Genomic DNA, 60,948 nt, shown 5'->3' with positions numbered 1-60,948 from the left:
GGTGATCGGGTCCCTGGAAAGAAGATTTAAAATTCGTTCACAAAGAAGATCCCGGGGTTTTACCATCCAAAGGACTTAGGTAAAAAGGTAACAACTGGACAGAAGTTGTTGCTCCGAGCGATCGTCCTTCCGCATTTTTGTTTGCGCTTCTCCTCCTCGGAGAATTAAGGAGATTTACAGGAACAAACCACAGTGAGAAACCAAGTTTCCTCACTCCCGCTTTGCGTCTCTCTCCCCCCTCACCCCGTTTAAACCCCTAAGAGTAATTGGCCCCCTCGGGAAACTTTCTCGGGCTTGGAGAAAGCGAACCCCACTTGCGCGCTTAAAATGGCTAGCAATAAAGGCGGGTCGCTCCAAGGCGGGCTGTGGGCACTCCTGTTCCTTGCTGCGCAGATCCTCGGGCAGGAAGAGGCGCAAGGCGACGGCGACTCCTTCGGCGCGACCTGCTTGTCCCATTTTACCACCGGCTTGCCCGAATTCGTGCTGGACACGGACGCCTCGGTGCAGAACGGCGCCACTTTCCTGGGCTCTCCGCCGGCGGAAAGCGCGCGGGACTGCGTGAGGTCCTGTTGCAAGAAGCCGCCCTGCAACCTGGCCCTGGTGGAGCAGGTCCCCGGCGGCGACCCGGACTCCATCCAGAGCTGCTTCCTCCTCGACTGCCTCTATGACCAGAACTTCGTCTGCAAGTTCGCCCGGAAGGACGGCTTCCTCAACTATGTCAAGCGGGAGGTGTACGACGCCTATGTGGCCATGCGGGAGCAAGGCAGCCCTGGTAAGCGCGAAGCGGGCGTCCCCCCCCCCCCCCCGGGTGGTGTGGAGAAGAGCGCGAAAGGATTTCCCCTCAGCCTCGTCCCCAGGCCTGCCGTGTGGCTGTGTGTGGCGGGCGCTCCATGAAGCCGCCTGGTCTCAGGCCCGAAAGAGGCCTACTTGAGTCCATGTTGGATAAGGCTTGGCCTGGCGAAGTGTAATAGCCGAAGAAGTAATCCTAAGGGTTTAGAGTGCTGGACTGGGACTTGAGAGATCAAAGTTCAAGTCCTCAGTGAGCCCTCGGACAGTTACCCATTTTCAGCCTGACCCATCTCAAAGGGGTTTAGGGAAGAGGAAGCAGACAAGAGAAAAGTTAAATAGGTGCCTTGGAAGAAGGGCAGAGCAGTCGTAACTATTAAATCAGCTCCTTTGCTGGAGGTAGCCTGCCTCAGAATACCAGTGGCTTGGGAGCTCTGGCTTCATACCTAGCCTTTGGGTTTCCCATGAGCATCCGGTTGGCCTCTGCAGAAACAGGATGCGGCCTGGATAGGCCTTTCATTCTTCCTCACAAGTCTCAAATTTCCAAGGCTGGCAAAGAGAAGTAAGCCCTCTAGCAAGAACAAGTAAAATGTGCTAGTGCAATGGTTCTTAACCTTGGGTTACTCGGGTGTTTTCGAACTGCAACTCCCAGAAACCCCAGCCAGCACAGCTCATGGCGAAGGCTTCTGGGAGTTGCAGTCCAAAACACCTGAGTAACCAAAGGTTAAGAATCACTGTTAAGTGCACCCTTCTCTCCTCAAAAGTTAGGCTGACAAAAAGAAGGTAGGCCCTTCTACTACGCAATAGCTGTATTAGACCTCCATATCCTAATAATGTACCCCTGGTTAGCTGGGTTTTGGCATGAATAACAGAGGAAGGTCATTTATTTCATGTACTGATCATGATTTCTCAGAAGCTTCTAGCTATGGCTGTTGGAACCCCAAGGACATCGTTTGTGACTGTGTGTGAGAGAGACAGAGAGACTAAAAATTGGTATATATGGAGAAGCAGTCACATATTTAGACTGTTCATACATCTCAAATAATAACATAAATCATGCAATATTGCTTCAAGAAGGTCCTATCTTGATTTAAATACTATAAAACTAACCAATTTTTCCATGATATAACATCTGTTCATGTGCATCAGTGCAAAACAATGGCATGAAAATCCATCCCACATCCCCATCTTATTTAGGAATATGAATGATACAAAGGAGCACCTCCATTAATGAATTTGTAATATGGCCTTTTGAAAGGCATTTCTGTACAGCCTGGCCTTTAGTTCACAAATCCATAGATGTTACTCCCTATTTATGTGTTGTCTGGATACCTTTCCCTCATGTCTGTCATTTCATTTGAGGGATGTTGCATTTTTCAAATACAGTAGCTGAATCAATTGTGGATTTATACCAGCATGCACCTAGGAATGCAAGTAGTGACTTTTAATCAATAGCAATTAGCTGCTGTAATTTACTTATGTCACTAAAAAACTACAGTAGGATTCTGGTGTATGTGTACCATACACACATATACCTGGCTGGGCTGAAGTCTGTCTTTGTTCATGTCAGAAGCACTATAGTACAATCAACCAATAAATGACCAATAAATTGGAATGCTGGATTCAGAATCTGGCTACAGAGCCAGAGGTTTGGAGTTCAATTTCCCTCTCTGCTTCCTTGACAGGAGCTGGACTTGATGATCCAGAGGGTCCTTTCCAGCTCTGCAGTTCTAATGCTGTTGTTAAATACATAATTTTTGCCTAGTAATGGGCAACATTAAGAATATTTGGGGCTGCTAGTGTCAAAACTTCCATAGTATAATTTACGGGGCATATGCTGGCATAGGTGTGCAGTTGCCTTGTATTCTCTGTAGTTGCAGAGGACGGTGTTGGTGGGCTAAAATCAAGTGGTATATAAGGAAGGAGCATCTATCATATTCCCAACTAATTTGTTTCGTCGTTGTTTAGCCGTGGCCAACTCTTCGTTACCCCATGGACCAGAGCACGCCAGGCCCTCCTATCTTCCACTGCCTCCCAGAGTTGGGTCAAATTCATGTTGGTTGCTTCAATGACACTGTCCAACTATCTCATCCTCTGTCGTCCCCCTCTCCTCTTGCCTTCACACTTTCCCAACATCAAGGTCTTTTCCAAGGAGTCTTCTCTTTTCATGAGTTTAGCTCATTTGTTTAGCTAACAAGATATCTTGGTGTCTTGGCTTTGTAGCCTTCCTGCAACTATTGTGCAATTTGCATGTATGAATTATAGTTTTCACATTGGAGAATGGACGTGGTGGCGCTGCGGGCTAAACCGCAGAAGCCTGTGCTGCAGGGTCAGAAGACCAGCAGTCGTAAGATCGAATCCACGCGATGGAGTGAGCTCGGAGTGAGCTCCCGTCGCTTGTCCCAGCTCCTGCCAACCTAGCGGTTCGAAAGCATGCAAATGCAAGTAGATAAATAGGGACCACCTTGGTGGGAAGGTAACAGCGTTCCGTGTCTAAGTCGCACTGGCCATGTGACCACGGAAGATTGTCTTCGGACAGAACGCTGGCTCTGTGGCTTGGAAACGGGGATGAGCACCGCCCCCTAGAGTCGAACACGACTGGACAAAAATTGTCAAGGGGAACCTTTACCTTTACCATTGGAGAATAAATGTGCAAATATGGATTTGATTACTATTACTCATACGTATACTGTTTGGATATACATTGATCTTGAAATTATTCATGTGAATAAATAGATGTGTGTGTACACCCTTAATGTGAGTGCAACAATGATCACTAAAGTCACTGTTGTTGGCCTTGCAAATATTTCTAGTGGGTGGATAGGTGAGTAGAGTTTTGACATGTGCTTTCCCAAGCCCACTGTTTCTGAATCGGAATCTGTGGCCCTCCAGATGTTAGCCTACATCTTTCATCATCCCTGACCATTCACAGTGAATGGGTCTGTTTAGATTTGGAACCAAAGAATGTTTGGAGGGCTGCAATTTCCTCATCATTCCACATATTCACCCATGCCTAAGAATACAGTATGTTCATTTCATCTTCCAGACAAGTGCATCTATTATTGTTGTGATTGCTCTCTGAGTGTAGGGGAGTGAAGATCAGGTAATGGTTGTAGATGATGGTATAGTTGTATCAGTTGTTGCTAGCAAATTCCTTTGGGTCCTCAGTGGTTAAGCATTTTTAAGGAATAAGCTGACTACTGTTTTCCTAGCGGGAGCTAATCTGCCTGCAGTAAGCCTCAGTAACCAAATCATGACACTGAGCTGCCTGCCGTAGGTCGAAGTTATGGGAGTGTCATGTTGAATATAAATTACAACTGGCCCCTTAATCATGTGGAAATTCCCTGGAAGGCAGTGATGAAGTAGGATGTGTTGGACTTGGAAGAGGGAAACTTGGGCTCAAATCCTTTTGCAGTCATTAAAATTGCTGAAAGACTTTGTTGTAATGATAAACCTTAACAGCACAGTTGAAATTGCTCTGACCTCCTTGGAAGGAAGGTCAATGCATACATGTACGTGATAGAAATGGCACCAAGCCCATGTTGGACCAGGTCTTGGGGGAAGTCCATAAGAAGGAAAAATGTGCAGGCTAGCCAAACAGCACAGTTCTTTGTAGCAGCTGATACTAGAGGCAGGACACATATAGTTAATTATTAATATGCATTTTATTTGGGGCTTCTGTAACCCTGTGCAGCTGCTACAGGGTTAACAGGTGTAGCTAGTTCAGATCAGGTTACACTACTTCTGAGTGAGGTATGCTAAGTACCTATTGCTTGACCATGATGTAGAGACCATTAACAATCTAAATACAGTGTGAAGCTTCTCTCTCTCTCTGCTGGATTGCCTATGTTTTAGAGTTTGACAGAAATTACATGTTTAAAATGTTGCATTTGAAACTTGGAATTTGACACTTTATGAGTCTGTTAGGACAGGTAATCTTATCCAACCTGTGCCAGTTCAGCAATCCAATTGAAGTTTCTCCGACAGATGGTCATCTAAACCAGGGGTCCCCAACCCCCGGGCCGTGGACTAGTGCAGGTCTGTGGCCTTGGAAGAACATGGTCGCCGGGACAGATGAGTGACGAGCAGGAGGTGAGCAGCAAGCTCCTGAAGCTCCACCTCCTGTCAGCGCGCTCCTATTAGGTGTAATGCCGCTCTTGATCTGAGAGGAGGCGGAGCTTTGTTCCCCACCTGCTGCTGCTAGATACTGTAAACTGTGGCATTAGAATCTAATAGAAGCCTGAGTTCCTATTAGGTTCTAAGCTGCTGCTGATCTGACAGGAGGTGGAGCTTCAGTTGCAGTTCACCACCTGCTCAGCATTTCCTTTATGAGCTGGATTCAAAGCTGTTCTCCAACAACCTACTTTATAACAAGTGCCCCTCCGCCCCAGTCCTTGGGAGAATGTTCTTCAACTAAATTGGTCCATGGTGTCAGAAAGGTTGGGGACCACTGATCTAAACTCTGCTTAGAAACTTCTAAGATGGAATAGTTCACCAAATAGCTCTTATTGTTGGAATGTTTTCCTGCTGTTTAAATTGAATCTCCTTTCTGATTAATCAAATGAATTGGTTTGGGTAATTTAAAAGTTCACTCTCTTTTGGTGATAGCCCTTCATATATTTGAAGATGGCTATCTTATCTCTTTCCACTCTTCTATTCTGTAGACTAAACATACCCAGCTCTCTGTCTCAAGAATGTGCTTTATTTCTTTCACTTTGCTTAAAATTAAGAAAAAACAATGTTCTTGAATCATGCTTTTGTCTTCTTTCTACTGTTACATGGGAACTAAAGTCTCATTAAGGCTGTTAGACAGTATCACCGATACAAGTTAAGGACTATACAGTAATGCTGATGCCATTTATGAGCAGGTTTTCTGGGCAACTGCCTTGTCCGCTATAACTGGCAGGAGACTAAGGTAATCATCGGAGGCCTAACATACTGTTGGACACAGGGCTTCCTTGTTGGTGTCATCTTCATTGTGGCATGCTTTTTTCAGATTTTCTTGATGTTCACCTTTCTTGTCAACTCTAAATAATAAATTCTATTGAAGGCTGAAACTGTGGAAAGGTATAGCTGAGATATTTAAAACAGTTTCAGTTTGAGGAGACTAGGAACCGCGATTGGTTCTCTGCCAGAAAAGCAATGAATTCTAGAACTGTGACGTAGGATGAACTAGGTCAGGAGTTGGAGAATCTTACAGAGACTGTGAGGCTTGTTGGAACAGGACAGGTGAGTGCATCATTTCCGTTGAGCGGCAAAAAAGAGTGTGGATGTGCAGGTGTGTTTCTAGGAGACAGGATTAATAAAGTGGCCTGAGGAATGAGTTGACTTAGCCTGCCAGGTAGATGCTTCCGTATTTATGTTATTTTTTCTTCTTGACTTTATGGAGACTTTTCCAGGTGTTCTCCTTTGTTGTGTTATACATTCTGGAGGAGGCACAGCCAGCTTTCTTCTCCTGACCAAAGAGAGCTCCCTCTCTCTCTTTCTTTCTCTCTCTCTCTCTGTGTGTAGCTACACATTCAGAGTGAAAGAAGAGAGAAAGTTTATTTTAATAAACTCTGGAAGATTGAGACTCAGTCATCTCTTTACTTGCTCGGTTTGCTATCTGTTACTGCCTCTTGATGAGCGTTTGCAAAACACCTGCTTTCATTTCCTTTGGTCCTGTTTTTTAAACTAGACTTGGACAGGATAGTTCTTCAAATGGAGAAGTAGGATGCGTGCCCACATTACAGAAGTAAAAGGTGGTGGTTTTGTTAAGGAAGGTGGTAGAATCTTGTTCTGTTCCCTTAGGTGTAGAGTGTATGTTTTTCGGTTGTTTGAAATGAAAGGCAGTGCATAGAGGCGGATGGGCAATTAGGGAGATTCTTGGGTTCAGCAGAGAAGCATTAAGGAACCAGCTGGAACTCTCTGCAGCTTATCTCTTTCAGTGCCTGTGCAGCATGTACCTGTTTCTAGGTCCTGTTTCTAGGTCCAAAGATCTGTCTGTCTGTCTGACTGATTGACTAATATGCTGCCCACACTACCCAAAGGTCTCTGGGCAGCTTACAACATTTAAAATACAATAAAAAGGCAAAATAATTAAAATGCAATTAAAATATATGTACTCTAAAAATTGCCATCGGACCCACAGCTGATATTGTTTCATTTAAAAGCCTTCTGGAACAGGAAGGTTCTAAGTCAGGGGTTGGCAACATGCAGCCAAGAGGGCACTATACAGCCCCATACCTGTTTTTTGCAGAACTTAGACAGTATTGCTAGAAAAAGCTGTAAGTTGGAGGTGAATTAAAAACACATAACAACAAAACCTCCTCACTACTGTTCCTCCCTCACAAACAAGGAAAATTGTTCCTTAGAATTGTGTTTATCCTTTAAAAGAAGGCAGATACTATGTTTGCTAACAAATGAGGTTTTCTTCAAAATAGAAGTGAACTGTTGAATTGTAGCAATCTGTGGCTGCAGCATGGCGATATTAAGCAACCTGTGCCGGATCCTGAGAGGTGGGAAATAGACCCTTTGGCCCCCTGAAGTGCTTCATCATTTGTATAGCTGGTTCTTGTCTTTTCCCATTTCTTACAGCCTGAGAAATAGCAGGAGAATTTAAGTACAAACATCTGTATGAATATTAAGCAAGAACAACAGTCAAAGATGTCTTTACGGTGGAGAACTATATTTTCCACAGGGTATTGTGCTCCTAGTAGAGAACTGTGGGGATTTTTGACCTGGGAAAGCTGAATGGCACAGTTTAGGACAGATAACTATCTTTTATCATCAGTTTCCCATTGGTAAAGTAGGAATGCTGATAAGTGAACTCATAAGGATGATAAGATAACTAGAATGATGGTAAAGCAAAAAATATTTAAAAATAATTGCTAATAAAGGTTGGGATAATGGCAACTTGATGTATGTGTAAGATATTTGGGAAGTGGGAAATCCTACCAGAAACATCTGGGATGATAGAACATTAAATTTGTATGTTCGGTTTGGTAGCAATAAACAGTGGAATGAATGCATTATTTCATAACAGATAAGCAGCTCATCCCACCGATCCACTTTACAGTACTTCCCTTTAAATCATCCTGCCGGCAAAATACCCCAGCTGGCACTTATAGTGAGATTTCTCCAGTGCCTTGCCCAGCTTGGGTGCAAACCTTTGACTCGCTTAATGTAGCCTAATGATGACCCTGAAACAGCGTTGACAGTTGCATATCCAATTTATTTGTTAGCTTTTACTCTTAAATAGATGCACAGCTCGAGCTGTGTCATAAATGTGACCTAGTTTAGTCATTAAGAATGTTCCATTCAGATTTTTTGAAGTCTGAGATTTCCAAGAATTCCCCAGCCAAAATTTTGGGAGTTCCAGTCCACAGCCCCACACCTTCAGATACCTGTATTTCCCTTACATGGAGCAGGCCCTAGTATTCTTCAACTGTACTCCAGGCCTTCATTTCCTGCCACGGTTGCTTCCTGGGAGGAAGGTGCTGCAGTGATTCCTGAGTGTTGTCGTTCTTCAAGAGGCACCCTCTATAGATCCTAAAGAGCAGCAAAATTGTGATACCCAAGAAGTGAAGGCCTAGAATAGTGTACAGCCTTGGAGGGCTAGGCCCTGTTACAGGTGAGAGAGGTACAGTTGTCTGGGGGTATGGATCTGTGGACTTGAACTCCCAGAATTCTGTGTGGGAGATTCTTGGAGAATTCTGGGAATTGAAGTCCAAAAACCCAAATGGAACAATCTTACTAACCGTTCATTACAGGCACAGAAACTCAGTTGATGCTTAGAATTCCTCTGTTCAAAGCGAATGACTTAATTTCCATACAACAAGGATGAAGACCTCTTTCAATCATTTGAAGAAAAGTTCACAAACAATGATCATTTGGGGAACCTCAGGATGATTGGATTCAACCTCACAGTCAAAGTTCTGAGACTCTTCTTATAAGGGAAACTAGTCTCTGTGTGCATTCTGTACATCTGCATTTATTCATCTAAAGGAATATTCTCTTCTTCTCTTACCATCCAGAACATGGGGCCAACTACTTACAATACTAATATTTAATTCTTTTTTCCAATTAGTTACACTGGTGCCTTGCTTAACGATTACCTCATTAAACAATGAATCCACTTGATGATTAGGTTTTTGCGATTGCAAAACGATGTTCTAATGGGGAAAAACGCTTTACCATGATTGGTTCCCTGCTTCGGAAACCGATTTTTCACTTTACGACGATCAAAACAGCTGATCGTCGGGGTTCCAAAATGGCTGCCCGCTGTGCAGAATGGCTCCCCGTGGTTTTTAGGACAGATTTTTCGCTATACAGGGAGCAGAAAATGGCCACCCTATGGAGGATCTTCACTGGACAAGCAGGTATTTCACCCATTGGAACGCATTGAATGGTTTTCAGTGCATTTCAGTGGGCTTTTTTATTTCACTTGACGACAATTTCGCTCTACAGTGATTTCGCTGGAACGGATTAATGTCGTCAAGTGAGGCACCACTGTACATTATAATTGTAACATAATGAGGAGAATATAAATCCTATTGTGGTACAACTATTGCTCAAAATTCTAAAATAATAACTTTTAAAATTATAATTTTAGAGGTATAATTACTGTGATCAAGTATGTCCCTTAGACATTTATGACTCTTTGTGTTAAGCTTTTATGTGACACAGATGCACTGTGCTTCTTTATTTTTGTAGAAAGTAGCGGTTCGAAAGCATGCAAATGCAAGTAGATAAATAGGGACCACCTCGGTGGGAAGGTAACAGTGTTCCGTGTCTAAGTTGCACTGGCCATGTGACCACGGAAGATTGTCTTCGGACAAACGCTGGCTCTATGGCTTGGAAACGGGGATGAGCACCGCCCCCTAGAGTCGGACATGACTGGACAAAAATTGTCAAGGGGAACCTTTACCTTTACCTTTAGCTGTAAGTTGCTATTTTATTTTTGAAAGTTAAGAGCTATTAAAATAACTTTAATGGAAACAAACTACACTGGGGGGATCATGACTATAACTGATTACTTCTAAAAGTAACTTTCCATGTTTTTCATCTATCATCCTCCAATTTTGTTGCACCAAAAGATCCATCATGACTCTGTAGATCGTCATTTAGTCGTTTAGTTGTTTAGTCGTGTCCAACTCTTCGGGACCCCATGGACCAGAGCACGCCAGGCCCTCCTATCTTCTGCTGCCTCACGGAGTTGTGTCAAAATATTGGGATATGCTGGAATAAAAATGTATAAATATATATATATAATTAAACAATGTACAGTATGTGTATGTACAATGTTGCTAAGGTCCAGACTTTCTTTCTACTGATGGACATACTTTGTGTTCCTAACATGGAGAAACAACTTGCAAATAGTTTTACTGGCAGTAATATGGTCTGTTGTTTAAACAATGACTTTGGGTTTACTCTAAGTCTAGGCAAACCAGTTCAATGGGAGCATAATAATATCCTTGAACTTTTACCTGTTTTTAAAACTGCACCTTCCAATGAAACACTTGGAAGTTCACATCACTTCTTATTTATGCCGTAAACTTTATGGGGAGAAGGGAGAAAGGGCTACTCGGATGCTGAGCTGGTGCCTGAGAGATCCAGGTTCTACTCCCCCTTGGTTCATGAAATTAATTTGATAACATTGGGCTAGTGGAATAGCTAATACCCTGGAAGACAAATTTAAAAATAATCTGGATAGGCTGGAGCACTGGGCTGAAAACAACAGAATGAACTTCAACAGGGATAAGTGCAAAGTACTGCACTTTGGAAAAAGAAACCAAATGCACAGTTACAAGATGGGGGATACCTGGCTCAGCAATAGTACAAGTGAGAAGGATCTTGGAATTGTTCTAGACTACAAGCTGAATATGAGTCAACAGTGTGATGTAGCTACAAAAAAGGGCAAATGCTATTTTAGGCTGCATCAACAGAAATATACTGTATTTTTCGCTCCATAAGACGCACCTCACCATAAGACGCAGCTAATTTTTAGAGGAGGAAAACAGGAAAAAATATTCTGAACCAAATACAGTATGTTGTATGGTATCTCTATAGGCAGAGTGGTCCCACGTGTGGAGGTCTATTACTTTATATAATACATTTTAAATTATGTTCACCATTAGGGGAGTGAAGTAGACACCCCAAGGAGCAATACAACAGTGTAAAGTATCAAAAATTCAGGTTTAAGATACCATTAGAGTGGGTTGCTTTGACTAGTATGACATATCTCAAAAGAGCTAAAAGCCTTTCACTCAGTGAGCAACAAACAAATCCTACTTTTCACCAACAATGCCTCAGTCATTCATATGTGCCCCTTAATGTCACCAGTCAGCAATCCATCCAGGAATTCTTCTGTATTATGTTATTTACGGTACTTGGATGAGTCTTCTCTCTTCCTCCACAGTGCTCTCCTCTCTCTCTCTGCTTTCCCCCAAAGTCTGGTTGGTCACGTTATCCGGCTGTCCAGTAAGCAGTGCTGGTCCTACAGGGCTGCTACGGATGCCCTATAGTATCAGCACTACTATTGAGTAAATTTTTGGAGGAAAAAGTGTGTCTTAAGGAGTGAAAAAATATGGTAGTTTCCAAATTCCATGAGGCACTAATTCCCCTCTATTCAGCACTGGTTAGGCCTCACCTTGAGTACTGTGTTCAGTTCTGGACACTACACTTCAAGAAGGAAGCTGACAAATTGGAACAAGCTGAGAGGAAGGCAACAAGGGTGATTGGCAACTGGAAACCAAGCCCTGTAAGGAAAGACTGAAAGATTTGGGCAGGTTTAGCTTTGAGAGAAGATGACATACTTGAGAAAAGCTAATATAGCCCTTTTAAAATACAGTAGTGCTTTGCAAGATGAGCGCCCTGTTTAACAACGAAAGTGCATCACGACGAACTTTTTGCGATCACAAAAGCAATCACTTTACGATATTTTAAATGGGTTTTTCCGCTTTGCGATGATCGATTCCCTGCTTCGGGAACTGATTCTTGCAAAACGATGATTTTTGGCCAGCTGATTGGTGGTTTCAAAATGGCCGCTGGGTTAAAAAAAAATGGCTCCACGCTCTTTTCTGGGATGGATTCCTCACTGCATGGGCAGCGAAAATGGCTGCGCTATGGAGGATATTCGCTGGGTGGTGAGTTTCAAGCCCATAGGAACGCATTAATCGGGTTTTAATGCGTTTCTATGGGCTTTTTTATTTCACATTACGATGTTTTCGTTCTACAGCAATTTCGCTGGAATAAATTAACATTGTAATGCGAGGCACCACTGTACTTTATTTTATTTATTTATTTATTTATTTAATTTATATGCCGCCCACTCTACCCAGAGGTCTCTGGGCAGCTTATAATACTTGAAAGGCTGTCATATAGAGGAGGGGTAGGATCTGTTCTTGGCCACCCCAGAGTTCAAGACATGCAACAATAGGCTCAAATTGTTGTTGTTTAGTTGTTAAGTCGTGTCTGAATCTTCGTGACCCCATGGACCAGAGCACGCCAGGCCCTCCTGTCTTCCACTGCCTCCTGGAGTTGGGTCAAATTCATGTTGGTAGCTTCAATAACACTGTCCAACCATCTTGTCCTCTGCAGTCCCCTTCTCCTCTTGCCCTCACACTTTCCCAACTTCAGGATCTTTTCCAGAAAGTCTTCTCTTCTCATGAGATGGCCAAAGTATTGGAGCCTCAGCTTCAGGATCTGTCCTTCCAGTGAGCATTCAGGGTTGATTTCCTTCAGAATGGATAGGTTTGTTCTCCTTGCAGTCCAGGGGACTCCCAAGATTTCAGTGTTTCCCATCTGGTGATGTCCATGTGTAGAGTCGCCTCTTGTGTTGTTAGAAAAGAGTGTTTGTGATGACCAGCTTCTTGGTTTCTTGACAAAACTCTATTAGCCTTTGCCCTACTTCGTTTTGAACTCCAAGGCCAAACTTACCTGTTGTTCCTTTTATCTATTGATTCCCTACTTTAGCATTCCAATCCCCTATAATGAGAACATCTTTCTTTGGTGTCAGTTTTAGAAGGTGTTGTAGGTCTTCATAGAACTGGTCAATTTCAGCCTCTTCAGTATTGGTGGTTGGTGCAAAAAACTTGAATTACTGTGATGTTCAAAAGGTCTGCCTTGGATTTGTACTGAAATCATTCTATCATTTTTGAGATTGTATTCCAGTACAGCTTTTCCCACTCTTTTGTTGACTATGAGGGCTACTCCATTCCTTCTATGGGATTCTTGCCCACAATAGTAGATATGGTAATTTTCTGAATTGAATTCGCCCATTCCTGTCCATTTTAGTTCACTGACACCCAGGATGTCAATGTTTATTCTTGCCATCTCCTGTTTGACACATCCAGCTTACCAACTTTCATAGATCTTACATTTCATGTTCCTATGCAGTATTTTTCTTTGCAGCATCGGACTTTCCTTTCACTTCCACGCACGTCTGCAGCTAAGCGTCCTTTTGGCTTTGGCTCAACCACTTCATTAGTTCTGGAGCTACTTGTACTTGTCCTCTGCTCTTCCTCAGTAGCATGTTGGACGCCTTCCGACCTGAGGGGCTCATCTTCCAGTGTCATATCTTTTAGCCTTTTGTTTCTGTCCATGGAGTTTTCTTGGCAAAGATGCTGGACTGGTTTGCCAGTTCCTGCTCCAGGTGGATCGTGTTTAGTCGGAACTCTCCACTATGTCCTGTCCGTCTTGGGTGTCCCTGCACGGTGTAGCCCATAGCATCTCTGAATTAGTCAAGCCCCTTTGCCATGACAAGTCAGCAATCTGTGAAGGGGAGGGCTCAAGTTAGAGGAAGCCAGATTTCGATTTTATATCAGGAATTTACTAACTGTTAGTAATAAGACCATGGAACCAATTACCTCCACAATTTTGTGGAATACCCATTTCATTTGATTATCTTTAGTTATCTTCTCCTAGCTGGCCTAAAGGATGTTGCTGCTGAGTGTTTTGCATTCCAGAATTAAGTCTGTATACCTTGAAACCAGAATATTTCCTTTTTTTCCTCCACCTGTCAATTGATTCTGTTGCTTGAATGATGGTCTTTCATATGTTTGATCAATTTCTTAATTGTGGCCACCTTGTCCAGTTGATTCTGTTGTATTTACTCTAAGGATAGAACAGTCCCATAATCCTTTTAATAGCTACAGTTGTCTATGTTGTTGAATTTCCCAAGGGTAGACTGATTAGTGATTTGTGAATTTTTTCCTGCTAAGTGCCTAAAGAATTATAAATCATTAAAGTAAAAGCCCCATAAACAAAACCCTTTATTCTGAAATTTGGTTCAGATTTCAGGTTCAAATTCTTATTCAGTCATGAGTCAACTCACTGGCTGACCTTATGCCTCCCATAGGCCTTCTGGGAGTTTCCACTTCCTAGAAATGTTGCAAGGGTTTAGAGGAAGTGGAAAGCCATGGATTTAATCCTGAGATACTTGGAGGAACAGTGAAAGCCAAATAAAATGAAATACTTCCAGTATAAATTCTTCTGGTAGTTTGCTATATTATGTGTCATGCCATTCATTTTTCAATGCTGCTTGAACTGCTACTTTAGAAACCAGCAGTAATGGAGAAGATATAGGTAAGATAACTAGTCCAAGCTATTTGAAAGAGCACATCTCCCCTTATAAGCCTGCCTGAGTTTTACAATAATCAAGGAAGACCTTTCTGTCTGTCCTGCCATTCTCCCAGGCATGTTTGGTGACAACCTGAGAGAGGGCTTTCTCTATTATTGCTTGTAAGTTGTGGGACTGTTTCCCATGAGAGACTAGGTTGGCCCCCTCTTTGCTGTCTTTATGCAAACAGGAAAATACGTTTTTCTTAGCAAGTGTCTCTCTCAAAAGGGACTCTGGTCCCCCTCCCACACTTTTTCTGGTTTTTATATTGTTTTGATACTGTAAGTTGCTGTGGATCCTATTGGGGAGAAAGATGAGAAATATGTAAGTAGCTAAGATGCCTGGACAAATCTGAATTTCTCCCTGGTGCTTCCCCCTTGGCCCAGGAGTCACAATGTCATAATGACCTAGATGATTTACCATCTTAGTCAGCACTGCAGATTATATGCCACACCTGTTGTATAACTTGCTCATATTCTGGACCTTCCCAAAGAGACTTGAAAGCAATGGTTCTCAATCATGGATCTCAAAATGAACTTGACATGGCTGATGGTCAGGGATATAGGAGTCCAAGATCTGGGGATACAAGGCTGGGAAATAATACCATAAAATGAGTGGCAAGGCATTGTGGCTGCTGTTTTCTGTATATTGATTTGCTTGCCCTACTGACAGGCAGTGGTACAGTATGCTGGTATAGTATGATGTTCGGGCACCCATGATGAAAGACTCAGAGCCATACTCCTGCTTCCCAAGAAAAGTGAAAAAAGAAAAAAAAATCAAGCAGCTGGGTTGGTGTATATGGACAAACCATGTCCAAGAGTTTTCAGTTTTTAAAAAGAGCATGTCTTTATGTCTTCAAGATTGTGCCACCCCTGTCGTGTAACAGGGATAGCTCAGGACAATATACTGTAGCTTTGAAAAATCTATCCTTCTGTGTCTAAATATTACTGGAGGGTTGTAGCTAAGATAAAAAGGAACCTATAGGAAGCCAGAAAAGGTGGAAGCCGATGTCATTGTCCTGCTAATAAAAAAAAGTCTCAGTACTTTTATGATGGTACACCATTGGCTGTGCACATATGTAGGTGCTAAAACAGGGAGAGAGAAAAAATTGTGTGTGTATGAGGGGGGTTGATCAGGATTTGATTTTGATTTAGCTAATTTTACTGCAACAGTGGTGAGTCCATGGTTTAGGTTCATTTAAAATGGTCTTTGCTATTGATTTGTATAGGAGAACCTTTAAACTTATGCAAAATTTGTGACCTATGATGTCTTTTTCGCAATAACTCATTCCATTTTAATGCCATATGGCAGTTGGCTTTGGCAGATTTGATAATAAAACTTACCTGAAAGCAAGGAGGTAATATCTGAGCAAAACAAAGGTGAATCCCAGTGAGCAAACTTGGTACTATAAATGCTGAAGAACTCTGAGAATGAAGCTGAACTTTGTTCAGAGTTTATGAAAAACAGATGCTTAAGTGTGTAACGTATAGATAATGAAGGTTATCTAAGGGTGCGGTTCCACTGGCAATAAGAACCACGGTTACATCAATTGAAGTATTATTTAAATTGATGTATAAATTATTTTGCACGGAACACATGGGTGAAATCAATTTATATAGGTTACGAAGCAAGTTTATTTCACTTGGCTGGCAGGGGCTTTTTAAAATACCCCACTTCTGAATTGATTCAATTCAGTGTGGTTTTGTGGATGTGAATGTTGCTGTCATTTTAATTTGAGCATATCTGGATTTTGGGTGGCACTACCTTTTTTTTCCTTAATTTTTAAATTATTATTTCATAAAAAGTTGATTGCTATTTACCCAATTCTCTCCATTTGGCTGACGAAGGAGCCATCAGAGCAGCAGAAGACCAGTAGTCACAGAGTGGGCAGAAATACAACCCTTCCCCCACCGCGTAGTAGCGTCCAGGAGACCAGTGCAGGAGTTGAGACTGCAGCATCAGCATCCTTCCTGCTGAACCCTCTGAAAGCCTTTCTCCCATTCAGATTTTTCCATCGTTGATCGGCTAAGGTCACCTCTCCGATGTTTCCCCTGTCATTTCTACTGACTATAATGACACCAGGTGACACTTGATTTAGCAATGTATCACTTATTCTCTTTTTCTGAAAAATAAAATAAAATCTGAATCTTTAAAAACAGCCCCTAAAATAGAAAGGAAATGAATTGATTTCAGTGTAGCCCCCACAAACCAGTTTTAATTACAAGAAATAAATTGATTTAATTTAAGTAAAAAGGGAACACAACTACAGATTTATATACCACTTGATTTGAACCCGATGTTTTAAAAAAGGCAAAACAGGAATCAATTCAAATTGCCAGTGAGGCCGCACCCTTAGACGGCTGAGGCTTAGAAGCAGGAGGAGCAGTTTCATGGGAGTGGCTGCTGGCGAAGGGGTTTCTGGGGTTTGAAAGTTCTAACGAAGTTTTCCAGACTCTGGACAATACTTGAGCTCGAACTGCCTAGGGGGCTGAGAGATCCGTGTCAAATGTTACTGTTTCTTCTTGTTTTCCTCGTTTCTCAGTATGAGAAAGCAGGGGTGGGGTGGGGTTTGGACAAAGGTGCTGCTTTGGTCATGGTAACATTATTAAGGAGGCAATATTTATGATAAAGTGTTTCCCTAGACTTTCCAGGAAGGCCATTTCTATCATCAAATTCTTGCCTAATTGTCTTTTCACGGGCAGGGAAATACAAGGATTCCCATAAGGGGAAAAATGCCAGGGTTCATTCATAGCTTGAGTCTAAGGCAGCTTCCAAATACCGTAATCTGTGGCGTAAATACAGCCTGTTGCTGCAAAGAGACCAATCAAATGAATCTCAGCAGAGGAGAGGTGGCAAAAGCACCTCAGGGAGTTCTTGGTTTCCAAAGTGATATTTGCTTGGAATGTTTCTCAGAGCTAACTTGAAAACACATGTGACACATTTATGTTGCAATGTGCACCCATAGTGCATCTGTTTGTTCAGCTGTATGCTCATTGTTCCGGCTCCTGCCTGGTGGACATATCTTTCTGACAGACAGACAAATTGTATTTTGATGCCCCATGATCATCTTTCCTTAAAGACAGTCAAGGGTTGGGAGAGATCTGAATTTCTCTCTTCAACATTTAGACCTACAAATCCTTTTATCTTCCTGAGAGAATGAAATTGCCAAGACAATCTGTTGCAGCAAAAATGATGAAAAGTCTTGAAGCATTTTAAGGATTAACACACTTTATCTGCCATAAGTTTTTTTCCGTTACATCCTTGAAATCTTATGCCAAATAAAACTGGTGTAAGACAGATTTCCAAAGTAGTGGTATTAACTGTGAACAAAAAGGGGAACGGTATATGTGGCCTAATATAATCATTTGACTGTGTCTTGAATGTTTCTGGCAAAACATTATGCTCTTGGTTTTTGTTACCAACCTTGATTGTCCGCCCACTTTATTGAGATTTGGATAACGTAATGAAAACGTTGGTGAAAGGATTGGTGCTAAAGCAGTCTTGTTTAAGACAATGGAAACATTCTAGTTCATTTCTGCTTGATTTCATTATATAATTTCTAAGCTACAGTCGTGCCTCGCTTAACGATTGCCTCACTTAATGAGGAAATCGCTAAACAATTGCAGAACGATGGTTTAAATGGGAAAAATCCTCTTCACGATGATTGGTTCCCTGCCTCGGGATCGCATTATGACGATCTACAAATAGCTGATCGTCGGGTTTCAAAATGGCTGCTGGGTGAACAGAATGGCACCCTGCTGTTTTCTAGGCCGGATTCCTAGCTTTACAGGCAGCGAAAATGGTGGCCCCTATGGAGGATCTTCGCTGGACGGTGAGTTTTCAGCCCATTGGAACACATTGAAGGGTTTTAAGTGCGTTTCAATGGGCTTTTTTATTTCACTTAACGAGGATTTCGTTCTACAGCGATTTCACTGGAATGGATTATCCTCGTTAAGCGAGGCACCACTGTATATGCAGTTATTTTATACTGCATCCTGGTAGGACCGCATTTGCAAATGAACAGTATTTGTTGTTGGAAAATGTTTTGGGACATTGGTTTTTAAAAATAATACTGTTGCAGGAACTAAACAGTGCTGCACAAGCATATATTCTCCAGCCATTTGAGGCAGGAAGGGAAGCACCACCACTGTATGCCGTTTCCCCTTCCCAGCCTTACAACATTCATCAGGCAGATGAGGAAGAGGTGGGTGATGCCAGTGATGATCTTGTGCACATCTGGGGGTTTATTTCTTCCTATTAATGTCTCCCCATAATGCCTTCTTCACATAGCTGGTTTAGGGTGTGTTTGAATGGGAAGGTGGGTGTTGTTGGTGAGAAGGAAGCTGGCAGTGGTGGCGCTGGTGGCGCCAATGCCAGTGTAAAACTCAAGCAGCAGATGGGGGTGCATTGGTGGCACTGCCATCCCTAATGCTTTGCTGCCTGAAGTGAAGACCTCAGTGCAGCTTTTGACCAGTCCAGAAGATCAAGTGTTGAGCAGAAGAGCTACAATGAACTTCTGCAGCTGTAAAACATTAATCAGCCTTCTTCAGCAACAGTCTTAATGGTATTTTTATACAAGTCAAGTGATAATACTTTCTCAGCTTTTGTGTTTTCCCCCCTAACATACGCGGGATTTATTGCTTTCAATGTTTCTCCATGAAAATGGCTGCTAGCACACAGCCTTGTTCTCCCACAAATGTTTTTGTGTATGTTAGTTCAGATGTACCTTCATTACCTGTGTATTGAAATGATAACAGTTCAGGAAACTACTTAATTCTGTTAATTGAATAAGTCAATGCTCTGTATGGATATCTAGTAAAGGAAAATAGGCAAAGTGGCACATTAAGGAATGAAGTTTTTGAGGGTGGAGGAAGTAGTGGGACAATTGCAAAACCCGTTTAAATGCTGCAGATCTTAATTGGAAGTGGTAATATTCTGGCATTTGCACAATGTCTCTTGCAATGTAAGGTTAACTTCAGAGGGCTAGCGTTAATTAATTACTTTTAATTGCTCTTCTTTAGAGGTTTGCCATTCATTGCCCCAACATATAAATTTTATTCTGCAGTGTCAGTTCATGTATTTCCAGCTGGACATCTAAACCTATACAATTTGGATTTCTCTTTTTGCAGCTGACGTTTTCCGGTGATTAGCAAATGCAGCACTGTGCTTTCTACAAGTCAGTGTAGTTAGAGACTTAAGAGAGCCTGTTTTTTTTCTCTCTGCTTAACCATGGAACTCACTGAGTGACAATGGGCTAGTCACATCCAGTACTCTTAGAATTGCATGATATACAGACATGCATGTTATACAAATTAATTGTAGTAGCTGTTGCATTGTTTTTCTTGCAATATGTTTCCGCCTCGACTTAATTTATGTTATTATAACAATTGATATGAGAGATACAGTGAAGTGTAATTTTAGGTGCTGGGCTTGAAACAGTTAGGTTCAAAGTTTAGATCCTTGCTTAATTACAAAGCTTACTTGGTGTTCTTGAGCCAATCAGTACTTCTCCACCAAACTTACCTTACAAGATTGTTTCTACAAGAAAATGTGTAGAAGGGAACCACGTAAAGCAGGTATTGGCGTTTTGTTGTTTAATCGTTAAGTTGTGTCTGACTCTTCGTGACCCCATGGACCAGAGCACGCCAGGCCCTCCTGTCTTCCACTGCCTCCCAGAGTTTTACTGTACTATAAAAATAAAATGAAGTTATTTTGTCCCACACAGGGGCTTCTAGTGATATTCTTATGAGATGGCTGTCATTTTTGCTAATGGCAAAAATCCATGTACAGAACCATGGGAATAAAATAGGAATCCCTTACAAGTAACACATTGTCATCTGATTTCAAGGAAAAAAGTGGTAAAAAGTACTGAAAACTGTTGGTGTGAGTAAATGTCCAAATTATTCCAGCCATGATGAGCTAGATTGGGCTAAACAGGATCTCTATGAGATATGATAGGTCATTTGGGTGGATCCTGACATCCATATGCAAGCCTCAACCAGACAGCATGCTAAGCCACCCTATTTGACCCTCATTTCCCTTAAGGGGGAAAGAAAATAAAACCAAAATATCTTCTTCTTGTTCCTCCCCATATCCTCTTCCATGCTTTGCTTAAGCTGTTTCATGATCTTGGGAAATTGAAAGCTTCTTCCCACTTCCCCATGGAGGGGGAGAGAAAGGAAGCTTTCATGTTTCCCACTAGGCATGTCACATAAGTGCTGCCTTAGAAGGGCTTCCCTGATCAAGAAGTAGCTTAAACGAAGGGATAGGTGAAGCCATCTGCTTTCGTTCTTTCAGTCACATATGATGGAGTCAAATCAAAACAGAGCAGTCTTACCCACACCAAAAAAAGCCTAGCTAGAACCTAAAAAGTTATGAGTAGGCATGGATGGAGGGACAGAGTTCGCAATGGCCTGTATATTATGGTCCCCAGAAGAAGGAACAAACCAGATTGTCCCCAGAGTAGACTAGACCACAGAACAGAGCTGTCCTATCATGCCCGCACTTTCCTTTAAAAATACTGTACAGAGAAAGCTTGGAATTTGAGGCTAGTTAATTGGTTTAATGACATCTAGGCAGATCCAAGGGAAATGAATAAAGATGGCAATCCTACACTCTGTGCCTGATATACCTCACAGGATTATTGTGAAGGTAAAGTGAGGAGGAAAACTATATATTTTACCTTTATCTCATTGAAAGTAAGGTTGGTATAAATGCAGTTACAGAATGAATGAATGAATAAATAAAATAAATAAATAAAGGTGAACATTAGGAAAACAAGTAGAACAATTTAACATTGTACATTTATGATATGTGGAGGCTGGTTAGAAAATGCAGGATTGATATTGACTCTTGGCCTATGGCAATAGTTGCTTAGGGCTCTACAAGTCAACAATTGGTTTAGCGATCACTAAGTGGAAATAAAGCATGTGGTCTTTCTGTATAGGTTTTAATGCCGCAAAAGGTTGCTGCATGACAATGATGTAATATAGATGGTCTACAGATGTGACTTGCTGATAAATTTTAATCTTGAAATTGTTTTCTGTTTGGATTGACTAACCTGAGCAATGGTGACACCATCTGTAATCATTCTTCCCATTATGTTAGTCATCCTATTTATGATGTAACCCATCTCAATTATTGTTTAGTAGTATCATGTGTCATAGCAATTCCAAACTGAGAGTTAGAGTTCTCCTTGCACAACATTTTTCCAAACAGAAATTCTACAGAGGGTACAAAATAGAAGTGAGTACAAGAATGTTTTTTGGCCCAGCAGTGGGTGAGGCAAAGAGCATAGGATGGAACCAGATTATAATTCCTGGGGCCAGATATAATTCTTACCAATAGGGATATTTTCCCATCACACATATAAAGCACAGCACAATCTATTGTACATCTACTTGGGGACTCACCCCCAGTGCAACAGTTTCCCAGTCTTTGGCAGGAATCTTGGTTAGTTATGGATAGACTGACAGACTTGGACTCAGGTTTGAATCTCCGTTCAGGCATGGAAACTCATTTGGGGATATGTAACTGGTAAAACCACTCCTTAAATATTTCACTTACCTTGAAAGCCCCATTAGGGGTGCTATATGTTATGTAATGTGCCAGATTGAAGGTATATTAACAACCGCTACCACCTGTCATGTTTACCCAAAAATAAGACAGGGTCTTATATTAATTTTTATTCCAATAAGTGCATTAGGACTTGTTTTCAGGGGATGTTTTATTTTTTTCATGTACAGCAATTTACATTTATTCAAATATAGTCATGTCATCTTAATGGTTGCTGCACAATGGTGGAGGGCAGGGTTTCACTTAACTGGGGCTTATTTTTCGGGTAGGGCTTATATTACAAGCATTATGCAAAGTTGTACTAGGGCTTATTTTCAGGTTACGTCTTACTTTCAGAGAAACAGAGTACTATTGGACATGGGGCGGGCTTGTTTCCAGCTTGTTTCCAAGTACTGTACAGAGATTTTAAGAGTCTTGGCTTGAAGCATTTGCAGTCTAATACATATGGCACAAAAATTAAAAGGGTTGTGGGAACTGAAAGGAAAGCAACCAGATTCAGGCCCAGATTTCTCATTGTTACCTAATTATTTCATGTCAAAGTAGAGTAGTTGGTGGTCGAGGAGGAGAAAAAAGGAGGATCATTCCAGTGGAGCCCATGGGATAGTATATTGTGCTGTTGATTTCTTCCTCTTCTTCTATTTTTAGCTAGAGTTATTTTGACTTGGACTGGACTGATTTCCTTCTGTCACACACATCTTGTGTTAATATTTGTCTCTCTGTTGGGAAGAATGGGAAGTGATGGGAAGAATAAGGTACAGTCTTCAAGTAGGGTTAATGCTAGCCTTCCAATAATCCTAAATTATTGAAGCAAACTGGGCCAAATACTTCAGCCCACTACTAGTTTTCACTTTGGTTCCTTGTTGCTGCTTATCACCTCTATTCCATCTTCACTGTTTCCCTCTTTTGTTTCCAGCTTTATATTTTATTGTAAACTGTTCAGTAAGCCTCAGTATAAACATGTAATAATAAACTTAAAATAAAACTGCATAATTTTCTGTGTATTGGAGTAAGGGCAAATGAGGTTTTAGGAGACTACCAACATGGGATTAATTTCCATGTGTTAAAATAACAGGGTTTTTTTTTTGAGATGGTAATCAAAGCTACCAACATGAATTTGGCCAAACTCCGGGAAGCAGTGGAAGACAGGAGGGCCTGGCGTGCTGTGGTCCATGGGGTCACGAAAAGTTAACGACTAAACAACGACAATAAAATATGCTGACAATTGTTTTTCACATTTAAAAATACAGGCTGCATTTAAAATGAACAAAAAACACCCATCCTACAAAGTTGAAGGCTGTGTATATTATGAAGTGTCCTGGAAGATGCAGTGAATCTTCCATAAATAAATGTGGAAATTTTACTTCATGGGGGTCTGGAATTAGAGAGGCAGGTTTTGCTTTCACTGCAGTGTCACCTTCAAGTCTAACAAAGATGGGTACAGGGAAGGAATCTTATACATGATGTTTTCCCAAAGTGTTTACCTGGTTGAAGCCTGGTTTTGTGTGTGTTATCAGTGTGCTGCAGTTTCTCACAGCAAGGTGCAAATAATTCAGTGTCAATTATTTACCTGAAGTTGATGTACATTGTATGTGCACAGTGAGCTGGTTTTTAGGGATGGCTTACTCCCCTGTGTGGATTGTTCTGGAGCTCGCTCACCAACAGACAAATGTTGTCTTTTACAGCTTTCCTTTCAGTACTGTGTAACAAGCCATTTTTGCTTTAGAAGAGTATTGTCAGTCTCTCCGTGTCCTCACACCCCAATCCATTGCTCTTCTGTTCTGGAAAACACCTTGCTTAATAAAGAAGCATGAAAACTGAACATTTTAGTCTGTGTTTTCTTGGCTCCACTAATATATTCTCAAGTGGGGTGGTTTGCTAAAAATCATAGCATGGACTCTAGTTCTTTCCCACACAATCCAGCAACATGGCTGGGGAAATACCTGGCCGTAGCTGATTATTGTTCACTTAGCAAAAGTGGCAGAATTGCATGTTTGTTGTTCTTTTCTTTCTCGAATTCTGTGGTTCACTTCAGTCATTTAAGAATGCTGTTTTGACTCTTACTGTTAAGCCTCAAGACATCTCCTGCTTGTCCTGTGCAATTATCACAGTTTGTATAATTCAGTGCAATATTAGTGTCTTTACAAAACCTAAAATCTTTGTTTAAAGATTTAAGCCTTATATTTCTTTGCAGCCAAGGAAAGATTAAATATAAATGCCTATTTAATTACCATTTGATATCCTCTCAATCTGGTTACACTGCATTGGCTTCTCTTGAGAGTTTTCGCGTTTTTAAAGAAAATCTTGATTGTATTATCCATCAAGCAGATGGTGACTTGAAAGTAAAGCTTGATAGATCATGATCTGCTGGGCCTATAGTAGTAGCTACATAACTTAGAAGCAGGTGTATTAAAAATATTGATCTACCTTGTTGACATGCTGTATCTACTTGTAGTTAAAACCAAGTCAGAGAGGTGTCTTCCTTATGGGTAACATAAGCCACCTGCATAAAACAAAACTTAAACATTAGCAATACATAATGTCTGGTCTCAATTTTGCCTACTGTATCCAGGTTGAATGTGGGATATGTATAGCTATTGTTTTCCCTTACCATGTGCTTATTCCCTCCCCTTTTAAGTGTTGGATCTAACAATTTTGTTATTTCATCCTTTTGTTTTATTGGAAAATTGTAATTTCTCTTAATAGGAATTTTTATAGGAATATTTTAATTATATTTGTATCTATTTGCTGCCCTTAATGCAGTATGTAGAAATACAAGATCAAGACTGAAATAGTGTTTCTTTCTCTCACAGCAGATGATCGTCCCCCTGTAGCCCGGGCTTGGATGGACATGAAGGTGCAGCCTAATGAGCCAGTCACATTGAAGGGCACAGAAAGTTTTGATGATAACGGGATTGTAAATTATGAGTGGACACTTCTTTCGGGTGATACTTCAGTGGTCATGGAGGTAAGATGGGACCTTTCTTATAAAGTATGCACATAAGACTGCTATATATTTTGGTGTTGTTTAGTGACCAAACTGTGAACAAGCCCTAAACTCTTGTCCCCCTCCCCAGCTTCTTTGTGTGAGCCCTAACCAAACCACGAAGCATTGCTAATAAACAATAGTTTCCTGTTTTATCTGAATTGGAAACAACAGGCTGGATAATAAACCATGATTTGAAGTTGTTGAATAGCTAAATTCAGAACCCTCAAAATTAAATTAAAGAATTAGTTGTTATGATACTATTGAAGGTTTTTTTTTTTTCACATTGGCACCCATGGAGAGAACCAGCAGTGGGCTTGTTATGAAGAGGGCTGTAATGTCAGTCCTATTAGTAAAAGAAATGAGAGAGTGAGCATGTCCTTAGGAGTTCTTGGTATATGTCCTCTGCTGTGCCCTGGATCTCAAGGTACTATTTTGTGTTATGTGGATATCAGCATTCTAAAAGATGAGTAGATCCAGGAAACCTGAAGTCTGCCAGTGTAACTTCATGTTTTTAAAGAAGGGAAGGCAACTCATTTTTATAGGCCATACAAAAGAAACAAGACAGCATGCTGAAGAAGTAAAACACCCTGAGAGCTGGAAAGGAAAGGCTTTGGCTTCAACTCAATAATAATACAGTTGCTTCCCATTCTCTGCTAGCCTCTTAGTTGCAGATCTCTCTCAGCAGATTCTGGGAGGCAGAACCTTTGCAGCATTACTTCATTTGCGTTTAAATATAGCATTCTATGTTTTCTGTCTTATCAAGTATACGCCCTTTTTCAATGGCTGTTGAAGGGTTTGCCTGCTCCGATATCATAAGGGCATATGCCTGATGATGTTGCAGATACTCAGTTGTCAATTTGGACTCTGGAATCTCAAAGAGAGGGATGCCTCCGATCTGGCAACTTTAGTAGATCTCCTCCTGTTTGACACTGGGATGGGAGACTGTATGGAGTGCTTTAAAAACTGAAATCAACACTGTAGGTGAACTTGGTGATATTAATACCCAACCTAGTTCAAAGCTGAACCTTTCTTTTGATTTGGGACTTGGGGATTTTGAGATTCTGCATGTCTCTTGAGTAGATTCCTTTGCTTGGAAGAGAGTAAGTAAATCCAGTTTAGGCAGATTCCAGGACAGGCTGCAGATCAACACAACGAAAGGCAGGGCTCTAATACTTTCGACACTCTGCCTTTCAACAAAATGTATTATTGTTGAGGCAGGTGTTCTGACATTGTGATTCATGCGTTCAGGGCTGTTGGATCTCAGGGTACTTGTTGAAGTCTCAGGAAATTACTCTGATTTCTTGGGTGTCTGAGTAGAGAGACAAATCTTGGTTTGGGTCATGCAGGGGGAGGAGACACTTTTTTATGTGAGATGGCTCAAAGGGAAATCCATCTCACCTATCCCCAGCCTGCTTTGGGGCTCACTGGTTAGTGTTGTGTTGTACTTGCACAGTCAGTATACCAAAAATCAAGGAGCAAGAAGATGGGAAGGAACAGGGGAAAGAATAGGTAGAGTGTGCACTTTGTCTCTTTATGTCATTTGGAGCAAGGCAGGGTATGGAGCTACAGAATTGCAACTTGTGAGCCTTCTTGTTGTCCAAGACCTGATAGCAGCAGGGTAAAACCTGAGCTAAAATCTCTCCTTGAGTTAGTAGTGAGCCTCCTACAAATGTGCAAGGCAAAGCAAAAGGCCTCAGAAGAAGGGGAACAACGTGTATCTATGTCTGAGGGGCCAAGCCATAATTTATTTTAACAGTACAGGCACCACTGTTTTCAGGACTTTATTCACTGGCTAGGGAAACATCATCATGCTCTTATCACACATCCCATTAATGTTTTACATGTACTGTAGCATTGTTAATTGTGACATACAGTGGGGTCTTGACTTGAGAACTTAATCCGTATTGGAAGGCGGTTCTCAAGTCAAAAAGTCTGTAGGTCAAGTCTCCATTGACCTACAGTGCATTGAAAACCGATTAATCCCGTAACAGGCTGTTTTTGTTCCATTTTGGTTTTTTTCTGGTCTGTAAGTCAATTCTCAGGCTGCAAGTCAAACCTAAATTTTGCGGCCAGAGAAGTCTGTAACTCAAAAAGTCTGTAAGTCAAGCCGTCTGTAAGTCAAGGGTCCACTGTACTACTACCAAACTGATAAATCCGAGAAGGGGGAAATGCCACTTCTTTTAACTTCTTTTAGGTGCCAAGCTTGACTGCTTGAGACTTCTGTTATAAGCTAAAGAGAAAGAAAAACAAAAAGCCAATCCCAAGGCATTGTACAGCATTAGAAGGTGGCAACTTCCCCTTGTGATTGCATGGTCCTGTTGCCTGACAAATTCTAGCTTGTGAGGCTTGTTTGACAACATGAGTAAACAAGGTGCTTTTCTTCCCTGTTGTGAATTGGTGTATAATTGTACTTGCCATAGAAATGTTTAAATATACCATTTTCTGACAAAGAATGAATATTGAATTGTGTCCTTCTGTTAATCAGAGGTAAGGCGCAGCACCATCCAGAATATTTCCCTAGTCCTGGCTTACTGGCATTGGCTGCCAGTTTGCTTCCATGATAAATTCAAGGTACTAATGCTGACCTATAAAGCCTTAAACAGTTTGAGACCTCACTACCTATTGGAGTGCCTCTCCCTAAGACCAACATCGTGTGCCATTCCTACTTCCCAGGAGTTGATAATGCAGGTGACCACCCTGAGAGTGGTCAGGAAGTCTATGACTAGGTGCCGGGCCTTCTCTGCAATAGCCACCTCTCTATGGAATGTCCTTCTTCTGGAGGTGTGCCAGGCCCTGTCCTTCCTACTACAGTATTCAGAAAGCACATAAAAACTTTGTTTTTCAGGGAGGCATTTCATGATACCCCCCCTCCCACATTTGTTGGTCATTTAGTCTTATTTTGATGATTATATTCTATAACCTTTATCTTATCCATTGCTGCATCTTGATTTTTAGATGTGCTGTTCTTTTACACTATACTTCTTTATTTTGTAATTTTTAGTTTGGGTATTCTTTGTATGTTTATTTTATTTCTGTAAACCCCCCAGAGTAGTGGCAGCAACTGATCTATAACCAATTCTCTAATCAGTGTTGTACTAAGATGGAATGGCTATTCTGGGGAGATAAAATAATGTGTGTTTTTTTCTTTCCAGTTGCTAAATTGTAACCACTACAGCAAAGAGTCATTTCCCCACAACTCAGGCCTGACTCAAGATGGATTCCATATCCCACATTCCTCTGCTTTTCAGATTCTTTATAGGTGTAGTCCACAGATCTGGAGGGCATGAGGTTGGGGGAGTCTTAGTATTCAGACACTTCCACCTATATGATCAGTGTTTTAGTCACTGTGAAATGTGCTGTGGTTCCCTCAGAATTTCTGTGTTGGGTTGTTACAATCCATTTCACCAAATTCACCTTGAAACACTTGAAATTTTTTTTGTGATGCTTTGTGGAATCTCGGAAAAGAGCCCCTCATACTTCTTGAATGAAGATGAGGAACTGCTGAAGGATTTGCATACTTTAGGCTATTATGTCTCATTAACATAACTTCCTTTTTTTTACATTTTATCTTCTCAGAAGGGGAATGATCATGTGATACTCACCAATCTGCAAGAAGGAATTTACACTTTTCAGCTGACCGTGACAGATACTGCTGAACAGCAGGACTCAACTGACATTACTGTCACTGTGCTTAATTCTGAGCAGACTGTAGGTAGGTCATTCTCAGAGGCATCTTTCTAAGCTATAACCTACAACTCATAATCTGGCTTCTGCTGGATATATCGATACATTGGGGAGTAGTACTGCATATTGGCAGAGAGGAGGAGGTAAAGAGAGAGATGGGGGGGATATGATTGAACTAATACAGCATTGTCCCACTGTTGAAAACTCCAACTCTTCTTACTTACATGATGTGATTGTGCTGTTAATTTTTTCACAAGCAGCATCCAACAAAGTGGAAAAAGCATGGACAGTTGAGCAACCCATTGAGAGCACATCATGTATTTCTCTAATATGGCATTTGAGTGAAAATCGTTCCTCTTCTTCCTCTTCCTCTTCTTCACATGAGTATTTTGGTAGACGGGACAAACTCAGGTGCATTTTAGGGATGAACATGGGTGACCCCAAATTCATTTACTGCTTGAGTAGGGAAACAAAGTGCTGCAACCCAGTGTTGTAGGAGCAGTCTTCCCTCCACTGCACAGGTCAGGGAGATTGCTTGCCAAAAGTGGTAGCATAGTATCTTGAGTCCCTCAGTTGGAAACAGTTCAGGAAATTCCCTGTTCTGGAGGTTTGCATACATCACTTCTAGAGATGTGACAGCATTTCATGGGTAGAGAAGCAATGACATGCTTCTCCTGATGATCTGTTAAATAAGATGGCTTGTTCACTTGATTTCATGGAAGAATTGGATATGGGATTAAAATCCCCAAATTCCCTCTACCACCATTTTCAAAACAAGCCAAATAAAAATCCTGTTTATTTCTTGGTGGGAGTGGATTTGATTTAAATAATGATTTAATTTTTAAAAAATCTGATTTTTGATTATTTAAACCAATCTTGATTCATTGGCCTTTGTCTCCAGGAAGAGCTACTATTTACTTTTGTCACAGAAGTGACATTTAGTTGATCTTTGGGGGGGTGTCACACCCCAACAGTTATTGAGAACAAGTGGATGGAATCCTATTAGTCTTCATATGAAATCTGTGTAGCTTTCTGTGGCTAACTGATGAGGTGCCAGGGTGCATTTTTGCTGTGCAGTTGGGTGCCAGAATCAGGTACACAACTGAGGTGTGCCCTTATGTCTCCCCAGTCAAGCACAATTATCCACAGCAAGTTATTTAAACCTACTACAAACACCAGTAGGATTGTGATTTATGACCATTTTCTTCCAGGTCACTGCCAGTGAAAGTTTGTCTTACCAGTTGATAATAATAATAATTGTTTGCCTTTAAGTCAGGTTTGATTTATGGCAACCCTTATCAAGGTTTTCTAGGTAGATATTCCTCAGAAATGGTTTTCCATTCCCTTCTTCTGGGGATACTCTGAAACTGTGCAGCTTTGCCCAAGGACACATAGACTGGATTTTTGGGGATGCACAATAGGAAATTGAACTCCTAACCTCTTAATTTCACAGCCAAATACTTAAATCAGTGGTCTGCTAAATCAGTATAGAATCCTTCCTCAATTTACTCTTTTGTTTTATTTTTATTGCTTGCCTTAGAAATTTTTCCTAGTAACAAGATAAGAGGGATGTGCAACCTAACCTTTCTGGCATTTATTGTGGGAACTTAAAATGTCCATCTTTTTATTCTAGAACACTGCTTGGCCCCTTATAAAGTAGGACGGTGTCGAGGTTCCTTCCCTCGTTGGTACTACAATCCAGCATCTCAGCAGTGTGAGACATTCACTTTTGGGGGCTGCAAACCCAACAAGAACAATTATTTACGAAAAGAGGAGTGTCAGCTTGCATGCAAGAATGTCCAAGGTTAGCCTGTTGTTTGAGATAATCTCTTATTGCTGAAATTGAAAAGACATTGTCACGATAGATGTGATTAATAATTGTATCAAAGAGGTGAAAAATGAATTGGTCTGCCAAATGTCGATGTGACGTGCATAGCTGTGTTAGTTGGGGATAGTGGGAGTTGTAGTCCTAAACTACCTATAACTGCATGGATTTTTAAGAAAACAATTCTTGCTTATAAAAAGTAAGCTGTTAATGTTAAGATTATAAAAGGTGGCTTGTTAGATTAGTGATATACTGATTCTTTTTTTAAGCAAATAGCAGTGTTTTGGAGGTCATGAGTAAAATGTTCTTTGTTGTGCTGAAAATGTTATGCCATTTCCAGTCATCACATTACTTTTAAAATATTACTCGTAATGGATTTATTTCCAGACTTTGAACTCTGGGCACCTGGAGGGCACCAAACTGAGGAGACCTGGCTAGACCAGAGAACTTGGAATGCCCATTCCTTTTTTTTTCGCTAATCTAGGGAGAATGTATTGGGAAACCATATGACTTAACATCTTTGTCTCTTCTGCAGCTGTATTGTGTGAAAGGAACTGAAAACTAATTCCATGTGTACCTTTGTTTTCAAGATTGGTTGAATTTGGTTGATTGAGACTAGTATACTCAATCGTCTCTCTCCAGTCTTGGCACGCCTTTGTTGGCTCCCTGTCAGTTTCCATGCTCAATGGTTAAGGACTTTGATACTTTTTTTGGAATGTCAGAAATCAGCTATTCGTTTCACCTGCTTGTACTAATGGGAGCAGTATATAAAACAAGCAAGCAAACAAATAAAGGTTTAGATAAGAGTCAGGTGAGAAATAAATGACTAAAATGTGGTGGTCTCACTCCTTCCAATTTCTCTCTATTTAGGTGCTGTGGAAAAACGGCAAGAACCAGGTAGGCAGTTTTATGTGTTATTACAGTTCCATCCTACCACTTTCTCACATTTCTGTAAATCTGTTGGGTTGCTTTCTTTCTTTCTTTCTTTTTTTTTTTGTTTGCCAGGTTGCAAAGCAGTGACTTCCTTGTCATTGTGAAGCACTTGCCCTGACTCTGTTGCTGCTTGCTTTGGTATTCCCAGAGGATACCTTACCTGTGCTGAGAATTGAAACAGCTGTTTTTTTTCTCTCTCTCATACAGTGTGCAATGGAAACTGCCTTCCCTTCTACTTCAAGTGTGACGATGGCTGCTGTATTGATAGCTTTCTGGAATGTGATGAAACACAAGATTGCTTAGATGGGTCAGATGAGAAATTATGCGATTCTTGTACGTAGGTGAATGTTTGTCTTACAGATAGGCTGGATTTATGTTTGAAAGGGCTGTAATATGACTACATAACACCTGCTCTGCTTGTAGAAAATGTCAGATTCAACCTCTGACATCTCAAGTAAAAAAGGATTACTAGCAACCAGCTACAGGAAAGTCCCATGTCTGATAATGAAAGTTGCACGGAGATGGGTGGATTTCAGGGTGCTGGGATCTGCTTTGCTGTTGTTCTTTAACAGGAAGCCCCAAATCCACCAGGTAGAGCCTAGTGGCAGATGGCATTTTCTAGAGCAGTGGTTCTTAACCTTTGTTACTCAGGTGTTTTTGAACTGCAACTCCCAGAAGCCTTCACCATCAGCTCTACTGGTGAAGGCTTCTGGGAGTTGCAGTCCAAAAACATCTGAGTAACAAAGGTTAAGAACCAGTGCTCTAGAGTAAAGTACTTAAAATTCCCTGTTGTGTTCCAGGGAAATGCACTAGAGTTTCTAGTAGATAATTCTTAGTACCTCAGCAAACTCCAGATCCCAAGATTCCATTAAAAGAGGGCCATGGCAGCTGAAGTTCTGTAACTATGTAGTATGGATAAAAATATAATTACAAGTCAGTATTACCTTGTGGTGACCCTTTCTTGGGTTTCCTAGGTACAGAGTGGTTTACCGTTACCTTCTTCTGAGAGTAATCTGAGATTCTTTAACTTGCTCAAGGGTACGCAGGTTTGCTCATCTCACGGAAGGCACAACGGGGAATCAAACTCCCACCTTTTTTGGCTTTGTTGTCAGGTACCCAGCTCACTGAGCTACCCAGCCAGCCATGTAATGTGGATATACTTGCCCCTATGAGTACCAAAGATAAGGTCACTGTCCTCTCCTATAGAAATGTAGTCGTGGAGGAGGGTCTCACTCTGCCACTGTGGAGTGATCCCCTCTCTCTGCTCAGAGAGTGGGGCGTCACTATCTCCTGCTTGCCCTTTTTTTCATTTCAACAGTACAACTGGATGCAAGAGGGGAATCTTTTTGCTACTGCTATTGTGGAATAGAAGCATAATAGATCTTTATTGATTTACTGGTAACCATTCAGAAATCTATCCATCTACTTTATATATATATGCTTGCCCTGCCAAATTAAGTATCTCTTCAATGAGAACAAATTTTTGGGTTGTAAAACTAAGCCTTGAAAAGTCATAATGCATCAGCTTGCCTCTCTCTGTTTAAGTGATTGATCATCCCCTGTTACTTTAGTTTATCTTGATCCATGTCAGTTTCACTGTTTGATGTTAAACTGAAAACATCTAGAGCTGATTCACATATGTAGGCTAAACACGTTTTCCCTCCCTCTCACAATTCTTCCTGCTTGTCCTTGGATCCATGGTTTCTTAGGGAGAAATGTCAATGTAAACAGTGCTAAACAGAGAAGCAGCTGTTATCAGTGGTATGCTTCTGACCACTGCTGTTGCTAGAATCATTTTTGCATGCATTTGTTGTATTGTATTATCTATTTCATGCAGATGTTCTTCCTGGTGATGTGTTTGAATACAGTTAAAATGGATTTTCCTGGAAAGAGAGCAACCAGTTGCATCTATATGGTAGCCTCTGTCAAACAGCCTCCAACAATTCATTCAGCTATACTTATCATGTCCTAGTTTATATTTATGTGTAGTTCTATTATCTTTTTCTTCCTTGGCTGATTTGGTTGATCGGCTCACAATATCACCTCCCCCAAAAAAGTATGACATGCTTATATGTACCTACAATTAAGAACAGACACAGCCAAGGCAGAGGGTGATCTGGAGAACCAGTTTGTCTCTGGTAGGGAGTTGCAGTTTTAAGCCAAAAAATGAACAAAACCACAACAAACCACTCCTCTGTATATCTTGCAGATGCCCAAGAGTTCAACAAATTACGGACAATCAACGTTACCTTCAGCCAGAGTAAGTCTGTCATCAGTGATTATGGGAATGAGTGGTACTTGGAACAAAGGTGCTAATGGCCCTCTTAAAATTTACTTGTTTATTTCCCTAATGTAATTGGTGTTGAAGAAAATAATAGCAGTTCAGTTCTAGTTTTGCTTGAATGCAGTTGTTTTGCTCAGTTTTCACCTAAGTAAAGAAAAAAATGCTACAGGCTTTCTGGAAGCAAATGTTGGCAGTGGTGCCAAGCTAACTAGGTTGAAATTGTGATCAACACCAGAGCTGGGCATTTGTAAGGTGACTGAAAAGATGGGGTCCAGCTCTTCCCCAGCCTCACTCCATACCTCACCCTTGGATCCTGTCAGAGCATTAGTGCAAGAACCCCAGCTTCCTCCTCCCTGTCCTTTATCCTCCACTCCTCTTCTCGGGACCTGGCCCCACCTCCTCACTGAGGTGGACCATTTCATCTCTTTTCAGACTGTCCTCCTGTGTCTGTGCCCTCCCAGGTCCTAAGAGACGTGGAGTCCTCTTATTCCTCTTGGGGATGCAGGGCAAGGGCAAACAGCCCGCTGGGAGTCCTGGAAGTGACACACCCCACACATGGAACGACAAGACAATTTCTTTACCCACAGATATATTAGTTATGCTTATTGATTGACAAAGAGCCTTGCAAATCTTAAATATTAACTAATGTAACACAAAGGTGAAAGAGTGTGCAACAAATAAAACAAAAACACACACACACAAAAAGAAAAGACTAGAACCCCAAATCTAATGCCAAACCTTACTGTCAGGACTCTGCAAATTTTTAGCTGATAACAAGTGTAAAAGTTGTAGTCATCAGCCTAATACAGGGCAGATTTCTGGTCTATTTCAGATTAGCCCTCCTCGGATCCCATTTGGAACTTAAAGCTTAGAAATAGGGAGGCGCTCTGAGCTATGTACCTTCCTGAATATTGTGCAACTGCTTGTACTGCATTCTTTACCACTGTTCTGCCTCAGATTCAAGAGACAGGCTGCATTTCTTCTTTCTTGTTGCTATGTTTGAGGTGTTGGAAAAGTTACTACTTTTGGACTAAAACTTCTAGAACCTGCTCCACCCTCCCAGTCAGCAGGGCCACACCATGTTGGCTGGGGAAAGGGGTGCTGTAGGAGTTGCAGTCTGAAAGAGCAACTTTTCTAAACTCAGGCTGCCTTGCCAGTTCCAAGACCAGAAGGATGGCTGGGGTTAGTGTACTGAACAGAGGAGGGTGGGATGTTTGTTGTGATTATTGTGGTGAGTTTGTGCAGTCTGATTACAGTGAAGGAATGAAATGAAATTTGTAAACTTTTTTTTGACAATGTTAGTGAAAAATGTATATATATTACAGAATTTTTTACCTTTATATTTTATTCTGGAAAACTAGGTTCAGTCTGCAATGCTCACTTACCAAGAATGAATGAGCTAGAGTAGACTCATGGAAATGAATGGGACTTTGTTAGCCAACATTAACACAAATCCCATTTATTAAATTGGGTCTACCCCTTTTTGGAACAGAAAATGGATTTAACTCAAAGTAAAAGCAGTTATTTTGAAAAGGCATTTCTAAAAGGCAAGTATGCAGAATTAGGTAGTGGGCCTTCTCTTCAGGCATTAGTGGTTTCATAGAATCTTTGACTGATCAAACAGCAGATAGCCAACCAACAAGAATTCCAACCTTAATTAACTCAATTTATTCTCTTTTTGGAAGGTTACTGTGTGGATATGCCAGATACTGGGCCATGTTATGCCAGTTTCCCACGCTGGTATTACAACCCATTCACTGAGAAATGTGACCGCTTCACCTACGGAGGTTGTGAAGGCAACAAGAATAACTTTAAGGAAGAGGAAATATGTATGAAATCCTGTGCTGGTGTCACAAGTAGGTAGAAAAACCTTAGGAGGACAGGGCATTGACCTTTCTTGCTGATTGTATTCTTCTGTATAATTGGTTGGCACAGATAGCCTGGACTCAAGAAAGCCCTACCCTGGACATCTTATTTTAAAAAAAAAAGGTTGTATGGGAAAATCCAGTCCTTCTAATAGTTTGGACCCAAGCCAGGTAGGGCTTTATAAGTCATAACCAATTGTTTGAATCAAGTTGAAAATGGGCCAGTAGCCAGAAAAGCTGTTTTAACAAGAGAGTTTCTCCCTTGTTAAAACTGATGCCTTTAAAAGGAGATTGGACAGATTCCTGGAGGAAAAGTCCATCGCAGGTTACAAGAATGTGATCTCATGTTGAAGTCTCCTAGCATGATCAGTTAGGTCTGGAAGGAACCTGCTGTACTGCAAGGTGGATTCTACAGTACAATCTGTATTCTGACCCAAGACACTCACCCTCAAATACTTGTACACCAGTGTTTGGAAAATGGGATGGAGCATACGGTGAGGAGAATGAAATCAGGACAGGAACTGCAGCTCCGGCATAAACAAAAGAAAAATAAGAACAAAAACATTGTGGCACCTTAAAGACTAACTGCTATATTTTATGTGAGCTTCCATGGATATGTCCACTTCTAAAGCCACTGTAGCTCTATTTCCAGCTCTCCCCCAGGCCTGCTGATCCATAGGTGATCCAGCTGGGCAGTGCTGGGAGAAGTCATTTTCCACTTCATCCAGTTCTTGAAGATTAACAAGTGCTTTTTAGATTCTTTAATAGAAATACATGGAAGTGAACCAGGGAACCATTTAGGGTCATACTCTGCAAATGAGTTCTGATAATCCCACTCTTCCTTGAAAATGAGAGTTTTAGCTAATTCAGTTACTCATTCAAAAATAGCATCCAGCCCTGCTCTTTTGGGAACAGACATATTTACTAGATTTTATATTGGATACTACGTGTATGAATACTGAAAATGGGAAAAGCCTCCCTTCACACGGAAAACAATTATTTTGAGGGGAAAGCTAAACTACGTCTCCCCAATATGCTGTCTTCCCATGGAAGGCAAAGTGAGGGAAAATCGCATATGGTCTTAACCGACCAGATAAGCGGGATACTAAATAAATAAATAAATAAATAAATAAATAAATAAATAAATAAATAAGAATCACACACTGTATGCTTAAAGTATGTCACACATGGGTCTTTATATTCTAAATTAAATGGAGAAAGAGGAGAGTAGCAGTAGCATGGTGGCACAATTGATTAAACTGTTAGGTATAAAAATAGATGACTTGTGAGACACTTTGAGTAAGTTACTTTATTAATGTTAAAAGTGTACTATTAAAGGATCTCTGTCAGGGCCTTCTTCCAATCCCTGTTGTATGACTCTGTGTGTTTCTCTCTTCTCTGCAGAAGCAGACCTGATTGGGCAAAGATGGAGAGGATACGAGTATCAGAAATCAGGTTTAAGTATGTAACTCATTTCCACAGAATTCTATTTCTCTTAATTTACTCTTCTCTTCCCAGAACTCATGAAAGTTACTTTCTTGGACTACAACTCTCTAAAGCCCTAGCCCCAGTGGCTATACTAGCTAGGAGATTCTGGGTAGTACCAGAAAAATGTAACTTCTCCAGGTCTTTCCACACCTGCATTCCCTTTTGGCTTTATACTTTAGGAAAAACAAACTGGGATGGGAGGGTGAGATCCGATTACTTCTGCCTCAATTTACTGACACTTGTCATAAGAACATAAGAAGAGCCCTGCTGGATCAGGCCAAGGGCCCATCTAATCCAGCTTCCTGTTTCTCACAGTGGCCCCACCAGATGCCTCTGGGAGCACATGAGACAACTAGAGACCTGTCTCCTGATACCCCTCCCCTGCCTCTGGCATTTGGAGGTACCTTCCTTTTAAGGCGGGAGATTATACATCCCCATCAGGGCTTGTGAAGAGAAGCAGCCTAGTCTCCATTGGGTTTGCTCCCTTCTTCTCCTCTTCCAGCAGGGCTGTCAGAAGGGAAAATAAAGTTTCTGTTCCTATCTTAGGATGTCGTCCCAGTTCATAAACTGGGGATATGCACTAAGCAGCAACATTCCGATTCAGAATTTAGAATTATAGCCCATCAAACTGGGAATTGTAGACTTTCTAAAAATGTAAAAATGTAAAAATGTAGACTTTCTAGATATCCAGAATGCCATTACAATGACTATGAATACTATATAGTTATATAGTATGCTTAAAAGCATACAGACAAAACATTTTTAAAATATTTACCTGTGTCCATCCCCCCAACACCCTCCCAGTGATTGTGCCAAACACAAATGCACATCAACAGCCAGCTAGTAGTAAATGACTGTAATGGGCATACTGATTGAACTAGACATAGGAACTTTGTATTTGTATCCCAGGGGATACAAATATGAAGCGTGGTGCAACGGAGGTCCATTCCCTCCTCCCAGAATCATCCGGATCCACTCATTGGGCTTCATGTGGCATGCACATCCATGGTCGGGAACATTGTGCTAATTGCTGGCACTTCCCCACACTGCTGACCACTCTGGCAAGAAGGCAGGATGACGAGTCTCTCTGCTGAGCTCCTGAGTGGTCAGCAGCATAGGAAAGCAGGGAAGCACCAGCCAGGCTACTTCTGTGACTGCCATAATGCGAACAGCGATGGCCGCGCATAGTAAGTGGACCAGCTGGTTCTGGGTGGAGGGTCGAAAGGGCTCAGCCACCTGTGGTGATGAATATGAATATCTCATCTCTAGATTGAACCATAAACTGTGGGAACACCAGCAGGATTGGGGAAGTAGAGGAGTGGGATAACACACTTCCCAGCACAGACAGGCAGACTGGAGTAGCAGATAGCCTGTGGTGGATTGGAACTGTGCCAAGAGCATGGGACACAGCTCAGTTGAGTGAGTGAGCCCTGTCCTGGAAGAATGAAAAGAAAGAAGGAGAGAGCAGCAGACTGAAGCATGGCAAATGTAATACTGTGAGCAGAATCTGCTATTCTCTCTTATTTAAAGGGCTCTTCAGGGAATGGTAGGTTGTTGTTCCTCACTTTGGGCATTTTAGGTGCACAGAAAAGCAATTTGTGTCATCACCATAATTCAAAACCTTTTCTGAGCTTAGCTAGGAATCTTCTAAAAAAGACAGCATGTGTGTCAAAATCTATGCATTGGAATGGATTCTAGGCGGGTGCTTGCATTTTGCTTAGGTTACCAAACCAGGTTGCAAGTATTGTAGAAGTCTCCACACTAAGTGCCCAATAGTTTGTCCTTTGTTATTTTGTTTACCAAGACTGCTATTCTGGCCTTCTTTTCTCCTAGGCTCTTTTGAAGTCGCCATTGCAGTCCTCCTTGGCGTGTGCATCATGGTAGTGTTGGCAATCCTTAGCTACTTCTTCCTGAAGAATAAAAAGGGTTACCGCCGGCGGCGCCAGCCAACTACTGCAGCCAACTCCACACTCTCTTCTGTTCTCTCCACTACCGAGGACACTGAGCACCTGGTTTACAACAGTACCACAAAGCCCATTTGATCCTGAAGGAACCCTCTCCGTTTTGGGGACTGGGACAGTTCTGTTTGTCTTTGCTGATGCTTATGAAGTAAAGGCCTACAGCCGAAGGATTTCTCCCTGCCCTCCACATTCTGTACTCTTAGACAGGCAATCCCTGGCCATTGTGCAAGCCTAGTAGTTGTCCTGAATATGTGACAGCTCTTGAGGAAGAGGAATGGCAAGATGTTTAATCCCTCTTTCTCCCATGATGGTCCTATACGGATGGCTGTCTCTTTTTTGAGGTTTCCTGTCATTCTTTGAAGGAAGGGGGAATCATTTTCAATATAAAGACATTCTTACATACTGAAGGAGGCATGGTTTGCTTTGGTATCGGTTTTAATTGTCCTGCAAGCCCACTGAAACCTCAGTTTCTTTTTCTGTATGATTGCACATTTTCCTGTTCCTTCCTCTATCCTCCCCCGCCCCCAAATTATGCCAGAATTTAAAAGGGCTTTGCAACGATGCAAGTATTTCAAGCAAAGCAGCGCCTTTTGAGAGTTCCATGGGTTTTTCAGGTGAAGATAGGGTTGTATATGGTGGTCTTTCAAGTGTCCCTACTTGGAATAGAGATTTTACAGACCGCAGATATGAAAATGGCTTCATCTTCCCAAATGGATTGAAGCCCATGCTGGGCGCACGAGTGCCTCTTAAATACAGCAGTGTATTTTACATACCCAGAATGCCACAATGGAATAATAAGCGATATACAGTGATAAATACATTATGGCCATTAGCTTTAAATTTTGTTTTAGCTTTTGAAGCATTTCCCCAAATAACAGATATCAGTTATTTGGGGAAATGCTGCATTAATACATTATGATAAACCATGCATTTAATCTGCATTTTTAAAAACAACTTCCCTTCTGTTCCTACCTCTAAGGTTGTCATTTCTGCTTTTAATGGTATAGTACTAGTTCAGTAGATTGTATGTTTTTACGTCTTAAACATTTATGTATTTATTTTTTTAGAACCAAAATGTGACAAGAAGAATGATGTTCCTTATATTCTTTCTCTGAGTAAGCAATTAGTCTGTGGGAATGGCATGTCCCCTTCCCCTCAACTGTGTGAAATTACTGTTCCTTTACGAAGCTAGTGCCACTTAACTGATTATTGTCACAGCCAATTTTCAAACGAGCTTCACAGGGAGAAAAGAAAGAACCTGGAATGTGGAAAGCTGCACTTTTGGAGAGCAATTGTCAGGTAGGATTATGTAAGGAAGTAGAAGCCTAAAAGGGACAGATTTTAACTGGGGAAATCAGAACACGTTCCGGTTTTTCATCACCCTTGTTGGTATAAAGAATATATGAAGCCGTGCCTGTAAATAATTTGCCATCTTGATGACAAGTCAGGCCATTGTCCTCTTGCTACTGTTTGTTAGTCAGTATATTAGATTTTTACCTCTTCTCTTCTGTGTCCCCTCATACATACATACACACTATCCACACCCCAGTCTGATGTAGCTTCATAGTTTCTTGCATCTGATAACTTGTATTAATTTCCAGAGCTTGGTAGTGTTACTTCTGTGGATCATCATTCCCAGAAGCCCCCAGCCAGTAGGGACGGTGGGCATGCTGAGAGGAAGATTTTGGAAATAGTAATTCAAAAAAGGAGCCTCGGCCAAGCTTTGTGAATTCTAACCATTCATCTTTGTCACAGGTGTAAATGCTTCAAACAACATGTAGCTTTTTGTACAAGTGGCCTGCATATAAACTTGGGATGGGGGGGGGTAGGGTGGAGCAAGTTTGTGCCTATCCCAGTATGTCACACAATGTGCCATTTCATAAAGATTATTGGGTGAAAGAAGCCTCCCCTTGAACAGTGCCTCAAATTTTAGTACTCCAGATGATCAAAACCCCTGCCCTGATTCTCTCCATGTTTGCCTAGATGTGGGAGAGAAGGGCTTGTGTGGTAGCTGCTCCAAATCCACTATGACAATTACAGTACCCAGCGACAAGAAATTGTTTCTGTGGGCCTCCATCTGAGTCGACAGCTCCTTAGATTTCTTGGTATTTTAGCCAGAGACAGACAGACTTTTCCCCCCCAAAAAAGGTAATTTTGCCCATCTCTGATTTCAAATTAGGGGCACATTCTCATTTTCATTCTCTGGACAGTCCAGTAGCATAGCCCATTGTTGCTTTTGGAACTGGACCAGATTTTGCCCGACTTGTTAGGCAACATGACTGTGGTCTGTTTCTCAACTGGCCCTTCAAAAAAGGCAAAGAAAATATTTTTTTAAAATGTTTTTATAAGTGACACAGCACATCAGCAATGGTATACCAGAGTCTGAAAAAAAAAACCCAGCCTTTCTGTCAAGGAGCAGAGGAAGTACTCAGTTTTCAGATATCCTGAAGTGCCTTGATTACTAAGCTATTTCACAATATTGTGGAAATTCGAAATGGAAGGAGCTCTGACAGCTTGAAGGCTCACTTTTGATCTGTTTGGTTTGCTCCAGTGATTGTCATGTCACTAGAAAAAAGCAAACCAACCCATCCCTGCAGGGGACCAAACAGCAGGACAAATTATGGCCCTCTCGGTCTGCTTCTTTGGAAATTCCCTCGGTATGAAGTTAAGGGAAAGAGCAGAAAACACTTGGTTTCTCTCCTCCTCTTTTAAAGGCTGGTTAAGAAATATTGTTTTAAATATGTACATGTATATATAATGACTTTCTACTTGGATATAAAATGCTGCTAACTGAGGTAAACTGATAAATCTAACGTGGGGAGTGTGGGGGTTGAGAAATAGTTCATTTCAGAGAATAAAGGCAAGATTTCTTTAGTTTGGAACTGCCTAATCATGCTTTGAGAAATGGCAGAATAGGCTGGGGAAGATAACAATAAGGCCTGCAACTGGATCTTTGAGGGAAAGGATAGAAGAGAAGGTGTCTCGCTATCCCCTATGGTCGGCAAATTATGTGACATCATTGTACGTGCAAATTCCACCATCTTTCCTCCTGTTTCCCCTTCACAAAACACTTGCTTTTGAATCCTTTGTTCTGAATTTCTCTGCCTCAATAAATGAAAATTTTAATAAAATATGTCCTTTGTCATTTTCTTTCTTGAAAACTCTCACTGGCTTATGAAGTTGCTGCTACCTAAACACCTTAGGAAAAGGAAGAAGCAACAAGACTTTTCGTAACTGAGGAAGCTTCATTAGTACAGTGGGTTCAGTATGGATAGTCTATTAGAGAACAGTTAGGCCCAAGGGATACCGAGTGCATATTATTTCCTCTCCATTAGAACTCAGCCCTGAGCAAGTAAGGAGTACAGTGGTGCCTCGACTTACGACCATTTCCAGTTACGACCAGCTCCGGCCACAAAATTTTGCTTCAACTTGCGGCCAGAGCTTTGAATTACAACCCAAAAAAGGCGGGGATTCAAATTGCTAACTGTTGATAGCTCTTTCGCCCCAACGGTTAGAGTGTGTGTTCTGGGTGAGTTTTGCAGTGTGGTTTTGGGCTAGGCGGTGGGATTATGTTTCTATGCTGTGATGGGTCTTGGGGGGTTGTTTTTTTTGGTTCCTCAATGTGACAAACCCCAGACCTACTGGGATATGCCACAGTTTCACTAAGCTGCCACCAACCATTCCCTGTAAGGAGTCACACAGACCAGGAATGGATTTTTAACAAATAAAGGAATAAGGTTTATTTAAATAACACACAGGGAAAATAAAATGATCAAGTGAATAAGATACAGTAACGTGGCTTAGTCTCAATCATACATACACCAGTTTGGTTCACACAGAACACCTTTAAATAAAGCACAGACCCTGAACCTATCAGTTCTGGCTACCCATACAGACACCTGAACCTATCAGGTAGGTACTGACTGACACACAGTAGTACCCTGTCTGACACACAGACTCCCACACCAGCTTCTTCTCTCAGCTCTCCTCCAGCTTCTCCTTCTTCTCCACACAAACTCCACATATATATACAGTACAGCCCCTCCTCCTGATGTCCCGCCTTCCACTCCCCATAGGATGGAACTTTCCCTCCAACCCATGACAGACAGGTAACATCAGTGCTGTATGTAACACCCTCCATTTCAGAAGGGTCTTGGGGGGTTGTTTGCTTTTTGGGTTTTTTTCCCATTTCCAATGGGTCTTGGGGTTGTTTGCTTTTTGCCCCCCCCATTTCCCATGGGTTCTGCACAGTTTGCTTTCTTTCTGCTTTGCTTTTTTTGCATTTCCAATCAGTCTTGCATGGTTTGCTTGCTTTTTGCTTTGCTTTTTCCACATTTACGATGAGTCTTGCATGGTTTGCTTGCTTTCTGCTTTGCTTTTTTGCATTTCCAATGGGTCTTGGCACGGTTTGCTTGATTTCTGCTTTGCTTTTTTGCATTTCCAATGGGTCTTGCACGGTTTGCTTGCTTTCTGCTTTGCTTTTTTGCATTTCCGATGAGTCTTGCATGGTTTGCTTGCTTTCTGTTTTGCTGTTTTGCATTTCCAATGGGTTTTACACAGTTTGCTTGCTTTCTGCTTTGCTTTTTTGTATTTCCAATGGGTCTTAGCACGGTTTGCTTGATTTTTGCTTTGCTTTTTTGCATTTCCAATACATCTTGCACAGTTTGCTTGCTTTCTGCTTGGTTTTTTGTTTGTTTGTTTTTTGCATTTCTGAAGGGTCTTGCATGGTTTGTTTGCTTTTCTACCCCCCCCCCCCACACACTTTTTTTGGCCGGAACGGATTAATTCCGTTTCGAATGGGTCTTGCAATGTCTTGTGGGTTTTTTGGTGATTTTTTTTCTTCGGCCGGAATGGATTCATTGCATTTCAATGCATTCCTATGGGAAATGGTGCTTCAATTTATGACCATTTCGAGTTACGACCATCTTCCGGAACGGATTAAGTTTGTAGGTCGTATCTACAGCTTCCAGTCTGTTGGGTAAGGGGTTTTCTATATGCACATGTATGACCTCCCTGACTCCTCTCTCAAACCACCCTATGGTTTCTTGGTCCAAAATGAGTACATCTTGGTCCTCATGTCCTTCAAATGAAGGAACACTGCTGATTGTGGTCCTGAGCCATTGCCCCTCCTGTGCTGGGCCATTCTCCTGTTTAGTGTTTGGTTTCTTCAATGTTTGGTTTCTCCAATGTAGAGCTCTGAACACTCCTCTTTGCCTTGAACCGCATATATAGTATATTGCTCCTGTTGTGTTTTGGTGTCCAGTCTTTTGGGTGGACGAGTCCCTGCCTTAGTGTGTTTGTGGTTTGAAGTGATGTTTACCAAAAATCCCTTTGAGCTTTTCAGACACACCCACCATGTAAGGAATGACTAGGTTCTTCCGTGAGCTCTGGGCCTCAGAGCTGCTGGGTCGGGACATTGCTTTGTTAAAAGCCTATTTTGGATATCCGCAGGCCTTAAGGGCTGTCCTCAGATGTCCATCTTCCTTCTTCTTGGCTTCTGTGGAGGTGAGGATGTTTCTTGCTCTGTGGTTTAGTTGCAATGGGTGATGAGAGTCAAATCACAGATAATTTTGTGTTAACCTATACATATTGGCAATGGTGCGGCTAAAAAATATTGTAAATAAATAAATAAATAAATAAATATTCATTTGATAATGAAGGAACAGAACAACAGTTTAAACAGCAACCAGGTCATCTGTAGCTTTCTACTACCTAAGTCAGGGATGGGCTCCCAATTTAGGGACCTGCTCCCAAGCCAGTGTGTTTAGGATTGTAATCTTAAACCTGTTAGAGATTTCACCTTCTGTCTCTGGAGTATATTATTGATTAAGAGGAAGATGGGGAGTGTCAATCCCTTTCTATGTAGAACTGTAAAGCCCAATATCCTCTGCTGCTAAGGGCTAATGGGAGTTGCAGCTGAAAAATATCTGAGGGGCTACAAATTGCCAAGCACTGATATAAGAGTCCATTTTGTTGTTTCCTCCACTTGATTTTCTTCTCATAATATCACTTAGCTAAGGGCAGAAGGGAATTCCTAGTGTAGTGGATAGAGTGATGAACTAGGACTCTTGAGAACAGTGTATGAATCCCTCTTGGCCATGGGAACTCACAGAGTGGAACTGGTAAAACCACTCAAATATCTCACTTACTTGGAAAGCCCTGTTAGGACGACTGTAAGTCAGTTCTGACTTGATGACACAGATTACACAGAAGGGCAGAAGAGGCAATGATGTGATGTTGGGTCCATGCCATATTTTGGCCAGATTATATCACAAACCCACCCTCTACATTTGCTGCTAGAGCAATTTCAACCTACTATTCTTGGGTAGAGCACAGGAAGAAACCTTAAGGAATATGAGATACCATGAAAATAAGGTGCATTTCATAAAAAGATAAGAAAATCTACATAAACCAAGCCTTGATTTCTCAGATCACTCTTCTGTGTTAATTAGCTGACTTCTATTATTTTGAACACTAATTGATTCCAAACAGGTATTTCATGACCTGATAGGAACAAGAAGCCACAAACTACGTAGATTGACTGGCTATATGGCTCTGAGAGGGTGGCTTGGTTTCTAGCATTATGTTTTTAAAATTAGCAGGGAAATAGATGCCCTCTTGACCATTCAGCTGAGGCATGACATTTAAGATGGGTCTTGACCTGTGATAATAGTAGAATAGTGCCCTTCCTTCTGGATTCACAGCATACAGTGGGGAACAGCTGAGAGCACTACTGACAGGAGGCTACCTTTCATCAAGAATCTAGACTCCTAGCAAAGTCACCCAAAGTGGGATGGTCAAAACTGAGGCATCGGATTAAGAGGTTTCCAGGGATGTGGACTTGAGTCGTGGGACACACCGCCAAGTCGAATTTAAGTCGCATTCAACTTGGGAATGTGACTTTTTTTTTTCAATGACTCGGATTCGATTCGTGACTCAGAACCCACTCACCCCTCCCATTTTTGTGGAAAAAAAAGTTTGGTTTTAATAGGGATTTGGACTTGGGCATGGGACTTGGTACCAAAGACTCAGACTTGGGACTTGGACCCAAAGACTAGTCAACATCTCTGGAGGTATCTCGTTTCTTCAGGAATTAAGGATCACATCAGGAGACAAAAAGTGATCACTCCAATGGTGATGGGAGTGGAGAAGCCCTGAAGTAGGGGTGCCAGGCAGCAGCAGAAATGAAGTCAATATCAGCAGAGGATCTTTAAGAGGACAATGGCAGTGACACTCAAGGTAACTCCTGTTAGTACTGCTCATGATAAGGCAATGGTAAATTACTTATGAATATTTATGCCTTGAAACCCTATGCTGGGATAATCCACCATGAAACAAAAAGTTCTGCTAGAAGATGGGACTTCCAGATCAGAAGGCACTCTGTTACTGACGGAGAGCAAAGGCTAAGTTCAAAGAGCACTAATATCACAGATGAACTGAAGAAAGGATATCTAGTTGCTGATGTGCCTAGAGGCAAAATAAACTACTCTTAATATAACTTATAAAAGTATTATATGTCGTGTGATATGGCTTAGGAACTGCTGTGCCATACACATCAGTCCATCTTTCTATTCTAACTTGATGAAGCGCAGGGGAACAGGAGAAAGACAAACCAAGGAGGTGGGAAAGCTGATACTAAAACACCACATTAGTTTGCTACATTAATAATGTTCTCAAGGAGGCCACACAGGTAGGCCTTGGTGGCATATATCAGAATTTTGCAGCAAAACCAAGAAAGAGTCAAAGGGCATCACCAGACAAGACTTTGATTATGTATTCTGCCATGAACTTGCTTCAGTCAACATTTGGCAAATTTGTTTGCTTTTGTTTTGTATCTTGTCAACTGGGAGATAGTCTGGCTTTGTCTGCATGTTTGAAATCTCAGGTAGGAAGAAAGGCGTGCATTCCTGGAGGGATAACGCTGTAGGAGATAAAATGTACATTTGCCTGAACATGTATCATCAGGAAGGCAAACAGTTTCCTCACATTAAATCAGCCCATTTATCCATCTGGCCTGCTCACTGGCAATGGCTACTGTACTCACCCTACCCAGAGATTCCAAGTATTAAGTGATAGCTTCCTGTCTAAGTAGAATTAGGCCAACTCTGCTTAGCTTCCAAAAACTGAACACAATCAAGTACGGTCAAGGTGGTAAACTTTTTCAAGGCTACAACCCACAGAAATGCTTGCCAAATAAAACTTGTCAATTTAAAAAATGGTGTGACCCCCCTTTTTTTTGCTGCAACAAACTACAGACTGGGACACCTACCCCACAAAAATATATATTTGTCACACTTTAAAAACTGAGACCATCTGTTATAGTACTGTATATGCAATACGTACTATTGTCTGCATCTTTCTGACACTTCATCATGCATCTAACAAAATGGATGACATCTAAAAGGTTTCTGCCTGACTAGTAAAATCAGTATGATTTTCAAAGTTCCATACAATTCTGGACTGTTTTTGCAGAAGCAGGCTGACAGGGCTACTTCATTTATAAGTTTCCTTGTAATCCACAAATGCATCCCATAATAAAATTGTTACTCTTCAGGCTTGTGCTTTGCTGCCAATTAGCACTGCTGACTTTGGAAAGATTCCTTATTGTTTTTCTTGCAAAACACACTCATTCCATCTGTTGCATCCCCCCACCCAACCCCCTTGCAGAGCCAGCCTTGTTTCCTCCTGCATTTTTGCGATGGCAAAAAGCAAGGGACAGTTTGAGCAATTTTGAATGCTGACGTATGCGTCAGCTTTGCCCTCCTGTATGGTTTGGGTGACAGGTACGGTAGTTTGTTTTTTAAAAGGACAACAGCACTGGCCACATGGTACTTTATGTGACTGAATAAAATGAGGGCTGGGAAACAGCTCGTCTTCCTGATTGCTTTGCAGTCCAGCTCCTATTATCCCCAAACAGCATAGCCAATACTGAAAGATGATGGGAAAATCAGAAGCACAAGTATCCTGCTCCTAAATTAAATATGCATTTATTTTAAAGGTAAAAAAATAGAAAAAGGTGGTCTATGTTAATAAACGCAAAACTTTCTGTCTCTCAGCAGATTTTCTTAATTAGTTTACAGGGTCAGGAAACTGGACAGTAAAGAAATGTGTGCAGGAATGCCCTCGCACCGCTAGAGGGCAGTATTGCACAACCCAGGGGAGAAAGTCTACTCTCATGACATAAAGCAATCTTTAGGTCCTTAACCTTTACCTGGTAGCGTCCTACGGGCATCTGGGGCATGGAGGCAAGTGCTAAATCTTAAACTTGGTATTTCTTTAAATACATACAAGTAAAAACTGCAGTCAGGTCAACAATCCAGAGGTATCATTAACAGACTTTGCCCCCCTCCCTGAATGATTTCTGCTGGTGCCCTTCTATTTTCCAGATGTATTTGTCTAAAATTCCCATCCTCACTAGGCAACACTTGCTAAGGATGGCGTGACCTGCAGTTGTACACATCCGAAGCGTATGAGAAAGGTGTTGCAGATTACCTTGCAATTGCTAAGCCGAAGCACAGAGTAATGATTATTTTGTCTACAGCCGAAGTAGGTGAGACAGGTTTGTTGATGGGTCAACATTTTTCGTCTGTGGCACACCCTTGATCAGGCTCTTTTTGTTCAGAATGTTTGTGCATGCAATTAATTCAATCCAGTTCTGAAGAGTTGTTCAGAATTTTTTGTTCAAAAACAAATGGCAAAGCACATTTTCATGCCTCAGCCAAAAAAAATCCAATTCCACTCCCCACCCTTATGATACAAATACTGTACAGTAAATAACTGTCTGTGGCAGTTATTTGGACAAATTGGACTACAACCCCCAGAATCCACCAGCCAGAATGTTTTATACTGGCTGCGCAATTTTGGGAGCTGTCTTCCAAAAAAGTAGCCTTTTCAAGCTCTGACTATTTCCAAATTGTTGTGATTGGATGGTTGTTACTTTATTGTTTGCATCTCAATAAGACTGTTACTTGGTACTTAGATACTGGTCTTGATCTCTCTGGTTTTACTGTCCTTGGAAGTCAGAGCATATATTTGTTCCCACGGTTCTTCATAAGATTTATTATGATAAAAATAGAAGCTTTAACGTTTCAGCTTTTGACACACCCAACCTTTGTGTCTAGTACCATTTTCTGTTTTGAAGAGAACACCTGTATTTTTTTAAAAAGGAAATACTAATGAAGTAAAAGAGGGTTTTGATTTCCTCAATTCATAGAGCCAGAAAATGTTGTTCTCAGAAAAATGATTTCTCATTTGACACACTGATGTTTCAACAAGCCCATTACTAAACCTGTTGTACCTGTGCAAGAGATTTGTGTCACCACTCAGATAAGGCTAACAGGGCTGTTATAGATTACAGTCCATTTTTTTCTTTTCATATGTAACCTTACAGACCTTGTTTGATTTACGGAAGTGTTGTCTATGACATTGGCATGTTGGAGACACTGGGGTTGAAACTCTGGACAACCCATTTATGCTGCAGAAATGCATAGCTGACCCTATCTTGTAGAAAAACAAGATGTCTATTGTCAAGTCAACATTTCTATATAAAGGCTGTCGTACTTCTAAACATGCACATTACAATATATAAGGTTTCAGTCAGTCTCTGGTTTTTAGCCCATGCCAAGTGTCTTTTTAACTTAAAAATATTTTTACCAACATAATTTGCATATGACGTAATTCAAATATACGTTGACAAAATTAATACTCCTCTCCCTGTTATGACTGCTGCAGTATTGAATCTTAATCTGATTCTGGATCATAATATTACAAGATGCATATCCAGATCTGTCTTTGATGTCAAAAGTCATAAACATTCTGTATTCATTGTTAAAAATGATTTCTGCAAAACAGCTGTTATCCTTTCTTGTATCTACTTGGTCCGTAAACAGCGAACACATCCCTAGACCAAAGGGATGTAAATTGACACAAGACGGGCATACAGATTGTCTCCTAGCATGCTGTTACTTTTCCATTAGTTGTTTAATTAATTTGTTTAACTGAACCCTCGAGAGATTTGCAGAGATTAATATGCCAAATTAAGTCCTTATTGATATCAAGTGAAACCTGAACATGTGTGTGTGTGATGTAACAGGTAAATACAACTGGGTGCATTTCACAAATGTCTATAGAACAGTTGCATGTTATTTTCCCCCCAACCCTAATAATATTTATTTAAATAAATATTCTACAGTTTTCTGTACCAGAGGTGTATATCCAGCCTATTACTATTCATATAAACAATAAAAAGCTGGCTGGGTAGCTCAGTAAGTCAGAGTCCAGGGGTCAAGAGTTCTATTCCCCACTGCTGTTTTGTAGGAGAACAGTCAGTCTGTGTAGCCTTGGGCAAGCTGCATGGTCCCAGAGTGCCCCCAGAGGAAGAGAGTGGGAAACCATTTCTAAGTGCCTTACTGTACCTTGAAAACCCTGGGAAAGGTTGCCATAAATAGAATTGATTTGACAGCTCATAATTTTTGTTGTTATTACATAATATAATTGTGCTATATGTACAGTATAGTGACTTTTAAACAGAGTTTCAAATGTTTTTGTTTTAAAAATGTAATCTATTATCTCTTTATCATCTCTATGTTTTTTTTTAAAATGTAGCTCTTTAACATTATTAGTTAGGTGAACATTGCAGTGTTATTAGCATTTTATAAAATTGATTGATGGCAAGAGGAGAAGGGGACGACCGAGGATGAGATGGCTGGACAGTGTCTGCGAAGCAACCAACATGAATTTGACACAACTCCGGGAGGCAATGGAAGATAGGAGGGCCTGGCGTGTTCTGGTCCATGGGGTCACGAAGAGTCGGACACGACTAAACGACTAAACGAACGAAAAATTGATTGATTTACTAAAGAAACACAACCAAATAGAAAAATGGTCCCAAACCCTGAAGCAATGTTTCAGTCATCACATTAATAAAATCACAATCCTACCATTAAATATAGTGTGATTGCCCCTTGGTATTGCTTAAAAGTAGTGGTTTACAGGTCACATTATTACTTCCAAGCTTTGTATTTAAAGCAAGTGACATACAACTTGTGAACACTGATAACACATACTAACGGAAGCTCCATAGTCATGGCAACAATAAATGAAATTTCTTAGTGATCATTGGAAAGCATGTAACATGCAAATACAGTATATACATATTTGATTATGGCTTTCCTAGGTCTTGTCCTCAGGACTGCAAAGTAAGAAATAAATTAATGCATATTATATGGCACTCCTTGTATCTTTCCTCTTGTTTGTTGGTGGGTGGAGTTTCTGTTGAGCTAGTTTCAACTGGATAACATGACTTGGTTTTGATTTGCAAGCTGTTAACCTACATTCAGCCCAGCTTGACTATCGCTTCTTTGTCCTGTTGGTGAAATCCACTATAAGAAACTGGGCTTCAAAACAATTGAAGAGTTCCTATTAAGATGATGATAGAACATAATTTATTAATATTTTAATAGTAAAAAATAATAACCCTAAAACTGCTGAGCTGGAAGCAACCCTATGGATCATTGAGTCCAGCCCCTCATCAAGGAGGTACAACAGGGAATCAAATTCCCAACCTCTAGTTCTGCAGTGATATCTAAACCACTGAACTATCCAGCAGTTCTAGCCATATTTTCTTAGGTAGGAAGGACTTGTTGTGCAAATAAGTAAAATAACTCCAAGTTGATTGTGGTTTTGCATTGGTTGCTTTAAAAAAAGAAATCATAATCAATTTTGGTGATGTTGAAAAAGCCTGCCCTTTCCAATGATTTTTTGACTCTTCGGGCATAAGTGCTTCCTTGTTTATTTTCATTACCCTCTTGCTTTGCCTTTCAAATCACAGTGATGCCATTATATAGACAGAGCTAATTTGTATGAACCATGCACAATGCTATGTAGCAACTTAATAAATCACGACTACAAAACAGCTCTGCAACTTTAATGTGCCAATGAAGAAACTGAAATTATCAAAGATTTGGATATCCTGATTCAATCAGAAGAAGACTGAGACTCAGAAGAGTAGCAATGAAGGAATTAGAAAAGATAATCAAGTGTAAGAACATGTCACTGGAGACCAAGGCCAAGATCATTCACAGTCTGTCTTCCCAATTACATGTATGGGTGTCAAAGCTGGACAGTGAAGAAAGCTGACAGGAACAAGATATGATTTGTTTGAAATATGGTGCTGGAGGAAAGCTTTGTAGATACTCTGGATTGCCAGACAGATGAGCCAGTAGATCCCAGATCAAATTAAGACTGAAATTTTTCTGGACGCAAAAATGATGAAAGGCTGTCTTATTTTGTACATATCATGAGAAAGCAAGACTCACTGGGAAAGACAATCATGCTGGGAAAATGAAGGCAGCAGGAAAAGAGGAATATCATATATGAAATGAATTGATTCCACAAAAGAAGCCCCAGCCTTGAGTTTAGAAGAACAGAGCAAGGCTATCGAGGAAAGTACATTTTGGACGTCACTCATTCATGGGGTCACCATAAGTTGGAGGTGACTTAACATCGTAAGAACCACAGACTGAGTAAAACCTGGGTAATATTGTGCAGATTGTGACTAATCAAGTGTGTTACTCTTAAGCTTTCCATTGCCCTGAATTCGTCAGCTAGCCAAATTTGTTTAGATAAGGTATGTAATGACATCCTTCTATCTTCTGCTTGATTAATAAGATTAACCCTGGGAGCATAAAGCAGGAAATGCAGCAGCAGGAGCACAGCAAAAAGGAAATAGGTGAGAGATGGCAGGGAAAACAATGGCACCAACCAGAATTGGAGGAACAAGTGACCATCATACAGTCAAGGTTTTCCAGGATATAATTCTATGCTACCCAAATTCCCCCTTTTTGAAGCCAAAAGTTGAAACTATGGAAGTTTCTTATTTAGTGACTTGTTGTGCACAGCTATGAAGTTGAAAATAAATATGCAAAATATACTAGTTCTAGTTGATTTGTTATCCTCAATATGCAATACGACTTGTTGCTCTTTTAAAAAAACTTCCTGTGTGGAAATAAAAATGTAGGTAGTTGGTTGGTTGAGCAAACATTTAATGCTTATTTTTAGAATGAACCATTTGATAGCTAGTTACAAATCCTCTCTGCAGATCATTAGCTGACACTCTTCAGAAGGATGTCAAAAGGATGGTACTGAACAGTGAAGCTGAAAACTGCTTATTTAGACCTGAGAGTTTTAAATCTTCTTTAGATCAGCAACTTGCACTGTGAAGATCTGCATTTCCTCATGTTCCCTTGACTCATGAGCAAAATGGGGAATTCCCAGGGTTTTCTGTTCCTCCAACTTTATTTGGTTTACATGTCAATATACAGGCTAAAACAAGCAACTTATCTGCATGGGAAACTATAATTAATTTAATATGGAAATTATAGGATGAATTTGGGGCGAATATATAGTACTGAAAGAAACATAATGGTCCTCTTACTTGCTTCAAATGTTGATGACCTTATATTCCTAGTGTCTGAAGATAGCCTACTGAGCTGAGTTGAGCTGAGTTATAAACACTTTGAGCAGAGTTATAAACATTCATCATCATCATCATCATCATCATCATCATCATCATCATCATCATCATCATCATCATCATCATCATCATCATCATCATCCTGATTTTCCCTTTTCTCCTCTCCTAGTGTTTGCCCCATCTTGTTTAATGTTTTTTCCTTTATTTAAAATTGTTTTAGTTACATTGTTATATGTCTGTTGTAAGCCGCCTAGAGTGGTCCTGAGGGACTAGATAGGCGGGATATAAAATAAATAAATAAATAAATAAATAAATAAATAAATAAATAAATAAATAAATAAATCATCATCATCATCATCATCATCATCATCATCATCATCATCATCATCATCATCATCATCATCATCATTATTATTATTATTATTATTATTATTATTATTATTATTATTATTATTATTATTATTATTATTATTATTATTATTATATCCTGCCCCTTTAGACCAAAGTCTACTCTAGGCAGCTGGACTCAGGATTAAGCTTGTGCTCAGGATTTTCATTAGGTGATCAGTCAACAGACAGAGACAGAGGACTGGATAAAAGCACAAAGCAGATCAGAATCAAAGGTCACAACAACACTAAAGGACACAAGAACGCAACAAAGAGTATGAGGGCTGTGCTTTTCAGGGGCAGTATCAACTACTCAGAGGCAGGAGGATTCAATGGCCATTCTTGGCCACTGGAATCGAGACCAGTCTAGTCCTGAGAACATGTCACCGCCAGGGATGATAAACGTTGCAAGCTGAGATAGATGATAGCCCTGCACAAATCCTTGAACGTAATGGATCTAGGGCTTCTTCTACCTGTAGAAAATGTCTGGTTTAGCAGAATGAGGTGCTGGTCATTTTCCCCAACCAAAGACTGTATCTATGAAAAATTGCTTTGGAGGGTGGAGATACCCTCTACAATATCATAGGATGTATCCCTGTGGGCTGCAGGGGAGAGAGGAATTGGCAAAAAATTACTTCACTCCCTGCGTTTTCCTGGCCAGAATGTCTTGACTAGAATTCTTCTCAGGGACTGTTCCTGCTGACAGAAATGCTGAGTTGAAGCCTACCTATAATTTGACCATTGCCCTATCTCCATGCAGCCACCACTGATTCCATAAGAGATGGGGAAATGGATTCTTTTGGACTATAACTCTCAGAATACCCCAGCCAACATCACCATTTATTATGGATATTCAGAGAGTTCCAGTCCCTCAAAACAAAGCAAAGGGGAAAAAAAACAAAAGCACTTTTATTTTCTCAGATTTCAGTGTGTGTTTTCAGATAGGTGCAGACATTGGCAACATTACTTTTTGGGCTACATCTCCCAGTATCCCCTTGCCAACATGGCAGTTGACCCTACTGGCTGGTGAATTCTAGGAACTGTAGTAAAAAAACAAGAGAGCATGGCTTAATAAGAAGCTGACGGCATATACCAAGATCCAAGTCTATAGAGCCTGTGTCCTGAGCACACTCCTGTACTGCAGTGAGTCCTGGACCCTTTGTGCACGGCAGGAGAGGAAGCTGAACATGTTCCATATGCATTGTCTCCAACGCATTTTTGGTATCACCTGGCAGGACAAAGTTCCTAATAGAGTAGTCCTAGAATGAGTTGGAATTTTTAGCATGTACAGATTACTGAAACAGTGACGTCTACGTTGGCTCGGGCATGTCGTGAGAATGGCTGATGGTTGGGTTCCAAAAGATCTCCTGTGTGGAGAATTAGTGCAGGGAAATCGCCCCAGAGGGAGACCACAGCTGTGATATAAGGATATCTGCAAGCTGGATCTGAAGGCCTTAGGAATGGACCTCAACAGATGGGAAACCTTGACATCTGAGTTTTCAGCCTGGAGGCAAGCGGTGCATCATGGCCTCTCCCACTTTGAAGAGACCTGTGTCTTGCAGGCCGAGGCAGACCCCAAACCAGCAAAATCAGGAAGCTGGGCAGGGGACAGATTGTATTTGTCCTCAGTGTGGAAGGGATTGTCACTCTTGAATTGGCCTTCTCAGCCACACTAGTCGCTGTTCCAAGACCTCCATTCAGAGCATGTTACCATAGTCTCTCGAGACTGAAGGATGTCTAATCTAAGTCTAAAAACCAACTTTGTCAGGTTTAAATTCAGTATACAGTACAGTAATGCTGAACCTCTTTCATTGTGAAACCATGGAGCTTCATAAGGTGGCCTTGCGTGTCACTATATCTCTGTCTAATTCACCAAACTGTTAAGACGCTGGAATGGGATAAGCATATATAGGCGGGCTGATCTTCTCTGATTCTGTGAAGAATGCAGGGTTGGGGCTGGTTAGCATTTGGATGGGAGACCACCAGATTTTACCTGGGACATCCAAGCAGGGCCAGAAATCTTGCCTGAAATTCAGGGCAATGCCATTCATAGCAATGCCATTCACAGCTGATAATATTAGGATAGATGGTCCAATTGGTTGACTGAGAATCATGCAGCTACCTGGATTTATATGCCATCCAGAAAAAGTATAACTAAACAGCTGGTTGATCAGGGAGGCATACAAATATATCAAGTTTTATCACAAATATTTTGAAAATAATCTACTATTTTCATAATAGTTGTTATGGGACATCAAGTCCATTCTGACCCATGGGCAACCTTTTCTAGGCACCATTCCCTTCTTCCGAGGTCACCCTGAGCCTGTGCTGCTTGCCCAAGGCTATACAGGCTAGCTGTTCTCCAGGAAGCACAGTAAGGGGATTGAATTTCCAACCTCTACCTTACTCACTGAGCTATCCAGCCAGCATCTGCTATTTTAGCATAAACCTATGCTTCCACATTCAGAAGTGTCTACAGTTTGATATGTGGGTTTTTTTAAGGGGCTTCTCTCCTTTGTGCCAGTCATTAGTTGATACAAGGGACATATACCCCAACACCACCCAACCAAATATTGCAGATCTTTTACAGCTCTTAGAATAATTTTTTTTTAAAAAAAATTATTTTTGGTCTGTCAGCGCATGTTATTCTGAACCCACATCCTGAATTGGTGTCGTCCTGTCATACACACAACGTCCACTCTTGTGGTTTTAGCCTTGTGCTGGTACAGCTATTTCAATCAAGTGTTTCAGGCAATGGTAAGCTTCTCTTTCTTTCCCACCTCCTTTCTTTGTCACCTTCCCATGACCAGTGGCATTGTATGTTTTCATATGCTGTGACAAAGATTTCCACTGCAAACAGTTCTTTTTCTTCATTTGTGTCTGTTGCTCAAGCAGAACTCTGTTGTCTTGGAGTGTGACTACATGGTCAAATGCCACTTATGAAGCAGGTGAATTTGAAGTATTTTGTAACTGACCGCATGACTCAAAGGCTGATTTGAATCAGTCCTGCCCTTTTTGCTCCCAAGGTGGCTTTTTTTGTCCTCTGCTGCTGGGAGCTTCTCTTTTTTTCAAGCCAGAACAATTTGAATGGCCTTTCCCCATGTAGCTAGTTGTAATTAGAGGTGGGCACTGTGTCCAGCACTTCAACACAGTTTCGTGGATAGGACCTGTGACGGCCTTCCTCAAGATTCACAAAGGGAGGTCGTCACGTCACTTTAAAACACTTTACTCCACTTTACTGCCACCAACCATTCCTTAATAAATAAATCATACATAAGGCCAGTATAACTTTCAAAATAAAAACTTGTTTTATTGATTACAAAATTAAAGGAATGGTAAATCACTGTTGAAGAAATAATCAATCAATCACTGTTTCTCAGGCACTAGCAATCACAGACTCTTTCTCACTGACTCTAAGATCACTTTAACTCTCAGCTCATTCTCTTATCTTAGGTTCCAGTCAGCAATCTCTTCAAAACCTCTCTCACACACCCCTTTATACACCAGCTCCTCCCCTTAAGTACCACCCTCCGTCACACCATTGGTTGATGACTCACTACCCCAGCTGTGACGGACAGGTGAGGTCAGGGCTGCCTGTTACAGGGCCTACAGGCGTTGCATGGGCACCCTGGATTCCCTGCCCCGCCTCCTCCCATAGGCCCCCACTCAGAGGAGGAGGCGGGGCAGGGAAGCCCAGGGCACTGCCTCTGAGTGGGTGCCTGTGGGAGGAGGCGGGGCAGGGAATCCAAGGCATCCATCCAGCACCTGTACGCCTGATCCACCGAACTGCGTCGACCCACCGACCCACAATAAGTGCTCATCTCTTGTTGTGATAAAGAAGGAATGTGCATCTGTAAAGGAGGTAGTGTTTCTGTTACATAATCAGTTTGGGCATATTATTCAGGCCCTGGGAGACATGCCCTGATCATCTTCCAAATTTTGAATTTTTAAAAAATATATACAGTATACAAAATTATCACTAGATCCCTTTATGATCTTATTGTTGGGTCATCATCACTGTTTTTTCCTGCATTTGCATCCCAAAAAGAATTAGCAGAGGCAGGACCAGAGGAAGACAGGAAAGAATTTGTGGCTGTGGGCTGGAATGTCCAATATGAATGATGAACTCCAGAATCAATTTGCAGCCCCTGCATGAGCACTGACTGTGATTTCAAATGTAATAATGGTGAGAATCAAATGGTCCAGCAGAGAAAAGCAGCCTTGTATACCTCTAATTCTTGACCACTCCAGGTTTTACTGCAGTGTCAAGATTGACTGAAAATTGGCCACACCTTAAACAAAAGACAGGACTGGACTTGTTCAAAGTATCAAACTTCCTGTTGCTTGCTTGCATCTCTTTTCAACTCTATTTTCCATGTACTATCTCATTCTGCTTTTCTATGCCTCTTTGCCAACAAAAAGAGAGGGAAAAACATAACCCTGTTGAAAGCATTGATATCGTTAGGGGCAACAGAAAGCAAGTAAACGGCAGGCAGTCTTCTTGCATTTCACTAAGACTGTATGATGAGCTCTTTAAGTCAAGCACAACCCGTGTTCTGACAGTTTTTCCTCTTTTTCTGGGTGAAGTTTTTTGTGGCACTTTATTAGCAGACAGCTATTGCTTGCAAAATGCACACTTCTCCCAGTCTTGATTCCGTTTTCTGTGGCAATATGCAGGGAAAATCAATGGGGATTTATTTGTTCGTTCATTCATTCATTCATTCATTACCGCTCGTCTGGCAATCCAGGCCATTCTGGGCAGTTTACACAATACAATAAAACAATACAACATAAAGTACAACAAAACAATAAAATGAAACAATAAGACAAATAATCAATACAGTGTAAACAAAATAAATTAAACATTAAAATAAAATAGTGAAAGCATGGCGGAAGGTTGGACGTCAGCAAATATCTGTTTATTAAAGCTCTATTGTATCAGGATATTATAGGATCTGGGAAGGCCTGTCTAAGAAAGACCTCTGTGGTTAATAATGACCTCCAATAAGATTATGAATTAATGACCTCCAAAAGATTTTATCATTAAAATAGTAGACATCCTTCAGTCTCAAGAGACTATGGTAACGTGCTCTGAACAGCACCTAGTGTGGCCGAGAAGGCCAATTAGAGAGTGACAATCCCTTCCACACTAAAGACAAATACAATCTGTCCCCTGTCCAGCTACCTGATTTTACTGGTTTTGGGACTGCCTCTGTGCCTCAGCCTGCTGAACAAGTGTCTCTTCAAATTGGGATAGGCCATGCTGCATCGTTTGCCTCTAGGCTGAATGCTCAGATGTCAAGGTTTCCCATCTGTTGAGGTTCATTCCTAAGGCCTTCAGATCCTGCTTGCAGATATGCTTGTAGCACAGCTGTGGTCTCCCTCTGGGGCGATTTCCCTGCACTAGTTCTCCATACAGGAGATCTTTTGGAATCCAACCATCAGCCATTCTCACAACTTGCCCAAGCCAGCAAAGACGTTGCTGTTTCAGTAATCTGTGCATGCTAAAAATTCCAACTCGTTCTAGGACTACTCTATTTGGAACTTTGTCCTGCCAGGTAGTACCAAAAATGCGTCAGAGGCAACCTGCTCAGGACACAGGCTCTATAGACCTGGATCTTGGTATATGCCGTCAGCTTCTTATTAAGCCATACTCTCTTTGTGAGTCTAGAGGATACGGTAGCTGCTTTGCCAATGCGTTTATTCAGCTCGATACCTGGGGAGAGAGCGTCAGAGATTGCTGAGCCAAGGTATCATTAAAATAACAAGTTAAATTATCAGCTATCTGAATAGCCTAGTGATTTAGGTATCCATCTATGGATCCAGAGGTTGCTTAGCATAGAAAATTGGACTTGAGTAGGCTCAATAGGGATTTGATAAGTTAACTCGTCCAAGTGTTTCACTGGTTCAGATACAACTTACTTTAACTTAGTAAGTAGCAGCTAGAGTACAGTCATTTGAATCAATGGAAGCTATGGAGGAGTTGACTCACTAAACATGCTTCAGAGGCTACTCTAGTGTGATTTACTATGCTAAGCAACAGGATTTTGGCCCACAAAAGCAATACAAACAAGTATTAGTCAAAGACCAACTGAACACTTGGTTACTCCTCAAAAGCTTATACAAATACTGTATGATTTTATCAGGCATCTGAAAGACAAAGATGTGTCAATTAGATCTCTGATGTAAAAGAATTTCAGTAAGGACAATGTGTGAACTCAAATACAAAAAGATTTGGTTTTGAGTTCACACATTGTCCTCAAATAGAAAAAGATTTGAAAAAGTGATTCGATTAAAAGACTGGATGTATAAAATGAGATCGAAAGATCAAATGAAACAAATTCTTCAAAATAAGAATGTATGAGTTTTGAATTATATGCAATTAGAAAGATGGACTAATGAATGGGTAAAGAAGTATAATAAAGGAACTTTAGGAAAAAGAATAAATGAAGAATGGTGGTAGATGTGGAAAATGAGGGTTTTATGATTTATGTTGGTGAGAATAAGAGAAAAAATTTTCAAACTGGGTTTAAGATGGTATTTGACATTGACAATATTGAATAAAATTAATGCTAGTTATCTGAATGTCTGTTGGAAATGTGAGAAGGAAATTGTTAAATACTTTCATATGTGGTGGGAATGTGAAAAAGTACAAAGATTTTGGAAGCTAATCTTTAAAGAACTAAATGACATGTGAAAAAGATATAGAATTTAATCCTGAGATAAGTCTGTTATCAATATTTGAGAATGTGGAATATGATAAGATGACTAGAGAGTTGATTACCAATTTATTAAGAGCAGCCAGATTAATAATAGCTAGGAACTGGAAATCGAAGTCTGAATTTCAAATGGAAGAATGGTATAATGAAATATGGAACATTGCTATAAATGATAAGTTAACTTTAAGAAAGGAGAGATGAAAAAGAATAATTTCTATGATATATGGGGCAGATTTCTTGAATATGTGCTAAAAGGAAAAGGGAATGTTTCAAATCAAGAATCAATGCAGTTCTGGAGAAGAGGACAATAAAGGAAGAAGAAGAATAAAGACAGAGGAAGAAGAGTATTACTGCAAGAGGTCCCAATTATGGTGGTGGGGAA

At 41.0% G+C, this 60,948-nt stretch overlaps 1 protein-coding gene across 1 annotated transcript; it reads left to right on the top strand.

Moving 5' to 3' along the window:
- Nucleotides 1-234: 234 nt before the first annotated feature.
- SPINT1 (serine peptidase inhibitor, Kunitz type 1) lies at nucleotides 235-42,120 on the top strand. Its single transcript, XM_020795770.3, has 10 exons — nucleotides 235-772; nucleotides 24,772-24,926; nucleotides 28,524-28,659; nucleotides 30,265-30,435; nucleotides 31,327-31,353; nucleotides 31,597-31,722; nucleotides 33,599-33,649; nucleotides 35,359-35,529; nucleotides 36,943-36,999; nucleotides 38,860-42,120. Exons 1-10 carry the CDS (start codon nucleotides 328-330, stop codon nucleotides 39,066-39,068), a joined length of 1,548 nt encoding a protein of 515 aa, XP_020651429.2. The 5' UTR covers nucleotides 235-327; the 3' UTR covers nucleotides 39,069-42,120.
- The last annotated feature ends 18,828 nt before the right edge of the window (nucleotides 42,121-60,948 follow it).

Source organism: Pogona vitticeps, chromosome 1 (assembly GCF_051106095.1).
Source record: "Pogona vitticeps strain Pit_001003342236 chromosome 1, PviZW2.1, whole genome shotgun sequence".
Lineage (NCBI taxonomy): Eukaryota > Metazoa > Chordata > Lepidosauria > Squamata > Agamidae > Pogona > Pogona vitticeps.
Note: the sequence above shows the minus strand (reverse complement) of the source record. Positions and strands in the feature narration are given on the sequence as shown.

Excerpts from the sequence above, each read along its gene's own strand:
- SPINT1 (XM_020795770.3), top strand. The coding sequence starts at position 328 with ATGGCTAGCAATAAAGGCGGGTCGCTCCAAGGCGGGCTGTGGGCACTC. Across the intron at positions 28,660-30,264 it reads TAATTCTGAGCAGACTGTAG|AACACTGCTTGGCCCCTTAT; the intron begins GTAGGTCATTCT and ends TTTTTATTCTAG. Across the intron at positions 33,650-35,358 it reads CAACGTTACCTTCAGCCAGA|GTTACTGTGTGGATATGCCA; the intron begins GTAAGTCTGTCA and ends TCTTTTTGGAAG.